This window comes from Coregonus clupeaformis, chromosome 25 (assembly GCF_020615455.1).
Source record: "Coregonus clupeaformis isolate EN_2021a chromosome 25, ASM2061545v1, whole genome shotgun sequence".
Classification (NCBI taxonomy): Eukaryota; Metazoa; Chordata; class Actinopteri; order Salmoniformes; family Salmonidae; genus Coregonus; species Coregonus clupeaformis.
The window spans coordinates 29,614,966-29,677,396 of NC_059216.1; the positions used below are offsets into that span (position 1 = coordinate 29,614,966).

Consider the following 62,431-nt stretch of genomic DNA (forward strand, 5'->3'; position numbering starts at 1 on the left):
GTGGCCTCTTACTCACTAGCACTTCACCACCGGACCTTATGATAACTCAGCTATACAGCTGATATCTGCTGGACTGTTCCTTTTTTACGGTACTACATCCTGTTTATGTTTAGCCTCAGCCCAAACATGGTTAGTTTATTGTTGTTTCGGTTATTTCTAATTGTACTATATCACTGTAGACCCCCCAGCCTAGCTAAACCTGCCTTAGTTAGCTCTTTTGTCCCTCCACCCATACACTCAGAGACCGACTCAATTGATGCCTCTAGAGCAGGGACGGCTTGTTCAATAGGGCGATATGGGCGACGCACTGCCAAACGGGAAAAGGAAGGGATTTTTTTTCTAATCAATTATATCACGGCAACAGCAGTTATCAGTGTTCACGTCTGATCTGCCAGCCACTAAATGTCAAATCAGGCTAAAGTCGTGCTTCAAATGGCCCCGCCCGTTTTTTGGGCGATTTCAGTCAGGTTGAAAATCGCCCAGAAGTCTCTCATAGCCTGTCATGTAAAATCTATTTTTTTCACATTTCAAAGCTTTCAATACATTCTCTATGGGTGTCTGTGGGCATGCACTTACGCGCTTTCGTCATACGTGACGTAACGTTGAACGTAACTAAGACAATGGCGGCTAGCAGCGTCTATGTTGCGACCTGCAGTGTGGCGTTATTTTATGTTTTTAATTTGTAGACTTAGTTTACAAACATTCTGCAAACATTCTGCTTTGGACTGATCTTCGGTTTTGGACTGATCTTGTTGATCGTGTACATACCCGCTACGAACGGACTAAATAATGAAAACGCTGCTGGCAGCGGAATCCCAATACAGCTGGGAGACTTGGCTGGATGACAGAGTCCCGGACAGAGAGGTGGAGCCGGCCGGCTTCACCCTGGTCAGAGCGGACCGCGATCCTGGTAAGAGAGCGACTCTGTACCCCCGACATTGAACTGCTTTCTGTGTCATTGAACCTTACTATTGTTGATGAAACAAGTTTACTGGAGAACGGAGACCAAGTAGAGACTTTTGGACAAGGTGGATAATTGTATAATATAAGGCAGTTTATTCAGAGGTAAAGATATCTGGAATCGCGTGCACGGACCCGTTCGGTCAAACTCGTAGGGAGTTTATCAGAAGAGCCCCTAAACATTGTGTGCTGACATTTTATACAATAAAATGAAGTAGGTTGAATCTAGTAGTTCTGATCTTCTGATTGGTCCTGATGAGTTGGGCGAGGTCACCTCCAGGCTAGTGTCACTGTTGCATTGGCTCTGAGTCGGGTTCTCTGTCTTCAGATGTTCAGCCTAAGAGAAGAGGATTTGTGTGAGTGTGTGTGTGTTTGTTATCAGTGTGTGTGTGTGTGTGTGTGTGTGTTTGTTATCAGTGATGATGTGTGTGTGTGTGTGTGTGTGTGTTTATCAGTGATGATGTGTGTGTGTGTGTGTGTGTGTGTGTGTGTGGGTGTGTGTGTGTGTGTGTGTCCTCAGGGCAAGAACTCGTGAGTTGGAAGAACTGAGAGACCTATGGCGTGGGTGTTATCCTTAGCCACCTGCTGACAAGGCTGACAAGATAGGACTCTTGTTCATTGTATTGAATACAAAGGCCCAACACAAAATGGGTCATGCACAAGATTTTAGTCAGACCAAGCTATAACATTATATATTTACTACGACAGTACATTCAACCAAAAGCTAATATAACAAAGGCATCAGAGATTATTTATAATCTGTCACAGAAACTGGAATCCATCTCCCCAGATCAGTCAATAAATGCTTCTGGTATTGACTTATATGCTGCCCCTGTCTTCATGTTGTTGCTGGACATATCTTTTTTAAAATGTGTGTAGGTCACCTAAATCATCAGAAAAATTGCCCCTCCTGAGAATTTTTTCAGGAGCCGCCACTGCTCTAGAGATACTATCTCTTTCAGTGTTACCCAACGCTTAGGTTTACCTCCACTTTACTCATATCCTTCCATATCCTTGTCTGTACATAATGCCCTGAATCTTTTCTATAACACCCGGAAATCTGCCCCCTTTATTCTATGTACCCAACGCACTAGAAGACCAGTTCTTAAAGCCTTTAGCCGTATCCTTATTCTAGTCCTCCTCTGTTCCTCTGGTGATGTAGAGGCTAACCCAGGCCCTGTAGCCCCCAGTATCACTCCTACTCCCCAGGAGCTATCATTTGTTGACTTCTGTAATCGCAAAAGTCTTGGTTTCTTGCACATAAATATCAGAAGTCTACTTCCTAAGTTTGAGTTATTCACTGCGTTAGCACACTCTGCCAACCCTGATGTTCTAGCAGTGTCTGAATCCTGGCTCAGGAAGGCCACCAAAAATTCTGAAATTTCCATCCCCAACTATAACATTTTCCGTCTAGATAGAACTGCCAAAGGGGGTGGAGTTGCAATCTACTGTAGAGATAGCCTGCAGAGCTCTATCATACTATCCAGGTCTGTGCCCAAACAGTTTGAGCTTCTACTTCTAAAAATCCACCTTTCCAGAAATAAGTCTCTCACTGTTGCCGCTTGCTACAGACCCCCCTCAGCCCCCAGCTGTGCCCTGGACACCATATGTGAATTGATTGCCCCCATTTATCCTCTGAGTTTGTACTGCTTGGTGACCTAAATTGGGATATGCTTAATACCCCAGCCATCCTACAATCCAAGCTAGATGCCCTCAACCTCACGCAAATTATCAACGAACCTACCAGGTACAACCCTAAATCCTTAAACATGGGTACCCTCATAGATATCATCCTGACTAACATACCCTCTAAATACACCTCAGCTGTCTTCAACCAGGATCTCAGCGATCACTGCCTTATTGCCTGCGTCCGTAACGGGTCCGCGGTCAAACAACCACCCCTCATCACTGTCAAACGCTCCCTAAAACACTTTAGCGAGGAGGCCTTCCTAATTGACCTGGCCCAGGTATCCTGGATGGATATAGATCTCATTCCGTCAGTAGAGGATGCCTGGTTGTTCCTTCAAAGTAATTTCCTCTCAATCTTAAATAAACATGCCCCATTCAAAAATACAGAACTAAGAACCGATATAGCCCCTGGTTCTCCTCAGACTTGACTGCCCTTGACCAGCACAAAAACATCCTGTGGCGTACAGCATTAGCATCAAAAAAGCCCCCGCGATATGCAACTTTTCAGGGAAGTTAGGAACCAATATACACAAGCAGTCAGGAAAGCAAAGGCTAACTTTTTCAAACAGAAATTTGCATCCTGTAGCACTAACTCCAAAAAGTTTTGGGACACTGTAAAGTCCATGGAGAATAAGAGCACTTCCTCCCAGCTGCCCACTGCACTGAGGCTAGGAAACACTATCTCCACCGATAAATCTACAATAATCGAGAATTTCAACAAGCATTTTGCTACAGCTGGCCATGCTTTCCATCTGGCTACCACTAACCCGGCCACCAACTCTGCACCCTCTGCTGCAACTTGCCCATGCCCCCCCCGCTTCTCCTTCACACAAATTCAGACAGCTGATGTTTTGAAAGCGCTGCAAAATCTGGACCCCTACAAATCAGCTGGGCTAGACAATCTGGACCCTTTCTTCCTAAAACTAGCCGCCGAAATTGTCGCAACCCCTATTACTAGTCTGTTCAACCTCTCTTTCATAACGTCTGAGATCCCCAGAGATTGGAAAGCTGCCGCGGTCATCCCCCTCTTCAAAGTGGGTGACACTCTAGATCCAAACTGCTACAGACCTATATCCATCCTGCCCTGCCTTTCGAAAGTATTCGAAAGCCAAGTTAATAAACAGATCATCGACCATTTCGAATACCACCGTACCTTCTCCGCTATGCAATCCGGTTTCCGAGCTGGTCACGGGTGCACTTCAGCCACGCTCAAGGTCCTAAACGATATTATAACCGCGATTGATAATAGACAGTACTGTGCAGCCGTCTTCATCGACCTGGCCAAGGCTTTCGACTCTGTCAACCACCGCATTCTTATTGGCAGACTAAATAGCCTTGGTTTCTCAAATGACTGCCTCGCCTGGTTCACCAACTACTTCTCAGATAGAGTTCAGTGTGTCAAATCGGAGGGCCTGTTGTCTGGACCTATGGCAGTCTCTATGGGGGTGCCACAGGGTTCAATTCTTGGGCCGACACTTTTCTCCGTGTATATCAATGATGTCGCTCTTGCTGCTGGTGACTCTCAGATCCACCTCTACGCAGACGACACCATTTTGTATACATCTGGCCCTTCATTGGACACTGTGTTAACAAACCTCCAAACGAGCTTCAATGCCATACAACAATCCTTCAGTAGCCTTCAACTGCTCTTAAACACTAGTAAAACTAAATGCATGCTTTTCAATCGAACGCTGCTAGCACCCGCCCACCCGACTAGAATCACCACTCTCGACGGGTCTGACCTAGAGTATGTGGACAACTACAAATATCTAGGTGTCTGGTTAGACTGTAAACTCAACTTCCAGACTCACATAAAGAATCTCCAATCCAAAGTTAAATCTAGAATCGGCTTCCTATTTCGCAACAAAGCCTCCTTCACTCATGCTGCCAAACATGCCCTCGTAAAACTGACTATCCTACCGATCCTTGACTTCGGCGATGTCATTTATAAAATAGCCTCCAACACTCTACTCAGCAAATTGGATGTAGTCTATCACAGTGCCATCCGTTTTGTCTCCAAAGCCCCATACACTACCCACCACTGTGACCTGTACGCTCTTGTTGGCTGGTCCTCACTACATGTTCGTCGTCAAACCCACTGGCTCCAGGCCATCTATAAATCACTGCTAGGCAAATCCCCGCCTTATCTTAGCTCATTGGTCACCATAGCAGCACCCACCCGTAGTCTGCGCTCCAGCAGGTATATCTCACTGGTCATTCCCAAAGCCAACACCTCCTTTGGCCGCCATTCCTTCCAGTTCTCTGCTGCCAATGACTGGAACGAATTGCAAAAATCCCTGAAGCTGGAGACTCTTATCTCCCTCAATAACTTTAAGCATCAGTTGTCAGAGCACCTTACCGATCACTGCACCTGTACACAGCCCATCTGAAATTAGCCCACCCAACTACCTCATCCCTATATTGTTATTTAATTTGCTCTTTTGCACCCCAGTATCTCTATTTGCACATAATCTCTTGCACATCTAGCATTCCAGTGTTAATACTATTGTAATTATTCTGCACTATAGCCTATTTATTGCCTTACCTCAATAACTTGCAACATTTGCACACACTGTATATATATTTTCTGTTGTATCTCTGACTTTATGTTTTTTTTTTTACCCCATATGTAACTCTGTGTTGTTTTTGTTGCACTACTTTGCTTTGTCTTGGCCAGGTCGCAGTTGTAAATGAGAACCTGTTCTCAACTGGCTTACCTGGTTAAATAAAGGTGAAATAAAAATAAAATAAAGGCCAAACCGTCCCCTAACCCGTACGACGCTGGGCCAATTGTGCGCCACCCTACGGGACTCCCGGTCAAGGCTGGTTGTGACACAGCCTGGGATCGAACCCGGGTCTATAGTGGCGCCTCTAGCACTGCACCGCTGCGCCACTCGGGAGGCTCAGACGTCCAATTTCTAAGTCAATCTTGAACAATCTGGCTAAATATAGTATGTACTTTAATGTAACACATACATCAAGGGTATTATAGTTGTCTTTCTATATTTGTTTTTTATTTCTATTAGGTTTTTCGATTTTTATTTGAAATTCTGTTTAGTTTCAGTTAGTTCACACCTGATTTACTAGTTGTTATTTAGTTTGAGTTTTATAGAAAACATTTGTATATCCATTTTTTTTTCTTCAGTTTTAGAGTTAGAGACAGAAAGTAGCGGATTTCTTCCCTGTTAGCTACATGTAGTGATAGTTATGCACAAGCTAGGCCTATTTGTTTGAAACAAGAGTGTGCAAAGATGTCATCAAAGCAAAGGGTGGCTATTTGAAGAATCTCAAATATGAAATATATTTTGATTCGTTTAACACTTTTCTGGTTACTACATGATTCCATATGTGTTATTTCATAGTTTTGATGTCTTCACTATTATTCTTCAATGTAAAAAAATTTAACAAATAAAGAAAAACCCTTGAATGAGTAGGTGTGTCCAAACTTTTGACTGGTAGTGTATATTATCAACCTGACAACGGCTAGTGGGTGGGTTGTAAATTGTAAATGCAAATTACTCTCATGGAATTTATTTTAATTGCTTGTGTAGTGCTTAAACCAAGTTCAAATGTTGAGAAGACAAATACATTTTTTGGGGGATTGATTTGTTTAATGTCTTTTATGGCTTCACTCAGTGGGGGTAGGACCTTTTGTCTCTGTCCCACGGACCTGATCATATTCCTAAAATTACGTTACATTAATGCATTGAAATTGTATTACATTAGTGCGTTTGATGTCATGGATGTGCTTTTACATTTACTACTATTAGGCAACAGAGTATCTATTGTCCATATGGAGGTTGTCCATGAATATAGAGCGAACTGAACACCCACCTAACCCTCTGGAGGAGCCATGACATGATGTCACTGCCATGTGCCATGAGGCCAGGTGTGGCGGTCACATAGATCGAGACAACCAGAGAAAAGTGGCCTGGGGTGTCAAGGATTAAATGGAGACAGAAATGTGCCGTCAAATGAAATGACTAATTATTACCTTCCCCTCCCAATTTGATTTCCCACTGAATGGAGAACTGATGGTCCCCCTGTAAATGGGATTCAGACCCAAGGCCATAATGAGGGAGAGGAGTGCCTAAAAAAGGGGAGTCTCTCGTTGAGTGACATCTTTGATGCCGAAAACCAATTAGATTGAGCAGAATGGGTGCTGGAGGACTTGGCTCCCATGCACTTTCTAGTTGATTATATTCTGTCACCGACACAAGACTTGATTTGTCAATTCCATATCAGGTTGTAAAGCGGGGGGGGGGGGGGAGACGAAGGGACACAGGGATTGATGGAGTGGGGGTTGGATTGTGGAGAGCCAGAGAGCAGAGAGAACAAATGACTGTGTCTGATAATGGGCATTCCGCACACGGTGTGACATTTCCTACCCAGCTGTCCATCCGTGGGGCTGTCTGGCATTTAAGAACGAGGGGTCTTTGTTTGGCCCTGGTCTGAAAGGAGGCCCTGAGCAGTTTCCCAGAGAGGAAACTGAGAGGCTAATAGACTAAGTGAGATGTGTTGCCAGGTTCTTTCATTATGTCTGTGTATTCCAGGAAGGCCGTGTTAACGAGCCTCAGCCTCAGGTTGAGTGTAACAAGCTGTCTGTCACTCCACAGAGAAAGGGCCTGTCACTAATAAGGGACAGAAGCACGATTGACATCCCCCTCTGTCGTTACATGGTGGGACTCTCGAGGAGAAGAAGGAGTGAGAGGAAGGAGTGGTGATGAATGATGATGTGGCCGAACACTGTTTTGTCTTACATAGCCTACACACTGTGCCATGTCAAGGTTTCAGCCACTTTCTTTCTACAGATGAATTAAATTTACAATTTTGCCACTTGGACATGGTTAGACAGTGAGGGCTTAATCCTATGTTTAATTCAAGACAATTTGGGTACAAATGATGCACTGGTATCAATGAGATAATTTCACCAAAAATATTTTGTGTTACAATCACAAACCATGTATAACTGCATGCCTATCAATTGCAAATCCAGGATGACTCTGAAAAATACACTGAGTGTACAAAACATTAGGAACAGCTTCCTAATATGGAGTTGCACCCACTTTTGCCCTCAGAACAGCCTCAATTGGTCGGGGCATGGACTCTACAAGGTGTTGAAAGTGTTCCACAAGGATGCTGACCCATGTTGATTCCAATGCATTCCACAGTTGTGTCAAGTTGGCTGGATATCCTTTGGGTGGTGGACCATTCTTGATCACACTATTGAGCGTGAAAAACCCAGCAGCGTTGCAGTTCTTGACACAGTCAAACCGGTGCGCCTGGCATCTACAACCATACCCTGTTCAAAAGCACTTAAATATTTTGTCTTGCCCATTCACCCTCTGAATGGCACACATACATAATCCATGTCTCAATTGTCTCAAGGCTTAAAAATCATTCTTTAAACTGTCTCCTCCCCTTCATCTACACTGATTGAAGTGGATTTAACAAGTGACATGAAGAAGGGATCATAGCTTTCACCTGGATTCACCTGGTCAGTCTGTCATGGAAAGAGCAGGTGTTCTTAATACTCAGTGTATATTATAAACCACCGAGATTGATCTTTCCCCTGAGTGGAAACAACACGTCTGTGAATTTAAGAGTTTTTCTTTGTAGTGGTGTATTTTTAATTGGGTATGTTGATCTCTTCTCAGGTGAGTCAGTGAATTCATCCAGAATAGTCCATATTATTTTCTCCATTCTCCTCTCAGATGGTTTAAAGGGGCTGGTTCAAGCCAAGGGAAGTTTCTAACAGTGATTCAGCCATGTAGTATTAAAGAGACTCATACTTCAGAGGCTAATGGTTTTTGTGCATTGCCTATATGAATTATGGAAACAAGGATATCAGAATTCTCTCTGTCCAATACTGGCCTTCATTCCCCAGATGGACATCTAGCTAGGCTGCTTTTGGGTTAACAATGTAGAATGCAAATTATAGATTATATACATTTTTTAAGGCAGTGTTGATTTTAAATAGATTATTTATGAATTTATTAACATATTATAAAAATAGTTATGTCATCTTACATTTTGGCCATGAATTAAACTATTTCACCTTTTCCGATTTACCCGTCTCCCTGACATCATCGTTACCTTCAATGAAAACCAAAATTGTCCCATTTCAGCGCAAACTAAGCTGAACTCCATGCCCCCACACCCAGTGTGTCACCAACAGGCCACCGTCCAGGCCGTCTCAGCAGTACCCTCATCCATCATTGTCCTTAACAAAACAGCCAAAATGAGCCTGTGAAAAGTAGTAGCTACTGTAGTGTGTCTGGATCCCCTTACAGAGCTACACAGTGTTGATGTTGTAAAAGGAACCAGCAACAGCCACGCAGGCATTGATTTTCAGGTCAGGTCATTCATCCATTCAGAGGGAGCCGGGCAGCCGCTCTCTCCGTGCTCCCTGCTCTCCCTCCTGCCTAGCCTAACCGACTGGGTGTGTGGTGAGGCACTGAGGGAGCACAAAACCCAGGACAGCCCACAATACCAACAAACAAAACTCTCACAACTATCAAATCAGAATACAGGCTTGAACAGGAAATCATTCAGTGTGAGGATGATATAGCTGTGGCGGATGAACTGGCTGGATGTAGCCGCTGTTTAACTTTATTGAGGAGAGACTATTCATTGTACTGTACATCATTGGGAAATGGATTGTGTGCTGGCGGGCAAGTCAACAGTTTTTGGCTAGGCCTGTGAGTGTGTCCATCATTTCTATAAGAGTGAAAGTAAAATCTTATTTGGGGGCTAAGGGTAGGGGACTCAGATTAACTTTTTAGTTTTTAAACAATGAGTTTTCACAAGCACAATGTTTCAACCCATGCTATTCTCTAAAACAAAAAATTGTTGACCTTGTGTTTCATCTTAATCATTATTATATTAATTGAAAATCTGAACACAACTGACAATTTTATGCATGTAGAGTCATATGCAAAAACATTTAACCCAAAACACGTTCTCTGTGACCCCTTGGAGCAGGTGACAAACACTGACTAAATATTCAAAGTGTTGGGAGTAGTAAACTACATGTAGTTCAACTAGTAATTTAACTGCATTTTGCAGTAGCTTGGTGGTAGTTTAACTAAATGCAAGTCTAGGTAGTGTTTTCAGTAGTTAATTGTTTTTTGCCATGTAGTGGTGTAGCTAACTACTGGAACTACACACTACTTTTTGTGCAAAAATTAAACATATGAGTGAAGTAACCAAGAATGTCCTTTACTTTTCGGCATCAGACCTCCCTAATTCTCAAATTACATATTCTGTTAACATCTAACTCTGTTCTTGCAATATGTAGTCTGACATTTTAGATACGATAATTGATCACTAAGTAGTTTGGATGTAGTGAACTACTTACTCAAAGTAACTTCAGTTAAGTCAAAAATATTTTTCTTAAGCGTAGCTTTAGTGTAGCTTAACTTCTTCCAGTGTGAAGTAATTGATAGCTTGGTAAACTATATTTTCAGAGTAGCTTCCCAAACACTGCTAATTCGTATGCCTCATCATGCCTCCATAGTTTGTTTGACTTTTAACCTCCATTATGTTCTCTCTTTGAATGGCAACAGCCTCCTCCAACTCACATTAAGTCACATCAAACATAAACACTTAAACTAACACATCCCCCATGCACTGAGGCAACACTTGCGATGACAATCTGGCACAGTTGGGTAACCCACGTAAACTGTAGCTACTGTTGAGGAACACTTTTAACAGAGAAAACACAGCATCTAAAATAAATTCAGAATGAATTAAATGAAAATAATCAATTTATTCCAAATGAATTTAACAAAATTATCAACTAAGATATGTAATACACTCCATTGTTTAAATTATACTGAACAAAAATATAAACACAACATGCAACAATTTCAAAGATTTTAATGAGTTACAGTTCATATGAGGAAATCAGTCAATTGAAATACATTTATTAGGACAATAATCTATGGATTTCACATGACTGGGAATACAGACATGTATCTGTTGTGAGGCCGGTTGGATGTGCTATAAAATTCTCTAAAAATGACGTTGAGGCGGCTTATGGTAGAGACATGAACATTAAATTATCTGGCAACAGCTCTGGTGGACATTCCTGCCGTCAGGATGCCAATTGCATGCTCCCTCAAATCTTGAGACATTTGTGGCATTGAGTTGTGTGGCAAAACTGCACATTTTAGAGTGGCCCTTTGTCCCCAGCACGAGGTTGTTGTTGTTTTATTTGTTTGAATGGCGCCGGAGAAGATGGCTGCCGTTTTACAGCCCTCTAACCAATTGTACTATTATGAGTGTTTTTTCGCGTTATTTGTAATTTATTCTGAACATAATGTTTCTGCCACCGTCTCTTATGACCAAAAAGAGCTTCTGGATATCAGGACAGCGATTACTCACCTCGTATTGGATAAAGATTTTTTCTTCAACGAGTCGGACGCAAATTATATTCTACAGACATCTGACAAGGCCCAAATCCCCGTCATTCGCAAGAGAAAGAGACAGAGATATCGTGGACGTAGGTCGGGGTGCCTTGTAAGGATCCGACGGCGAGCGAGTAAACTGCCTCTTCCATCAATCCTATTAGCCAATGTTCAATCATTTGAAAATAAATTGGACGACCTAAGATTAAGGTTATCCTACCAACAGGACATTAAAAACTGTAATATCTTATGTTTCACCTAGTCGTGGCTGAATGACGACATGGATAACATACAGCTGGCGGGATATACGCTACATCGGCAGGATAGAATGGCTGACTCCGGTAAGACAAGGGGTGGCGGTCTGTGTATATTTGTAAACAACAGCTGGTGCATAAAATCTAATACTAAGGAAGTCTCTAGGTTTTGCTCGCCTGAGGTAGAGTATCTCATGATAAGCTGTAGACCACACTATTTACCAAGAGAGTTTTCATCTATATTTTTCGTAGCTGTCTATTTACAACCACAAACCAATGCTGGCACTAAGATTGCACTCAATGAGCTGTATAAGGCCATAAGTAAACAGGAAAACGCTCATCCAGAGGCAGCACTCCTAGTGGCCGGGGACTTTAATGCAGGGAAACTTAAATCCGTTCTACCTAATTTCTACCAGCATGTTAAATGTGCAATCAGAAGAAAAAAAAACTCTAAACCACCTTTACTTCACACACAGAGACGCGTACAAAGCTTTCCCTCGCCCTCCATTTGGCAAATCTGACCATAACTCTATCCTCCTGATTCCTGCTTATAAGCAAAAACTAAAGTAGGAAGCACCAGTGACTCGGTTAATAAGGAAGTGGTCAGATGACACAGATGCTAAGCTACAGGACTGTTTTGCTAGCACAGACTGGAATATGTTCCGGGATTCTTCCGATAGCATTAACGAGTACACCACATCAGTCACTGGCTTCATCAATAAGTGCATCGATGACGTTGTCCCCACAGTGACCGTACGTACATACCCCAACCAGAAGCCATGGATTACAGGCAACATCCGCACTGAGCTAAAGGGTAGAATTGCCGCTTTCAAGGAGCGGGACTCTAACCTGGACGCTTATAAGAAATCCCGCTATGCCCTCCAACGAACCATCAAACAGGCAAAGAGTCAATACAGGACTAAGATTGAATCGTACTACACCGGCTCTGACGCTTGTCGGATGTGGCAGGGCTTAAAAACTATTACAGACTACAAATGGAAGCACAGCCGCGAGCTGCCTAGTGACACAAGTCTACCAGACGAGCTAAATCACTTCTATGCTCGCTTCGAGGCAAGCAACACTGAAGCATGCATGTGAGCATTAGCTGTTCCGGATGACTTTGTGATCACGCTCTCCGTAGCCGATGTGAGTAAGACTTTTAAGCAGGTCAACATTCACAAGGCCGCAGGGCCAGACGGATTACCAGGACGTGTACTCCGAGCATGCGCTGACCAACTGGCAAGTGTCTTCACTGACATTTTCAACATGTCCCTGACTGAGTCTGTAATACCAACATGTTTCAAGGAGACCACCATAGTCCCTGTGCCCAAGAACACTAAGATAACCTGCCTAAATGACTACCGACCCGTAGCACTCACGTATGTAGCCATGGAGTGCTTTGAAAGGCTGGTCATGGCTCACATCAACATCATTATCCCAGAAACCCTAGACCCACTCCAATTTGCATACCGCCCCAACAGATCCACAGATGATGACATCTCTATTGCACTCCACTCTGCCCTTTCCCACCTGGACAAGAGGAACACCTATGTGAGAATGCTAGTCATTGACTACATCTCAGCGTTCAACACCATAGTGCCCTCAAAGCTCATCACTAAGCTAAGGACCCTGGGACTAAACACCTCCCTCTGCAACTGGATCCTGGACTTCCTGACAGGCCGCCCCCAGGTGGTAAGGGTAGGTAACAACACATCTGCCACGCGGATCCTCAACACCATCATTAAGTTTGCCGACGACACAACAGTGGTAGGCCTGATCACCGACAACGATGAGACAGCCTATAGGGAGGAGGTCAGAGACCTGGCCGTGTGGTGCCAGGATAACTACCTCTCCCTCAACGTAATCAAGACAAAGGAGATGATTGTAGACTACAGGAAAAAAAAGAGGACTGAGCACGCCCCCATTCTCATCGACGGGGCTGTAGTGGAACAGGTTGAGAGCTTCAAGTTCCTTGGTGTCCACATCACCAACAAACTATCATGGTCTAAACACACCAAGACAGTCGTGAAGAGGGCACGACAAAGCCTATTCCCCCTCAGGAGACTGAAAAGATTTGGCATGGGTCCTCAGATCCTCAAAAAGTTATACAGCTGCACCATCGAGAGCATCCTGACTGGTTGCATCACCGCCTGTTATGGCAACTGCTCGGCCTCCGACCGCAAAGCACTACAGAGGGTAGTGCGTACGGCCCAGTACATCACTGGGGCCAAGCTTCCTGCCATCCATGACCTCTATACCAGGCAGTGTCAGAGGAAAGCCCTAAAAATTGTCAAAGACTCCAGCCTCCCTAGTCATAGACTGTTCTCTCTGCTACCGCACAGCAAGCGGTACCGGAGCGCCAAGTCTAGGTCCAAAAGGCTTCTTAACAACTTCTACCCTCAAGCCATAAGACACCTGAATCTACCCAGACTTTTTGTGTAAACCCCCACCTCCACCCCACCCCAACCCCACCCCAACCCCCTGCTGCTACTCTGTTTATTATTTATGCATAGTCACTTTAACTCTACCTACATGTACATATTACCTTGACTAACCGGTGCCCGCGCACATTGACTCTGTACCAGTACCCCCTGTATATAGCCTCCCTACTGTTATTTTATTTTACTGCTGCTCTTTAATTATTATTATTATTATTTTTTTTTACTTATCTATTTTTTACTTTTATTTCATAAAAACTGCATTGTTGGTTAAGGGCTTGTAAGTAAGCATTTCACTGTAAGGTCTACACCTGTTGTATTCGGCGCATGTGGCAAATACAATTTGATTTGATTTGTAATGATCATGCTTTTTAATCAGCTTCTTGATATGCCACACCTGTCACGTGGATGGATTATCTTGGCAAAGGAGAAAGACTCACTAACAGGGATTGTGCACAAAATCTGAGAGAAATACGCTTTTTGTGTGTATGACAATTTTGGGGATCTTTTATTTCAGCTCATGAAACATGGGACCAACACTTTACATGTTGTGTTTACATTTTTGTTCAGTGTAGTTTGATGCACTACATTCTAGAGAAAACATTGAAAACTAGAGGAATCTTTGCTACTTATTGGATCCCTCTTTAGAATCCATTTCATCTACTCTGCACACAAAAACATCTGTCACTGTATGAGTGAACAGGACAACTCAATGACATTCAAACCTTGATGGCCTAGCCCTATCCCAAGTGACTAGTCTGTAGTCTCCATCACCAACTTGATGACGAGTTTCAGGTTGTATAAATAAATCGAGGAACAACCAAACCACATGGCTGTTTACCCCACATCGACATACCGCTCCTCACCCCCTTCCCTAAACAGCATGATGCCAGATTTAAGGGCTCTAAGGGGGGCTGTAGGTGGGTCACCCGCCATGCTCCCTCTCCCCTGACCTTTTAGAACCTCCGTCCTTGTCACAGCACATTTCTTCTGGGCTATGACCTATTAAACTTCTCTCTCCACCCTCCTGTCCCCTTCCCCTCTCCATCCTCCCCTCCGTCCTGTCTCAGGCAGGCTCTCTCTCTCTGCAGTGACCAGGTCGGGAAGATCAGGCCAGGCAGCACAATACCCAACACACACACACTTGGCATGGATGGAATTAAGGCTCCTAGTGTATTTGGGGCAAAGATAATCCTCCCTGTGTATCTCAACATGCAGCATGTAGCGAGGAGGAGTCAGGTCAATAAATTCCCCAGTTAGGGTTAACGGTCTAAGACCCAGGGCCACCATGTTAGAATAGTCTATCCTCAACTGCAAATGGTAGGTTTTTGATTATAAAGATGCCCTGAAAATGTATTTGATGGCATATATCTTTACTTCCTGTAAATAGGAATTAGGGGAAAAAAATTATGATCTCAGTACATAGAGTACCTATGAGGTCATTACATCCATGTAATCCCTACCACTATTTAATTAATTGTATATATAATTTATCAAATCAAATGACTGTTATAGATAGGGACAGTTATTTTGGGGGTTTTCCTTGGGGCAGGAGGGGGTTACCCGTATTTTCAGCATTATCCACGAGGTTTGCTGCAGGTAGAAAATCCTAGGAAGTGTTATTTTAATTGACACAAGCTGTCTCCAATCAACGTCTGGTGGTGCGTGAGTGTTATCCAGAGCGACTTACAGTTAGTGCATACATAATTTTTATTTTTCATACTGGCCCCCCGTGGGAATCGAACCCACAAACCTGCCGTTGCAAATGCCATGCTCTACCAACAGAGCTACATCCCCCTACTCTGGTCACCCAGGTATCGGTCATACAGTGCGCTGCCTGACCGTAAAGTACTGGTGGCCTACCTTGGCTAAGGACGTGAGGGTGTATGTGTCCTCCTGCTCGGTGTGCACCCAGAGTAAGGCACCTAGGCACCTCCCAGCGGGTAAGTTACAGCCTTTACCAGTTCCACAACGGCCAAGGGCTCACCTAAGTATTGATTTTCTGACTGATCTGCCCCTCTCTCAAGATAACACCACCATCCTGGTCGTTGGGGACCACTTTTCCAAGGCCTGCCACCTCCTTCCTCTGCCCGGTCTCCCCACGGCCCTGCAGACTGCGGAGGCCCTGTTTACACACATCTTCCAGCACTACGGAATACCAGAGGACATAGTGTCTGACCGGGTCCCCAGTTTACATCCAAGGTCTGGAAGGCGTTCATGGAACGTCTGGGGGTCTCGGTCAGCCTGACCTCTGGTTTCCACCCCGAGTCTAATGGGCAGGTGGAACGGGTAAATCAGGATGTGGGTAGGTTCCTGCGGTCCTACTGCCAGGACCAGCCGGGGGAGTGGTCGGTGTTCTTGCCATGGGCCGAATATGCCCAGAACTCTCTCCGTCACTCCTCCACTAACCTAACGCCATTCCAATGTGTTTTAGGTTACCAACTAGTTCTGGCACCGTGGCACCAGAGCCAGACCGAGGCTCCTGCGGTGGGTGACTGGTTTCGGCTCGCGGAGGAGACGTGGAACTCTGCTCACGTCCACCTCCAACGCGCTGTGCGTCGTCAGAAGGCCAACGCTGACCGCCACCGCAGTGAGGCCCCGGTCTTCGTACCGGGTGATCGGGTATGGCTCTTGATCTGGAATCTGCCCCTCCGCCTGCCCTGCCGGAAGCTGAGCCCGCGGTTTGTGGATCAACGAGGTTACTTATAGGTTATTACTTCCCCATGATTATCGTATTAACCCCTCGTTTCATGTCTCTCCTCAGGCCGGTGGTGGCTGGTCCGCTCCAGGAGTCTGAGGTGCGGGAGGTCCCTTCGCCTCCTCTGGACAGCGAGGGGGCTTCGGCGTACTCCGTCCGTTCCATCCTAGATTCGAGGCGTTGGGTGGGGGGCCTTCAGTACCTCGTGGAGTGGGAGGGGTACGGTCCGGGGGAACGGTGCTCGATCCCTCCCTGTTGCAGGATTTCCACCGTCGCGACTTCTCCGAAGCTGCCTCCTCTACTTGTTCGGGCAGGCTTCGGCGTTCGTCGTCACCGGCCTTCTAGCCACTGCCGCATCACATCTCATCATTCCATTTGTTTTGTATTGTCTATTACACACACCTGGTTCATATCCCCTCATTAGTACGTGTATACATGTTCCCTCTGCCCCCTTGTCCTTGTGGGTGATTGTTTAATGTGAGGAGAGAGTAGCTTGGTTGTGCTCCGTGTATTTTGTATTGCCGGGGTATATTTTCCCCATGTGCCTGTTTGGTTCCAGTGCGCCTGTTTTGCGCACTGGGCTGTTTGACGCTATCCTGCATAACTCTGTATTCCGGAATAAACTCTGTATTCTGTGATTTACCCTCCTGCGCCTGACTCCTTCAAATCACCCATCACACACATCCACTATTGAAATACATACCTGGCTAACTACAGCTCCCAGATTGTGCCGTTCCAGTTTATGGGCAATTATCCCTGTTACCAAATCAATCTATGATGCTTTAACAAAATGTATATGTGCAAAATGACAAACATTCAACAGTAGTCAATGGACAAACAAATAAATCAAGGTGAATCATATCTAGTGTAGTACATAGAGTAAATATACTACTGAGGGATACAAGTCTGTGTTATTCCTGTGCTATAGCCAGCTCCTGCAGTCTCTCCGAGCCATCCTCCTCCCCAGCCTCCCTCTCTTTGAATGGTGAAGCAGTGATAAAGCATGCTGCCGGCTCCTGCAGCTCTGGGTCTTCCCCGTGCTCTGCTTTGCTTTTTTTTCTTTCTGTCAGAGTTTGCGTGCCGTTTTATAATGTTTTCATTGATGTCAAGACCTTGGTATAAAACATGAATAGCACTGCACTAATCCCCTTCGCGGTCCGCTGTGTCCTACCCGACCTTTCTCCATCAGCAACTGCTGTAGGACTATTTACTCTACGCCTTATTTCCCCTTTATCTTAGATGTCCCCAGGATGTCAAAGGCTGTGAATTTAATATTGATTTTATAAAGTACTTTTACTGTAACATGTCAGTTTGGATTAGGCTCAAGAGGCAGCCAGGCTCACGCAGTGAGCTGGGTTTGCACGCAATGTGGCTGTGCCTGCCCTCATGGAGTGGCTAGCTGGAGTGAGCGCTTTATTTATTAAAGTGACAGTCTGCTGTGAAAGCAGGGACAGCACACAGCTCCCAGCTATCTCCGTGTCTTGTGTACACAACGTCTGTGTTCTGTGTATACATTATGCTATGAGACGAGAGTGGATTGGAGAGATGTATCATTTGCTGATATGTAAACAGACATGAGTTTATAGATTGTATTAAACCCCAGTGGCTCTACGTGGACTGGCGATGGAAACGGGCCATGCAGGGTGGCTTGCTGTGTGACCTGGGCCCCCCCTCGTCACCCCTCTGAGAGCTGTTGGAGTGGGGGATATTGTGTGTGGCAGCCATCACATCCCCACACCCCTGATATACACTGATCACGTCTATTGGTGGGGAAGGCTGCTTGTTACAGCACTGACAATATCAACACACCCTCATATCCAAAACAAACATGATATCCCCTGGGCTCACAGACCAAAAGGGTTATCTGGGAATCAGGAATACACAACTACACATTCCTATTGCTACAGTACCCTTCAATGCTGCATGCAGCCCTTATTGGAATTGACATTTACATTTACATCATTTAGCAGACGCTCTTATCCAGAGCGACTTACAAATTGGTGCATTCAACTTATGATAGCCAGTGGGACAACCACTTTAGAAGGATTACTTTATACTATTCCAGGTATTCCTTAAAGAGGTAGGGTTTCAAGTGTCTCCGGAAGGTGGTCAGTGACTCCGCTGTCCTGGCGTCGTGGGGGAGCTTGTTCCACCATTGGGGTGCCAGAGCAGCGAATAGCTTTGACTGGGCTGAGCGGGAACTGTGCTTCCATAGAGGTAGGGGAGCTAGCAGGCCAGAGGTGGATGAACGTAGTGCCCTCGTTTGGGTGTAGGGTCTGATCAGAGCCTGAAGGTAAGGAGGTGCCGTTCCCCTCACAGCTCCGTAGGCAAGCACCATGGTCTTGTAGTAGATGCGAGCCTCAACTGGAAGCCAGTAGAGTGTGCGGAGGAGCGGGGTGACATGAGAGAACTTGGGAAGGTTGAACGCCAGACGGGCTGCAGCGTTCTAGATAAGTTGTAGGGGTTTAATGGCACAGGCAAGGAGCCCAGCCAACAGCGAGTTGCAGTAATCCAGACAGGAGATGACAAGTGCCTGGATTAGGACCTGTGCCGCTTTCTGTGTAAGGTAGGGTTGTACTCTGCGAATGTTGTAGAGCATGAACCTGCAGGATCGGGTCACCGCTTTGATGTTAGCGGAGAACGACAGGGTGTTGTCCAGGGTCACGCCAAGGTTCTTTGCACTCTGGGAGGAGGACACAATGGAGTTGTCAACCGTGATGGCGAGATCATGGAGCGGGCAGTCCTTCCCCGGGAGGAAGAGCAGCTCCGTCTTGCCGAGGTTCAGCTTGAGGTGGTGATCCGACATCCACACTGATATGTCTGCCAGACATGCAGAGATGCGATTCGCCACCTGGTTATCAGAAGGGGGAAAGGAGAATATTAATTGTGTGTCGTCAGCGTAGCTATGATAGGAGAGACCATGTGAGGATATGACAGAGCCAAGTGACTTGGTGTATAGAGAGAATAGGAGAGGGCATAGAACTGAACCCTGGGGGACACCAGTGGTGAGAGCACGTGGTGCGGAGACAGATTCTCGCCACGCCACCTGGTAGGAGCAATCCAAGAGTGAGCAGCGCCGGAGATGCCCAACTCGGAGAGGGTGGAGAGGAGGATCTGATGGTTCACAGTATCAAAGGCAGCGGATATGTCTAGAAGGATAAGAGCAGAGGAGAGAGAGTTAGCTTTAGCAGTGCGGAGAGCCTCCGTGACACAGAGAAGAGCAGTCTCAGTTGAATGACCAGTCTTGAAACCTGACTGGTTTGGATCAAGAAGGTAATTCTGAGAGAGATAGCAGGAGAGTTGGCTAGAGACGGCTTCATTCTTTGGAGAGAATGAAGCTCAATTATAACTGAGTGAGCATAACTACAAATATACATTGATACTCTTAATGTAACGTGTCACAAATTCACTGTTTCAGATTTTGTAAGTCTGTGAGTAACAGTCGATTTGAAAAAATAATTTAAAAAAGACTAACACAGCTATGCTCATATGACTGGCTGTTCGCTAATTGCTAGTTCTGCTGGTGGTGTTTGCCCAAGTTAACTTTCCTCTGCCAAGTTCAAATATATTTCTGGGAAAAGGCAGTAAGAGGCAGTTTATTATGCCATACTGCCACCAGCCAAACACTCTTTAAATCATATTTTAGACGTATTTAAGACAAACAGACAATTTCTTCATTAACTAACAAACCTGGATATAAAAATAAGAAGTAAATGTTCAGTTGTTGTAAAGTCTAAGATGCAGTGTTTTACAAGGGATGAAAAAAAGGATAGCAGATAGAATAACATGTCAACATGCATAATGGGGTTGAGGATGACAGTGTTGCCAGCAAATCCTCCCTCAGCCACCTCTGGCCCTAAACACAAACACTGAGCATGTACGCTTATGAAATATGCTGAATTTATTCCATTTAAAATGCAGCCCAGTTTATACACAGCAGCTGTCCCCGGGACTCAGATAGCAAACATCCTATACAGAGGCTGCATTGGAGATGGTTGACATCCTGCACTCTAGCTATCAGTGCACAAATCCCAAGCCAGTACTCTCAAAAGCTTGTTCCTATTCAATAGGCAGTTGCTCTTAACCGAATTGAGACTTTTTTAAAAAGGAGCCATCGTGTTGTGTCCCTACCTCTTTAAAGGCTACATGATATTCAAAAACGGATAAAGAATAGTTTGTCAATTTTATGACAGAGAGAAACTACTGCATAGCTCTGTCTAGTCTAAGACGCAGTGTTGCATATTTGGAGGGAGGAGGACCTATACCCACATTGCAAGCCATACAACTCTCCAAGCTCTTCCTGGAGGAAATATTGTTTGACAGACACCATCAAAGAGAGGAAGAGAAAAGAAAGATGTCCCCTTGCTCTCTCCCTCTACTGTTTGTCCTCTGAAGTGTGATGCATTATAAACACATGTCCATTTGTAGTGGGGGGGGAGTTCAGAGTAGTTGAGTCTCTGCTCTTATCCATGCTTCATTAAGCTGCAGCCAAAACTGCTCTGTGGTCTGCTTACTCAGAGGAGGCAGGGGAGATAGCAGTGTTAGGAAAGTGGAGACATGCAGGGGAGGCAATGGCAGTCAGGTGGAGGCAGGTGAGACCGGTTGAGGCAGGCAAGAGGAGAGCAGGGGAGGCAGGGAGAGACCAGGGGAGAGTGAGCCAGGCCAGCCCAGCCTAATAAGGTCTGGAAGTCATGACGTTTTTTAATCCAGAGAGGAACTCCAGCGGAGCATTAGACAGGTTGGGCAGAGCGGTTGAGGTTTGTACACTTGTTGGCAGAGCTCTGATCCGTGGTCTTCCCATCATTAGCACCAATCCAGGCCTGCAGAACCTGACCTGGCAGAACAAATTAGTTCACCTGCAGGCCCCCTGCCAGGTTAAGACCTGGGCTCCATCCTGTCAGGGGCCCTCATGGTCGGCTTATTAATGAGCATGTCTTTTCATCCAGGAGAGATGAAAATCCGGGGGGGTTCTGGGGGGGCTCTCCCCCAGAGCCCTTACGGATTCCAACACATGTCATAATAACACGAACGTTAATGCATGTACAACAAATTGTTCAAGTGTCAAATCAGATTTGGTTATGCATCAGTACGTTTCATTTCAGTGCAGGAGGAGCAGCGGTGTACGTTGGTTGGTGCAACAGTAGTGTGATTTGGGTTAGGCTTCAGAATACCTGGGTTGTATTTATTAGGCACTAAACGGAAGAAAATGGACTGAAAACAGAGGGACTACCTGGACACGTCCAATGAAATGCTTGTTTCGTTACATTGTGCCCTAATCAATACAACCCTGCTTACCCACTATATACTGGAACCCTGAGTGCCCCGGACGCTCGATGGTTCCACCACAACCCTCAATATTTTGTTAAAGCAATTAAGAGGGCCGGCGCAGACTCTCCCCCGTTGACAGAATCACTCACTGTTGAGAAACGTCTGCACTGTGATGTGTTGCCTGAACCAAACCATTAAAAGAGCATGAAAACAATTGCCCTGTTTGCACCAAGTCTGCTCCTCAACCACAGCTCAGAATTATTGATGTCAAGTTGGATTAAAAGCGCAGCACTGCGCTCTGGGGCCCGGGTTGGCATGTTTTTGCAGGTGAATTTACTAACATTGCACATGATAAGGCTGTGGTTCACAAATCTCCTAAAAGCTGATTAATAATACAGAGGAATTCAATTGAACGAGGCAAAGAAGACAAGTCCTATCCCGTGTGTTATAGGGAAATAATGCATGCTCTAGAATGACCTTCAAGCCAATCAGAAACGAGTATTCAACAATGCCATGGTAGAAAGCATAATAAAGGCTGAGACCCAAGGTTGGGGCTTGGAAGAATGGCGCCGGAGGGGATGGCTGCCGTTTTACGGGCTCCTAACCAATTGTGCTATTGTGTTTTTTCACATTGTTTATAACTTATTTTGTACATAATGTTGATGCTACCGTCTCTTATGGCCGAAAAGAGCTTCTGGATATCAGAACAGCAATTACTCACCTCAAACTGGACAAAGATTTTTTATTTAATGAGTCCGACGCGAAGGATATAATGTTGCTCCCAGACAAGGCCCAAATCCCTGTCATTCACATGAAGAAAATAAGGAAATACAGGGGGGCGGAGATCAGGGTGCCTTCTGAGAATTCGCTGGCGATTGGGTAACCCGCCTCTACCATCCGTTCTATTGGCATCACGTGCAATCACTGGAGAATAAACTGGATGAGCTCTGTTCGAGACTATCCTACCAACGGGACATTAAAACCTGTAATAGCTTATGTTTCACTGAGTCGTGGCTGAACGACGACACGGATAATGTACAGTTGGCTGGGTTTTCCGTGCATCGGCAGGACAGAACAGCTACGTCCGGTAAGACGAGGGGTGGGGGTGTGTGTCTATTTGTCAATAACAGCTGGTGCGCGATGTCTAATATTAAGGTAGTCTCGAGGTATTGCTCGCCTGAGGTAGAGTACCTCATGATAAGCTGTAGACCACGCTATCTATATTTTTCGTAGCCGTCTATTTACCACCACAAAGCGACGCTGGTACTAAGACCACACTCAACGAGCTGTATAAGGCCTTAAGCAAACAAGAGCGTCTGCAAAATGACTAAAATGTAAATGTAAAATGTAAGAAAATGCTCATCCAGAAACGGCGCTCCTAGTGGCCGGGGACTTTAATGCAGGCAAACTTAAATCCGTTTTACCTAAATTCGACCAGCATGTCACACGTGCAACCAAAGGGGGAAAAAAACTCTAGACCACCTTTACTCCACATACAGAGATGCGTACAAAGCACTCCTTCACCCTCCATTTGGAAAATCTGACCATAATTATATCCTCCTGATTCCTGCTTACAAGCAAAAACTAAAGCAGGAAGTACCAGTGACTCGCTCAATGCGGAAGTGGTCAGATGACGCGGATGCTACGCTACAGGACTGTTTTTCTAGCACAGACTGGAATATGTTCTGGGATTCATCCAATGGCATTGAGGAGTATACCACCTCAGTCACCGGCTTCATCAATAAGTGCATCGACAACGTCGTCCCCACAGTGACCGTACGTACATATCCCAACTTGAAGCCATGGATCACAGGCAACATCCGCACTGAGCTAAAGGCTAGAGCTGCCGCTTTCAAGGAGCGGGACACTAATCCGGACGCTTATAAGAAATCCCGCTATGCCCTCAGACGAACCATCAATACAGGACTAAAGTTGAATCCTACTACACCAGCTCTGACGATCGACGGATGTGGCAGGGCTTGCAAACTATTACGGACTACAAAGGGACACCCAGCCGCGGGCTGCCCAGTGACGCGAGCCTACCAGATGTGCTAAATGCCTTTTATGCTTGCTTCGAGGCAAGCAACACTGAAGCATGCATGAGAGCACCAGCTGTTCCGGACAACTGTGTGATCACGCTCTCCGTAGCCGATGTGAGCAAGACCTTTAAACAGGTCAACAGACGGATTACCAGGAGAAAGCGAAGATAACCTGCCTAAATGACTACCGGCCCGTAGCACTCACGTCGGTAGCCATTAAGTGCATTGAAAGGCTGGTCATGGCTCACATCAACACCATCATCCCAGAAACCCTAGACCCACTCCAATTCTCATACCGCCCCAACAGATCCACAGATAACACAATCTCAATCGCACTCCACACTGCCCTTTCCCACCTGGACAAAAGGAACACCTATGTGAGAATGCTGAACAGCTCAGCGTTCAACACCATAGTGCCCACAAAGCTCATCACTAAGCTAAGGACCCTGGGACTAAACACCTCCCTCTGCAACTGGATCCTGGACTTCCTGACGGGCTGTCCCCAGGTGGTAAGGGTAGGCAACAACACATCTGCCACACTAATCCTCAACACGGGGACCCCTCAGGGGTGCGTGCTTAGTCCCCTCCTGTACTCCCTGTTCACCCATGACTGCGTGGCCAAGTACGACTCCAACACCATCATTAAGTTTTCTGACGACACAATGGTGGAAGGCCTGATCACCGACAACGATGACACAGCCTATAGGGTGGAGGTCAGAGACCTGGCAGTGTGGTGCCAGGGCAACAACCTCTCCCTCAACGTGAGCAAGACAAAGGAGATGATCGTGGACTACAGGAAAAGGAGGGCCGATCACGCCCCCATTCACATCGACGAGGCTGTAATGGAGCGGGTCGAGAGTTTAAAGTTCCTTGGTGTCCACATCACCAACAAACTATCATGGTCCAAACACACCAAGACAGTCGCGAAGAAGGCACGACAACACCTTTTCCCCCTCAAAAGACTGAAAAGATTTGGCATGGGTCCCCATATCCTCAAAAAGTTTGACAGCTGCACCATCGAAAGCATCATGACCGGTTGCATCACCGCCTGGTATGGCAACTGCTCATCATCTGACCGTAAGGCGCTACAGAGGGTAGTGCGTACGGCCCAGTACATCACTGGGGCCAAGCTTCCTGCCATCCAGGACCTATATACTAGGCAGTGTCAGAGGAAGGACCAAATAATTGTCAAAGACTCCAGTCATAGACTGTTCTCTCTGCTACCGCACGGCAAGAGGTACCGGAGCGCCAAGTCTAGGTCCAAAAGGCTCCTCCAAGCCATAAGACTGCTGAAAAATGTATCAAATGGCCACCTGGACTATTTGCACTTCTGCTACTCGCTGTTTATTATCTATGCATAGTCACTACCTACATGTACAAATTACCTCGACTAACCTGTACCCCCGCACATAGCCTCATTGTTATTTTATTGTGTTACTTTTTTATTTTTTAACTTGTTTATTTAGTAAATATTTGCTTAACTCTATTTTCTTAAAACAGCATTGTTGTTAAGGGCTTGTAAGTAAGCATTTCACGGTAAGGTCTACACCTGTTGTATTCGGCACGCGACAAATTACATTTGATTTGATTTGATAAGAGGGGAGAGGAGAGGAGGAAGGGGAATATTTAATCCCATTACAGTAGTGGTGATCCAGCCGTGATTCAGACAGGCATTTCTCACACGCATGACGCTCATGATTTCAGTACCTCCTCTCTGAAGAGTTTTTGACATAAACTGGTTACATAAAAAAGGTATTGATGGTGCATGTCCCAAAATTATTTCAAAAGAAATGAGAAATATGGTATGTAGATCCAACACAATTCTCTAGGTTTGACCCATTGTTTTTGTTGATACTATATTTGAAAAGGAATGGTATTGGTGTTGGAAACAGAATCTCAAATATGTATTTCCCATGGCATTCCATTCCATCCCAGTGGATGAGATTACACAAGAATTAGGGTATTACCATTTCACTGTAAAAGTTTATAATCTTCCTTTTGGAGTGTGAACCCAATTGCAACAACAACAATTTACAGAGCACTTGATTGTGTGGCATTGTTTTCCACCAGTGGGTGTCTAGCCTCCGCTGTGGGTGTTGCTAGTTTTCCAATGTTGTCAATAAGCACATAATGCCTTATTCTGAAAACCCAGATAATCCAGGGAATTGCTTGCCAACTCAAAGGCCCAAGTGGAGCGAACTTAACCTAACCCCGCCACTTCCCTCTAAGCACCCCTTGCTTCACCCAGCTGTGTGGAAGAAGGAACGCTTGGAAGACAGAACCCTGGTTAATTATGTATTGCTATGTTGGTACTATATTTATAGAGCATTTACGCAATTGAAAAGCAGAGAGAGAGCGAGAGACATGCAGTGAGCCTTTTGGCTCTGAGTGCTTTAAGTTTGTAATGAACAGGCTCTGGTTCCAGAGAGAGAGAAGGGCCATTTTCCCTGGCTGTGGCACATTCCACGTTGCCCTATTCATTAGATGGCTGAGCGAAGGAGGGCTAGGCTAATATGGCTGCAGCTATCTGCGTAGTTAAAGAATTACATTCTGATCGGTGCTCCTCGAATAATGCTAGTCTCGAACAATGACCTTGGAATGACCTCAATCTAGGAATTAGCAAATGTGTCATTATGATAATAACTAGTAGTAGTAGTACTGCTTGAATCAACCAATTAAGCTCAACACACCAGCACAGTTTATTGTGAAAGACAAATTATTTATTCGACTTCAACTTTTTTGTGTGTATTACACGATTTATCACAACACATTTCGTGTGTGTTACACGATTTTCTTTCTTCATAAAGCATTCGTGTACAGTACACAAATTCTAATTTGTGGCTAACGTTAGCTAGGCTAGGGGTTAAGGTTAGTTAACATGCTAGCTAAGTAGTTAAAGGGTTAGGTTTAGGAGCTGGGTTAAGGTTACTTACTAAGATGCTAAGTAGTTGCAAAGTAGCGAAAATGCTAAAGTTATTCGTGATGAGATTCGAACACACAACTTTTGGGTTGCTAGACGTTCGCGTTATACGCCCACCCATCCTCCCCGACCAACTACTGTCTTTATCTGTGATTGAAATGCACTGTATAGAAAACTGTGTACTGCACACAATTTTTTTGTGACTTTTCCGTATGCCTGTCACAAATTTCCAATAAGCAATTAGTGTCTATTTCACAATAATATGTGATACTGGGTTGTTGATTCTATAGATAAAGTATGACATTTAAATGAAAGACAAACGTTGCCCATGTTAATGATTTGAATTTCAATAATTTGACCAAACATTCAATGTGGAATAAAGACGTCATGTTTTTCTTTTCAATTGATTTCCTTTATTCATTTAGTCTCTCCCTCGCTCTCTCCCGCTCCGCGCCTAGAGAGAAAATGATTTAAAAATAAAAGCATCAACAGTCATTCACACAATAATATAACTATGCATTCTGTACTAGTAGGATTGAGCATAATAGCTAAGTGGCAAGAACAATACATTCAATAAAAATTTGCATATACAGTATACAATATTGCTTTTGTTGTGGCTTACACAATACTGTGCCTGTGCATTACAAAAGTAAGATATGTCAAAAGAGCGCCCCTCATCTGTAAAATAATACACAATAGCTGGGAAATATTTTGCTGTTGCCAATGGTTACCTTCAACAGTTCAAACAGGGGCACATTGGGTTTCTCATTCCTCCACTAGTTTCTAGGCAACATTTTGCTTCACTTCCTTTTTTCATATGGTCACACTGATACTCTAGTAAGGCAACACAAATAAACATACTATTTCTCAAAGAGACTACTACTATACTGAACAAAAATATAAACGCAAAATGTAAAGTGTTGGTCCCATGTTTCATGAGTGGAAATAAAAGACCACAGAAATTTCACACACACAAAAAGTGTATTTCTCTCAAATGTTGTGCACAAATTTGTTTACATCCCTGTTAGTGAGCATTTCTCCTTTACCAAGATTATCCATCCACCTGACAGGTGTGGCATATCAAGAAACTGATTAAAAAGCATGATCATTACACAGGTGCACCTTGTGCTGGGGACAATAAAAGGTCACTAAAATGTGCAGTTGTCGCACAACTCAATGCCACAGATGTCTCAAGTTGAGGGAGCGTGCAATTTGCATGCTGACTGCAGGAATGTCCACCAGAGCAGTTGCCAGATAATGTAATGTTCATTTCTCTACCATAAGCCACCTCCGTCGTTTTAGAGAATTTGGCAGTACATCCGACCGGCCTCACAACTGCAGACCACGTGTAACCACGCCAGCCCAGCACCTCCACATCCGGCTTCTTCACCTGCGGGATGGTCTGACACCAGCCACCCAAACAGCTGATGAAACTGAGGAGTATTTCTGTCTGTAATAAAGCCCTTTGTGGGGAAAAACTCATCCTGATTGGGTGGGCTTATGCCCTCCCAGGCCCACCCATGGCTGCGCCCATGCCCAGTCATGTGAAATCCATAGATTAGGGCCTAATTTATTTATTTCAATTGACTGATTTCCTTATATGAACTGTAACTCAGTAAAATCGTTGAAATTGTTGCATGTTGCGTTTATATTCTTGTTCAATATATTATTACATCCTTGGATTGATTATACAGTATGCATACAATTCAGTAAATATTAATATTGTCTTGACTTAAATATGGTAACACCGTCAACATAGCTACATGTAGCTGTTCTAAATGTATTAGTGTAACAGTTCTATTTGTCAATGTTGTTGAAAACACAAAGTCTGCTAAAAGCTACAGGATATTACTGTACGTCTGTGGGGAAAGGAAAACACATTGGCAAAGCTGAAAATCTCCCTACAAAAGGCACTGTAGTGAGTGCAACAGTTATAACAGTCATGTCATTATGACATAACATAAGCCTAACAATTACAATGTGTGGTTTAAAATCAGCTTTATTTATGGCAGACAATTCCTTGTTTTTCCCCACAGTTGGATATGAAACTATGTTCTTGTAGAAAAATTCCACTGTGCTCCAAGATAAATACTAAGGGAGGTCTTTTGGAAAAAAAGGCTGTGCCATGGTTCCATCAAACATTGATGTTTAACTATATTGTTAGTCTCAGTTACAGTATTCTTGTTGCTTGTTTTATAAACATACAAATATTGACCTCAAAACAGAAAATCAACATTGTTTCTGATATTAGAATGGGCTAAATATTTATACCACCAGATTGTCCTGTCTAGCTCCATGATTTGCTGTGGGGCAGACAGGATTTTAATCGTATTCACCCAGTAAAGCTTTATCAATAGGGATAAGGATTGTCCATGCTGGTTCAAGTGCAGGCAATGTGCTGATCTCCTTGTGGATGTCAATTACGGGGCCCAATGCTCAAGGAGTCATTACCCTGAACCGAAGGGGGCTTAACCAGGAGCACATGGTAGCCGGAGTTTGGGTTAAGCAGGTGGCGTGCCTTATGGTGGGATCACAAGGTCTGGACGATTGTAGTCCGTCTGTGGATGATTGGCAGTTATGATGAATGATAAACACTCATGCATGCGGATAGTAGATTACTAATGGCGGTCAGTGGTGTAGAGGAGGATAGACGCACTGAAAATATAGGGAACGTTACTTTATTAATTGCAAACAACGATCACCCAACTATTTTAACACCACTACATCACTGACACTGTACATAGTATAGAGACATGAATGTGTGTCCTGATTTCCATTTCTACTGTATTACAAAAGACCGTCTGCAAACCTGAAATTAAAATACATTTAAATCTATAAAACAAGGTCACCACCCCGTGAGGATGATGCATCCTACGGTCAGATGAAGAGTCTGGAGTTGTCATGCCAACCAACCCCCCGGGAGGAGGATGTACACCATAGTGAAGTTCAAGACCCCTAAACTGCTAAACTGCTAATCCAAAACCCTTCCCCATTGGCCAATCCTGACCCAGCTCCCCGCTGAAGGGTAAGTATGTTACACAGCAACCCCACGACTAATCCTCGGGATATCTAAAATATGGACAAATTATTTACTAACACTGTTTTATGGTGAATGTGTAGTGCGTACAGCCGTGCTCTGCACTCTCCTCTTGTCGCCAGACATCAGGTTCAGCTAGCACAACAACATGGATGGACATGCTACAGACGGCCCCCACAGCTGCTGTCTATCCAGAATGATAGGACTGGGCATGTTAGGATTTTGAGGGGCTACACATATGATGCATGTCACATGCAGTGTAAATTTAACAAGCGTTTTACAATAGCCCTCTGCCTTTTCTGGGGAAATAGTGTATAGTGCATTATTTAATTATGTAATGCAATGTATGCTTAAAGCTACAGATACATTCTAATGTTGAAAAATTCAGATTAAATTCAATGTTTGTAGCATTGTCTTTCCCCTATTTGTTACAATAAATGTATAGCAAGTTATGTATTTTCCCCAGAGGCTCCTACCCACTGCAGTTCAGTCTAACTTTTGATAGCTGATCTGTTTCACGATTCATGCTGTTAAATTAATCATATGTTAACTATTTGACACCTTAAACACTTTGACAATTATAAATTACGGCTTTGAATATTAATTTACGGTCCTTAGAAAGTGTTTCACTCCTTTGTCTTTTGGGATTGCATAGGTGTTAACATATATGGCTAATTGACAAGTTGAACCAATTAAGACACGGCAGAAATGAATAGTAGCCTAATACATTATTCAAATGACTCTGCTATACCTGCAGCGCTGCATATGTGATGTTTAAGTGTACAGAGAGGCACACCAATTATCTGCATTTATATACCTTTTTCTTTACCTACTTACGGTCAAAATAATTTATGTATCTTTACTAACTTAAAAGTTCTAGCTGCTATCATTAAGGGAACTGTTATCATAATTCCTTACTGCCAGGAGGACCTAGTCTTAGTTAGTGTTAAAGCTTCAATACATATTTTTCATTTGCAAGGATTGTCTACTATTGTTTTTAACTGCTCTCTTTTTGACATCTTTGTCTTATTCCATTTTCACACTATGGAGCCAACCAGAACAGTACTGTGCTGTCTCTGGTATTTTCTTTTCTGCATTGTCCTTTCCATCATGGTTCCAGCAATTATGCTAGATGCATAGCTAGGCCAGCTCAGTACAGCTCAGCTTGGCCTGCCTCAGCTTGACTCAGTAATGTGAAAAGGGCATTACGGTCTTGTCTGTCTCCAAGCCTGACCCTGTCAGCCCCCAAACCCACCAATCCCAGCCCAGCTCCTCCCTCGGCCTGGCTCGGCGCAGTTGCTATGAAACAATCTTGCATAATTAATTTACCCAACTGCATGCAAATATGTGGACAATTAACCCCTTTTGTTTGCATAATAAATTTGGATATTTAATGGGAGCTCATCTGCACGCACGCTGCTGGCAGGAACAACACAAAGCAGCGGCATTGTGTAAGAGAGGCGGAACACCCCATCCTCTCTCTCTGCAATCATTCCCCCCCCAATACCTGAGAGAAGCGCCAGATAGAGACTGTAAATTACCCCTAGCACTGCCACACTACTGTAATTACAACCCTGCGTGATGCACCAAGAGGCCCATTGATGTGCAGATGAAGATGGACTATGTGTGTTGCGCTGAAAGAACCCATGTTTTGGTTTTGCTCTGTCAAAAGAACAGCTGGGTTGCCATTTTCTCTCAAATTAGATTTCCACTGAAGCACTGTGCTGTTAAATTCAAAGGCACATTATAGAAGTTTTCCCTTAATTTAATTCAAAGTAGATTCATGAGGGCAGAGTGACAAGTCAATCTCGAGCGATTCAAATTGGCAAAAGGAGGTAGAAGCTATATCCTCTTTATTATAAAGTTGAAAGGTTGAAAAGGTAAATGGTAGCTTCTAGAAGTTTCCCCGTCATACACAAAGCAGCTGGTATGACTCTCGGGATTTGGACCTGAACTGAAAACGATATTAGCGTGAAGTGATCTAGTACATAGCTGGGTAAATGATTCAAAAAATAACCATGAATGACAAATGTAAAACCTACTGCTAACATATTAAATTGCTATTATTCAATGTGAGGAAGAAAACACCATAAACCAATTAACTGCCAAACCATTAACTAATCAAGTGTTTCTCCAGTCTTCTCCATTGAGATGACATACATCCCCTCACACTATCTCAAACCAACAGATAATACTAAAATACTAAAAACAGACTAAATGTTGTTGTTTTTTCTCCACAACTGGGTAAGTAGTTAGTGAGTGATAGTGTAAAGCTCAGATAAAGGTATTACCTCTCTGCAGTATCCTAGGCTCTCAGCAGCCTGTGCAGTATCTCTCCCTCTCTCTGTTTGTTTTCATATGGCAGTTTAAAAAAAGAGGGTGTTTCTCCTTTGTGGGGAAACAGTGGTCAGTGATACCCCTGCCATGTGGAGAGCCCAAACATAGGCTCCACCCTCCTTGGAACTCAGTGCCCTGAGGATGACATGCAGAGTTAGGGCTAGGGAAGAGCCCATCCGGCCATCCCAGTACTAACCCTGCCTGTAACCCAATCCTCACATCCAATCATAACAGTCATAACATCACAGTAATCTATAGAACCCTGGATGCATGTAGTATAGTCCTTCACGTCCAATCATAAGACAGTCATCTACCTAATACTAATGTGTCTCTAATTACTTGCTTATTAGGCTACATTAATGGAGGTCTGACATGGCTTTCACCCCGACTTCAGAGTACGGTAAACCTTCACTAAAAGAGATATAAGAACTTTATCATACACACAGTATCTGTGTGATCGAATATCTGTGGAGAGGATTTTGATGAAACAATTTGCAAATACACAATTTTACAGTCTTTCAGCCAACACTTTATATTTTATCAGTCTTCATATTAGCTTTTTTGGCTATAGGAAAATACATTTACAGTGGGGAGAACAAGTATTTGATACACTGCCGATTTTCCAGGTTTTCCTACTTACAAAGCATGTAGAGGTCTGTAATTAATTTATCATAGGTACACTTCAACTGTGAGAGACGGAATCTAAAACAAAAATCCAGAAAATCACATTGTATGATTTTTAAGTAATTAATTTGCATTTTATTGCATGACATAAGTATTTGATCACCTACCAACCAGTAAGAATTCCGGCTCTCACAGACCTGTTAGTTTTTCTTTAAGAAGCCCTCATGTTCTCCACTCATTACCTGTATTAACTGCACCTGTATAAAAGACACCTGTCCACACACTCAATCAAACAGACTCCAACCTCTCCACAATGGCCAAGACCAGAGAGCTGTGTAAGGACATCAGGGATAAAATGGTAGACCTGCACAAGGCTGGGATGGGCTACAGGACAATAGGCAAGCAGCTTGGTGAGAAGGCAACAACTGTTGGCGCAATTATTACAAAATGGAATAAGTTCAAGATGACGGTCAATCACCCTCGGTCTGGGGCTCCATGCAAGATCTCACCTCGTGGGGCATCAATGATCATGAGGAAGGTGAGGGATCAGCCCAGAAATACACGGCAGGACCTGGTCAATGACCTGAAGAGAGCTGGGACCACAGTCTCAAAGAACAGCATTAGTAACACACTACGCCGTTATGGATTAAAATCCTGCAACGCACGCAAGGTCCCCCTGCTCAAGCCAGCACATATCCAAGCCCATCTGAAATTTGCCAATGACCATCTGGATGATCCAGAGGAGTAATGGGAGAAGGTCATGTGGTCTGATGAGACAAAAATAGAGCTTTTTGGTCTAAACTCCACTCGCCGTGTTTGGAGGAAGAAGAAGGATGAGTACAACCCCAAGAACACCATCCCAACCGTGAAGCATGGAGGTGGAAACATCATTCTTTGGGGATGCTTTTCTGCAAAGGGGACAGGACGACTGCACTGTATTGAGGGGAGGATGGATGGGGCCATGTATCGCGAGATCTTGGCCAACAACCTCCTTCCCTCAGTAAGAGCATTGAAGATGGGTCGTGGCTGGGTCTTCCAGCATGACAACGACACGAAACACACAGCCAGGGCAACTAAGGAGTGGCTCCGTAAGAAGCATCTCAAGGTCCTGGAGTGGCCTAGCCAGTCTCCAGACCTGAACCCAATAGAAAATCTTTGGAGGGGAGCTGAAAGTCCGTATTGCCCAGCGACAGCCCCGAAACCTGAAGGATCTGGAGAAGGTCTGTATGGAGGAGTGTGCCAAAATCCCTGCTGCAGTGTGTGCAAACCTGGTCAAGACCTACAGGAAACGTATGATCTCTGTAATTGCAAACAAAGGTTTCTGTACCAAATATTAAGTTCTGCTTTTCTGATGTATCAAATACTTATGTCATGCAATAAAATGCAAATTAATTACTTAAAAATCATACAATGTGATTTTCTGGATTTTTGTTTTAGATTCTGTCTCTCACAGTTGAAGTGTACCTATGATAAAAATTACAGACCTCTACATGCTTTGTAAGTAGGAAACCTGCAAAATCGGCAGTGTATCAAATACTTGTTCTCCCCACTGTATATCTCATAAAGTGGTACAGTAGATGTTTCTGGAACGATTATCAAAACTAGTTACTGTTATTTAAACAATGCTACCTTATTGTCTTGTAATTAACCACAGGTATAGACAAAGATATGCCTACATGACAGAAACCATAGACAGGTTGTAATAAGAGTAGGGTTTTGAAAGGAGAGTCAAACAGTGTGACTGCCTATAGCCTAGTGTGATTTAGATTTATTCAGTGGAAATAAAGAGAGAGAGACTGTGGCTGTGCCAAACAACCTGGCTTAGTTGACTACCTCTGTCTCAGGGCTCACAGCCTTTTCACATTTCTGATTAGCAGTCACACTTTATCACTCTGTAGACAACTCAATTTTCGTTGAGGGGAGAGGGAGGGGGTGAGGGGGCAGGCAGGGCTGGAGAGATGACATGGGGACCCCAGTGAGCTGAGAGCTGAAGCTGATAATTAGACTTGGGGTCAAAGAGACAGAATTATTTGGCTTATGTAGACAGCAATTTCCTCAAGCCACATGAGATGAGATATCACAAGCTGTTACAAATGTGCACCGGGAAGCCATGCGAGTGGGGTCAAAGTCAATCTTATATTCCCCACAGCAATCCGAATATTGAAAGCGCCAACTAACTAGGGACCGAATCATTTAATTTGACTCCTTACAAAGGGAAGGACTGTCCCCTCAGTCTCAGCCTTCAATTTCAGAGGCTGGTTGAGTTCACAGCTCTGACATAGCCTGATAATCATGTCTGAATGCTCCTCGCTTTATTTCAGACGAGCGAGAGTTGGATTCTGGGTTAAGGTTGGTGGTCATATGACCGTCATGTCCTTTTAACTCATCAAATGTGGTAGAATTTAATGATTGGTTTGATGTCTCCTGTGTATGCCCTCCCACTTGGCTCATAAAAGGTGCATCTCAGTGAGCTATGCCTATAGACTACAGTATGTGTATATGAGTGGAACCCTGTGTCCATGCAAACTCGGAACAGACTAATAGATTATGGAATCACAGGTACAGTGCATTCGGAAAGTATTCAGACCTCTTGACTTTTTCCACATTGTTACGTTACAGCCTTATTCTAAAATTGATTAAATAGTTTTTTTCCATCATCAATCTACACACAATACCCATAATGACAAAGCAAAAACAGGCTTTTAGAAATTTTTGTAAATGTATAAAATAAAATACAACGGAAATATCACATTTACATAAATATTCAGACCTTTTACTCAGTACTTTGTTGAAGCACCTTTGGCAGCGATTACAGCCTCTAGTCTTCTTGGGTATGACTCTACAAGCTTGGCACACCTGTATTTGGGGAGTTTCTCCCATTCTTCTCTGCAGATCCTCTCAAGCTCTGTCAGGTTGGATGGGGAGCGTCGCTGCACAGCTATTTTCAGGTCTCTCCAGAGATGTTCGTTCGGGTTCAAGTCTGGGCTCTAGCTGGGCCACTCAAGGACATTCAGAGACTTGTCCCGAAGCCACTCCTGCGTTGTCTTGGCTGTGTGCTTAGGGTCGTTGTCCTGTTGGAAGGTTAATCTTCACCCTAGTCTGAGGTCCTGAGCACTCTGGAGCAGGTTTTCATCAAAGACCTCTCTGTACTTTGCTCCGATCATCTTCGCCTTGATCCTGACAAGTATCCCAGTCCCTGCCACTGAAAAACATCCCCACAGCATGATGCTGCCACCACCATGCTTCACCGTAGGGATGGTTCCAGGTTTCCTCGAGACGTGACGCTTGGCATTCAGGCCAAAGAGTTCAATCTTGGTTTCATCAGACCAGATAATCTTGTTTCTCATGGTCTGAGAGTCTTTAGGTGCCTTTTGGCAAACTCCAAGCGGGCTGTCATGTGCCTTTTACTGAGGAGTGGCTTCCGTCTGGCCACTCTACCATAAAGGCCTGATTGGTGGAGTGCTGCAGAGATGGTTGTCCTTCTGGAAGGTTCTCCCATCTCCACAGAGGAACTCTGGAGCTCTGTCAGAGTGACCATCAGGATCTTGGTCACCTCCCTGACCAAGGTCGTTCTCCCCGATTGCTCAGTTTGGCCCGGGCGGCCAGCTCTAGGAAGAGTCTTGGTGGTTCCAAACTTCTTCCATTTAAGTATGATGGAGGCCACTGTGTTCTTGGGGACCTTCAATGCTGCATAAATGTTTTGGTACCCTTCCCGAGATCTGTGTCTCGACACAATCCTGTCTTGGAGCTCTACGGACAATTCCTTCGACCTCATGGCTTGGTTTTTGCTCTGACATGCACTGTCAACTGTGGGACCTTACATAGACCGGTGTGTGACTTTCCAAATCATGTCCAATCAATTGAACTTACAAAAGGTGGACTCCAATCAAGTTGTAGAATCATCTCAAGGATGATCAATGGAAATAGGATGTACCAGAGCTCAATTTCGAGTCTCATAGCAAAGGGTTTGAATACTTACACTAACAGTTCTCTTTAGTTTTACAATTTTTTTCATTGTAGAATAATAGTGAAGACATCAAAACTATGAAATAACACATATGGACTCATGTAGTAACCAAAAAAGTATTAAACAAATCAAAATATATTTTATATTTGAGATTCTTCAAATAGCCACCCTTTGCTTTGATGACAGCTTTGCACACGCTTGGCATTATCTCAACCAGCTTCATAAGGTAGTCACCTGGAATGCATTTAAATTAACAGGTGTGCCTTGTTAAAAGTTAATTTGTGGAATGTATTTCCTTCTTAATGCGTTTGAGCCAATCAGTTGTGTTGTGACAAGGTAGGGGTGGTATACAGAAGATAGACCAATTTGGTAAAAGAACAAGTCCATATTATGGCAAGAACAGCTCAAATAAGCAAAGAGAAACGACAGTCCATCATTACATTAAGACATGAAGGTCAATCAATCCGGAAAGTTTCAAGAACTTTGAAAGTTTCTTCAAGTGCAGTTGCAAAAATCATCAAGCGCTATGATGAAACTGGCTCCAATGAGGACCGCCACAGGAATGGAAGACCCAGAGTTACCTCTGCTGCAGAGGATAAGTTCATTAGAGTTACCAGCCTCAGAAATTGCAGCCCAAATAAATGCTTCACAGAGTTCAAGTAACAGACACATCTCAACATCAACTGTTCAGAGGGGACTGTGTGAATCAGGCCTTCATGGTCGAATTTCTGCAAAGAAACCACTACCAATAATAAGAAGATACCTGCTTGGGCCAAGAAACACAAGGAATGGACATAATTTGAGATTTTTGGTTCAAACCTCTGTCTTTGTGAGACGCGTGTGGGTGAACGGATGATCTCCGTATGTGTATTTCCCACCGTAAAGTATGGAGGAGGAGGTGTTATGGTGTGGGGGTGCTTTGCTGGTGGCACTGTCTGTGATTTATTTAGAATTCTGCAGCGATACGCCATTCCATCTGGTTTGGGCTTAGTGGGACTATCATTTGTTTTTCAACAGGACAATGACCCAACACACCTCCAGGCTGTTTAAGGGCTATTTTACCAAGAAGGAGAGTGATGGAGTGCTGCATCAGATGACCTGGCCTCCACAATCCCTCGACCTCAACCCAATTGAGATGGTTTGGGATGAGTCGGACCGCAGAGTGAAGGAAAAGCAGCCAACAAGTGCTCAGCATATGTGGGAACTCCTTCAAGACGGTTGGAAAAGCATTCCAGGTGAAGCTGGTTCAGATAATGCCAAGCGTGTGCAAAGCTGTCATCAAGGCAAAGGGTGGCTATTTGAAGAATCTCAAATATAAAATATATTAGATTTTTTTTTACACTTTTTGGGTTACTACATGATTAAATATGTATTATTTCATAGTTTTGATGTCTTCACTATTATTCTACAATGTAAAAAAAAAATTACAATTAAGAAAAACCCTGGAATGAGTAGATGTGTCCAAACTTTTGACTGGTACTGTATGTAAATAAGGTATCTGTTTTTTTTATTTTATACATTTGCTAAAATGTCTAAAAACCTGATTTTGCTTTGTCATTATGGGGTATTGTGTGTAGATTGATGAGGGAAACAAATATTTTAATCAATTTTAGAATAAGGCTGTAACGTAACAAAATGTGGAAAAAGGGAAGGGGCCTGAATACTTTCCGAATGCACTGTATCCCAATCTATGAATCCATTGTCAACACGACAAAGACAATTTATAATGAAGACACCTCCTTTTCACTATTGTTTTTCATATCAATGTACTGTACTTTGTACTTTGTTGAAGGTAAGGTTGGTTGAGACAATTACATTGATGGAAGCTACAATCTATCTGCAATATTAAAGCTGATCTAGGTTGGTTGAGACCCACATAACTGACTACAGCTCCCTAGTTTGTTGACACAAAAATGTATTTCTGTGTTAGGTCAGAAATATACGTGTTGATGTGTCATCTGATGTATGGTTTCGACTAACTATTTTGCCATTGTTATGTAAATTCATAGTCAAATTACCTTGTCTTATAGACACTTCTGCACATTAGTTGCACATGGTGTGAACAATGTAGCTCCTGTTATTATATCAAAATGCTGAACAGTATTACAGTACCATGATTGGACAGGTGAGATCACGCCAAGTATGCGTATTCATCTGAGTAAATCTGTGTCTATCATAGAAAATCTATTGAATCCTCCCAACAAAAGAGAAACCATGTAACATTCCAGCACACAACAAACCAACTCCTTCCTCTCCGCAGGCAGCATTGTAGTTTGTCAGTCCAATACAACAAAATTGTATTTTCATATAAAAAGGTGTTTTTCAAATGAGACAGAAGCTAGTGAAAAGGCACAGGAAGCTAACAGAGGACATATGTGTAATTATACTATTTTTACTGCCAGGAGCTCAGTATGTGAGAGGGGAATTAGTGTCACACCTGTGTATAATTGGCTAAATTAGCTTGTATAACGCCAGCTCTGAATAGTGGTGGACTTCAGGGGAGGTGTGTGCAGAGTTGGAAATCTAGATTGTTGTTTACACTCCCTTAGGAAACTTGTCAGGGGAGGAGAGGAATAGTCTGTAATCTTGGAGCTCAGCGGTGTTGACAAACACAAGGTAAATCAGGAAGTTCAGATAGCCGTACAGTACTGCTTATATTACAGTTCAGAGAAAACTTGAGTGGCTATTTAGTTTATAAACTCCACTTGTGTTGTGTTTAAGACACATACATTGAGTCTCATTACAATGTACCTTGCCTCCTTTCCCAATGAAATTAATCAGACTATCCATAGTCCTCCTGTAGGATTCTCATGTATTCATGGTAGGTTCCAGTTACTGTGTAAGATGGCTACTGTACATCGTCAAGTCAATGAAATAGGGGATAAACTGAAGAAGTGACAGGGAGGGAATATCATTGTAGTATTATCTTATATTAGAATGGGATTGATTTACTTTACATATGGCGGTGCTATGTGCCTGACGATGGCATACCATAGCTCTCCGTTGTTCATGACAGCTGGTTGGTACTCTGTTCTGAGACTAGTGTCTGGGCAGATGTTGTCCACTTTTCATGTGGTCTTCACCCAAACTAGGGTACCCAAAGAACAATACTGCTGGTGGCCAGCTGGGAATGGGAAATGAAAGGGAAACTTTAGTTTACAGTGCTGCAGTATATATATAATATCTATGACTTTCATCTGCATAGTGTGCGACATTCTTTTTATACTGTATGCCAGTTTAACATGTCAAACATCCTTAAAAAACAGCGAATCAGAAAAATATGAAGCCGTTTTAGGCCCTTGACACTTTCAAATGCCTAAAAAAAGTAAATATTAAAGGAATTTCTTGTCTATTACCGCCATCTATTGGTGAGTCGCTGCAGTGATACCAAAATCTTTTCATGTCTTTGTCCAACAGATGCAGAACATAGCCTAGTGTACATACAATCAATTTCATAATTAAGAAGTTATGGAGCTCTATAAAGCAATGTATTTGATAAAGCATAGACAATTTTGGTTGTATGTAACTTGATGCACCCAAATACGTTTTTGTGATTTAATCATATGCTCGAATTGAGTGGTTGACATATTTCCCTTGACATGCGCAACCCACCATTCATTTTTCACAGTACAACAGTACCGGTGTTTCAGACAAATAAAATATATCCGAATAAGCCTAAACAGATCCGAGTATGCCTTTGAATCAAGCATACATAGAACATTTTATATGCTAGATAGAAAGACATATCAGTCGGTTGTTTGTTTATTTACCCATGTATTGCTTATTTATATTTCAACATGACTAGGATTAAATTAAATTAAGTCCAATGTAGCCTACTTTACGGTCCCCTCCTAATCTTGCAGGAACATGCAACATGAATATCAGTGGACTATATGCATACATCTTTCTTTTTTGTGTTTTTTAAAAACTTTAAAACATTTCCTTGCACAGAAAATCAAGGGACAAAAACAATTGCACATCACTTGTAATGTAGTTGAATTTTAATTGTCTTTTTAAGATTTTCTTTTATTTTGAAAAGCTTTTGATAATTCTACCGGAATAAACTTTGACTCCTCCCATTTCCGAATGTTTTGGTTCGGTTTGAAATTTAAACATCGAAGAACTTGAAGAGCGACGAGGGAAATTTAAAATATTGGAAAAGCTGACAAATTTGATTAAGATAGAAATCGAGTAAAAGTAAGATGCACGTTTGCAAGACACGAATGCACTCAATTTGTAATGTAGCTAGTTGGCTAGAGTGTAACTATGCACGTCTGTAATTTAGTTTACAAATTAGATAACGTTAGCCTATTGGCATGCCTTTCTTTGCATGAACTAGCTAGAATTTACAGCCAAAGCTAGCTAAATAACGAAGACGAGAGTCATTGGGTCATTACACGAGTTCGTAAATCTCGTTACTACATGTATAATACAGATACAATTTGAGGAAGCCTATAAAATATGAAATCATTGAATCTAGTTAAAGTAACTGTTAGCTAAATGTGCATACGTTAACTACCTAGCTACATACCCATAGCTCTGGGGTGTATTCATTCATTCGATTGCAAAACGTTTCTTAAACGGAAGTAAACGACACGGGGAGGGACCTACCTGAATTTGTCCAATAGAAACTCTTGTTTTAGTTGCCGTTTGGACAATATCTGTATATATAATATATGAAGGTTTGGAGTATTACACCCCTGGTTCATCGCGAGTTGCTTGCATGTTCTTTCATATATCATTTTAGTGACTGATTCAATATACTTTTGTAACTCATTAACGTAAAGATGTTGCTAGATAAGAGTGGCGGAATTGTGAAAAATTCTCTGTCCACGAAACAAACGACTTTTGGGAACTTTGTCAGGTCCACGCGGATGCCTCGGACTAGTCACGAAACGTGGCGATGCCTTCAATTGTTTAGGCAACGCCACGCACATTTACATAGAAAAAAACATAAACGTCCGTTGTCTGTCACGAACGTTGAATACAATTATATTTGAACTTACTCTGCAGACTGTCCATGGTGTTGGTCCTTCAGCTTGTCCAAATTTGAGACAAAATATCCACAGGAAAGTATTATTAAACCAACGTCAAAACGCGAGTATGGCTGTGTTTAGACAGGCAGCCCAATTCTGATATTTTTCCCACGAATTGATATTTCGCCCAAACACAGATATTTTCACATCAGATCTGATTGGTCAAAAGACCAATTAGTGAATAAAGATCAGAATTGGCCTGCATGTCTAAATGCAGCCTATGTGTGAAGCAATCAAGATGTTTCCTCATGACCCTAGGCACATGCACAACGGAAGTACATGCACACCATGAATGAAAACTAACGTGTGTTTACATGATTTTGTGCAGGTGCCAGGTGATAGAAATGTCTACTTCAGTATGGCACTCTAAAATGTTGAGTAAACAATACTTTCCTGTGGTATTTTGTCTCAAATTTCGAGCAGCTGAAGGACTAACTGCACAGACAACTGGTGGAGTAAATTCCAATGTAATTTTAAGGAAAATTAAGGAAAATTTCCACGATTTTGCAGGGCTTTGTTTCAGACTGTATACCAATAATTAGTGTCAAAGTCTGATTTATTAGGCAAGCCTTTGACCATCTTTGGCTGCATGTGCATCCGACGCATGCACATGGACCAGAGCTAACATACCCACAGAGAGTGGGCCCTGGCCCTTCAACAAAAAGTAAACAATGGAGCCAATGTATTCCAATACATTTTCAAATGCAAAAAGCACTTATTGCTATGATGTATCTGTAGTGCTCAAGGAATTACGTTCCATGCAACAATAGGGTATTTGAGGTGCGCTTGATTCAGCTGGGAGTTTGTACTTTTGGGACTATTCCATTGGCTCCATTCTAGAAGGCAAACTAGCCTATGTCAAATTACATTTTATTTATAACAGGTGTATACTAGAAGTGAAATGCATACTTACAGGCCCTTCCCAACAATGCAGAGAGAAAATAATAGAAATAAAGAATAGAAAAATAATAACACAAGGAATAAATACACAATGAGTAATGATAACTTGGCTATATACAGTGTACACAGGGTACCAGTACTGAGTCGATGTGCAGGGGTACGAGGTAATTTAGGTAGATATGTACATATACTGTAGGTAGGGATAAAGTGGCAAGGCAACAGGATAGATAATAAACAGTAACAGTAGCGTATGTGATGAATCAAAAGAGTTAGTGCAGAAAGAGTCAATTGGTTAACTATTTAGCAGTCTCTTATGGCTTGGGAGTAGAAGCTGTTCATGGTCCTGTTGGTTCCAGACTTGGTGTCCGGAACCAACAGTCAATTACCATTTTTATGGCCTTCCTCTGACACCGCCTGGTATAGAGGTCCTGGATGGCAGGGAGCTCAGCCCCAGTGTGTATTTGACAGTCTGGTATCTTGAAAGTTCGCTAATACAGCTAAGGCATTCATTTTTCAGGCAATTTCCACATGAAGAAAATGAAGAGGAGGATTCGGAGATCCGAGCAGGAATACTCAATAGACTGTGAGTCATCAGTATGAAGGCCATTATGTTGTTGTAGTAGAAAACTTGCTCACTATTTTCAACACTTTGGCTTCGATGATAATGGTGAACAACCACACACGCATGATCAAACCACCCTACCAGAAAGTTATGGTACTTCTCTCTATTTTAAGGTTGTGCACTTTGTAAACTCAATGAAAATTGTCCGGACAAATATGGCGAGAAGATCACACTTAAGTCACATGAACTCACTGTGCACTACTTTTGCCTGGTAAGAGAGAAAGAGAGAGAGAGTGTGTGTGTGTATATTGAAATTACTCATTGTTAAAATGATGTATTACGGCCTAAAATATTTTCTCATTGTGGAATATCATTATTCAAACAGTAGCAATCTATTTGTTTTATTGTTCAGTTGTTCACTGAAGGAAGCTTAAATGTACAGAACGTTTTCTGTGTCTGATGTTTTATATATTCCAGCTGATGTCAAGTGGAGTGTATCAGCGTGGAGAGGAAAACGAAGGGATCTATGGCTTCTTGGTGGATGATATTAAACAGGAGGTCAGCAGATCCCACAGACTAGTAAGTCAGTGTGTTCTTTCATATTGAGTGAGTATTTATATAGCCTACTTTGACACTTGCCACCATAGAGATGCGGTGTAAAACACACACAAACAGATGTTCTATTTATGGCCCGCATGGTCTCAGAACTATTTCAGTAGATAGAGTTTTACAGAGTGGCTTGACACACCAGGTAGAGATTAGGAGCTTGAACACTCACCGAGCAGAAACGCTGCTCACCCCTGCGGAGAGACCACTGGAAGTAGTGAAGTCTGTAGAAGTTGTTAAGTATGGTGTACATTTGTATCAGAGTTAGCATAATCCTAAAGGGTTTGTCCACTCCAAGCCTAAGTAGCACTTTTATCACAAGAGACGTTCAGTACATATTATAGATTTAGCCTTAAGTAGTTTCTGGTTGCTTGGATTCTTGTTCAAAAACATTATTGTGTCATAAATTTACTTTTTTGCTTTCTGTGTACCTTATGTTTTAGAAGTGTGCGGTCTGCAAGAAGAATGGTGCCTCAGTTGGGTGCTACGTCAAAAGCTGCCGGAAAATGGTCCATTTTCCGTGTGGCAAACAACACCAATTCATCTTTCAATTCACAGATCCATTTCCGTAAGTGACCATGATTATATATTACCAGTATGTATTGTGTCTAGAGATTCTAAACATAATCCACAGCAGCCATGGCAAGGGTAGTAACAAGGGGAGAACTCGGCGCAGTTCTTGTTTTTGAGATTATAAATATATCCTTTATTCACAAATTGTTAAAAGCCATATTGACATTTGACATTTTAGTCATTTAGCAGACGCTCTTATCCAGAGCGACTTACAGGAGCAATTAGGGTTAAGTGCCTTGCTTAAGGGCACATCGACAGATTTTTCACCTAGTCGGCTCGGGGATTAGAACCAGCGACCTTTCGGTTACTGGCACAACGCTCTTACCCACTAAGCTACCTGCCGTTTCATCAGAATGAAACGAGCACTCTTATCTCACAGAAACAGAAACCATGCTTAATGCTTTGGTGCACATCTGATTGTCTTTCCCCAGCTCCTACTGCAAGGATCACAGTCCCACCCAGTCTGTGCCAGTGTCGTCCTGTGTCAGTGAGCCACTAACATGCTCAGTGTGTCTGGACGTCGTAGAGCCCGTCCTCTCCTACTCCGTCCTCAAGTGTCCTGCCTGCCATGGCAGCTGGTTTCACAGAGACTGTGTGCAGGTACCTACACTACCGTTCAAAAGTTTGGGGAATTAGAAATGTCCTTGTTTTTGAAAGAAAAGCAATTTTTTTGTCCATCAAAATAACATCAAATTGATCAGAAATACAGTGTAGACATTGTTAATGTTGTAAATGGCTATTGTAGCTGGAAATGGCTTGTTTTTAATGGAATATCTACATAGGCGTACAGAGGCCCATTATCAGCAACCATCAGTCCTGTGTTCCAATGGCACATTGTTTTTGTGAATCCAAGTTTATCATTTTAAAAGGCTAATTGATCATTAGAAAACCCTTTTGCAATTATGTTAGCACAGCTGAAAACTGTTGTGCTGATTAAAAAGCATTAAAACTGGCCTTCTTGAGACTAGTTGAGTATCTAGAGCATCAATAATTGTGGGTTCGATTACAGGCTCAAAATGGCCAGAAACAAATAACTTTCTTCTTAAACTCGTCAGTCTATTCTTGTTCTGAGAAATGAAGGCTATTCCATGCGAGAAATTACCAAGAAACGGAAGATCTCGTACAACGCTGTGTACTACTCCCTTCACAGAACAGCGCAAACTGGCTCTAACCAGAATAGAAAGAGGAGTGGGAGGCCCCGGTGCACAACTGAGCAAGAGGACAAATACATTAAAGTGTCTAGTTTGAGAAACGGACGCCTCACAGGTCCTCAACTGGCGGTTTCATTAAATAGTACCCGCAAAACACCAGTCTCAACGTCAACAGTGAAGAGGCGACTCCGGGATGCTGACCTTCTAGGCAGAGTTGCAAAGAAAAAGCCATATCTCAGACTGGCCAATATGATGGGCAAAAGAACACAGACACTGGACAGAGGAAGATTGGAAAAAAGTGTCATGGACAGACTAATCGAAGTTTGAGGTGTTCGGATCACAAATAAGAATATTTGTGAGACGCAGACCAAATGAAAAGATGCTAGAGGAGTGCTTGATGCCATCTGTCAAGCATGGTGGAGGCAATGTGATGGTCTGGTGGTGGTAAAGTGGGAGATTTGTACAGGGTAAAAGGGATCTTGAAGAAGGAAGACAATCACTCCATTTTGCAACGCCATGCCATACCCTGTGGACGGCGCTTGATTGGAGCCAATTTCCTCCTACAACAGGACAATGACCCAAAGCACAGCTCCAAACTATGCAACAACTATTTAGGGAAGAAGCAGTCAGCTGGTGTTCTGTCTATAATGGAGTGGCCAGCACAGTCACCGGATCTCAACCCTATTGAGCTGTTGTGGGAGCAGCTTGACTGTATGGTACGTAAGAAGTGCCCATCAAGCCAATCCAACTTGTGGGAGGTGCTTCAGGAAGCATGGGGTGAAATCTCTTCAGATTACCTCAACAAATTGACAACTAGAATGCCAAAGGTCTGCAAGGCTGTAATTGCTGCAAATGGAGGATTCTTTGATGAAAGCAAAGTTTGAAGGACACAATTATTATTTCAATTAAAAATCATTATTTCTAACGGTGGTCAATTGGTAGAGCATGGCGCTTGTAACGCCAGGGTAGTGGGTTCGATCCCCGGGACCACCCATATATTAAAATGTATGCACACATGACTGTAAGTCGCTTTGGATAAAAGCGTCTGCTAAATGGCATATTATATTATTTCTAAACTTGTCAATGACTACATTTCCTATTCATTTGCTATATTTCCTATTCAAACTCATTTCATGTATGTTTTCATGGAAAACAAGGACATTTCTAAGTGACCCCAAACTTTTGAACGGTAGTGTACATCCCAGACAAGCAGTGACCCTCTTGAGTGAATGTGTGAACACATTATTATTAAGCAACTCCATACTATATACAAAGTGTTGTAACAGGTCCTTACATTTAGGGCTTTACCAAACATGGCATAACCCTTATTCCACCCTCTATATAGAATTACATTGGCAAATAAGCGATTTGTGAAGCATCCATGGAGGTCTTACAGAGGGTTTATGAAGGCTTCATAAAATCGTTAATTGTAAGTGACTGCCTGCAGTCTCTTACAGTCGTATGAAAAAGTTTGGGCACCCCTCTGAGGCTGCATAATAATTTACTCTGTCGTCACAGAAAATGATCACAGTGGCATGCCATTCATTTTCTGTACTGGGGTATTGTCCAGACAAAGATTTTTAGTGTAGCAATATTAAGTTGTATGAAATTAAATCAGATGTGAAAAATAGGCTATGCAAAAATATGGGCACCCTTGTCATTCTGTTGATTTGAATACCTGTAACTACTTAGCACTGATTAATTGGAACACACAATTGGTTTAGTGTGCTCATTAAGCCTTGAACTTCATAGACAAGTGCATCCAATCATAAGAAAAGGTATTTAAGGTGGCCAATTGCAAGTTGTTGTTCTCTTTGACTCTCCTCTGAAGAGTGGCAACATGGGGGACCCAAAACAACTCTCAAATGACCTGAAAACAAAGATTGGTCAACATTATGGTTTAGGGGAAGGCTACAAAAAGCTATTACAGAGATGTAAGCTGTCAGTGTCCACTGTGAGGAACATAGTGAGGAAATGGAAGACCACAGGCACAGTTCTTGTTAAGGCCAGAAGTGGCAGGCCAAGTAAAATATCGGAGAGGCAAAGGCGAAGGATGGTGAGAACGGTCAAAAACAGCCCACAGACCACCTCCAAAGACCTACAACATCATCTTGCTGCAGATGGTGTCACTGTACATCGTTCAACAATTCAGCGCACTTTGCACAAGGAGAAGCTGTACGGGAGAGTGATGCGGAAGAAGCCTTTTCTGCACACACGCCACAAACAGAGTCGCTTGAGGTATGCAAACGCACATTTGGACAAGCCAGCTTCATTTTGGAATAAGGTGCTGTGGACTAATGAAACAAAGATTGAGTTATTTGATTTACTCCAAGTAGGGAAAGGGTGGAAGGGTTGGAAAGTAATTTTTGTAAATATTTGAGTATATCTTTTCATGTGACAACACTGAAGAAATGACACTTTGCTACAATGTAAAGTAGTGAGTGTACAGCTTGTATAACAGTGTAAATTTGCTGTCCCCTCAAAATAACTCAACACACAGCCATTAATGTCTAAACCACTGGCAACAAAAGTGAGTACACCCCTAACTGAAAATGTCCAAATTGGGCCCAATTGGCTATTTTCCCTCCCCGGTGTCATGTGACTCGTTAGTGTTACAAGGACTCAGGTGTGAATGGGGAGCAGGTGTGTTAAATTTGGTGTCATTGCTCTCACACTCCCTCATACTGGTCACTGGAAGTTCAACATGGCACCTCATGGCAAAGAACTCTCTGAGGATCTGAAAAAAAGAATTGTTGCTCTACATAAAGATGGCCTGGGCTATAAGAAGATTGACAAGACCCTGAAACTGAGCTGCAGCACGGTGGCCAAGACCATACAGCGGTTTAACAGGACAGGTTCCACTCAGAACAGGCCTCGCCATGGTCGACCAAAGCAGTTGAGTGCACGTGCTCAGCGTCATATCCGGAGGTTGTCTTTGGGAAATAGACGTATGAGTGCTGCCAGCATTGCTGCAGAGGTTGAAGGGGTGGGGGGTCAGCCTGTCAGTGCTCAGACCATACGCCGCACACTGCATCAAATTGGTCTGCATGGCTGTCGTCCAAGAAGGAAGCCTCTTCTAAAGATGATGCACAAGGAAGCCCGCAAACAGTTTGCTGAAGACAAGCAGACTGTTCAGATGGTGTCAAGCGTGTGTGGCGGCAACCAGGTGAAGAGTACAAAGACAAGTGTGTCTTGCCTACAGTCAAGCATGGTGGTGGGAGTGTCATGGTCTGGGGCTGCATGAGTGCTGCCGGCACTGGGGAGCTACAGTTCATTGAGGGAACCATGAATGCCAACATGTACTGTGACATACTGAAGCAGAGCATGATCCCCTCCCTTCGGAGACTGGGCCGCAGGGCAGTATTCCAACATGATAATGACCCCAAACACACCTCCAAGACGACCACTGCCTTGCTAAAGAAGCTGAGGGTAAAGGTGATGGACTGGCCAAGCATGTCTCCAGACCTAAACCCTATTGAGCATCTGTGGGGCATCCTCAAACGGAAGGTGGAGGAGTGCAAGGTCTCTAACATCCACCAGCTCCGTGATGTCGTCATGGAGGAGAGAAAGAGGACTCCAGTGGCAACCTGTGAAGCTCTGGTGAACTCCATGCCCAAGGCAGTGCTGGAAAATGATGGTGGCCACACAAAATATTGACACTTTGGGCCCAATTTGGACATTTTCACTTAGGGGTGTACTCACTTTTGTTGCCAGCGGTTTAGACATTAATGGCTGTGTGTTGTGTTATTTTGAGGGGACAGCAAATGTACACTGTTATACAAGCTGTACACTCACTACTTTACATTGTAGCAAAGTGTCATTTCTTCAGTGTTGTCACATGAAAATATATTCTCAAATATTTACAAATATTGTGAGGGGTGTACTCACTTTTGTGAGATACTGTATATACACTGCTCAAAAAAATTAAGGGAACACTTAAACAACACAATGTAACTCCAAGTCAATCACACTTCTGTGAAATCAAACTGTCCACTTAGGAAGCAACACTGATTGACAATACATTTCTCATGCTGTTGTGCAAATGGAATAGACAACAGGTGGAAATTATAGGCAATTAGCAAGACGCCCCCAAATAAGGAGTGGTTCTGCAGGTGGTGACCACAGACCACTTCTCAGTTCCTATGCTTCCTGGCTGATGTTTTGGTCACTTTTGAATGCTGGCGGTGCTTTCACTCTAGTGGTAGCATGAGACGGAGTCTACAACCCACACAAGTGGCTCAGGTAGTGCAGCTCATCCAGGATGGCACATCAATGCGAGCTGTGGCAAGGAGGTTTGCTGTGTCTGTCAGCGTAGTGTCCAGAGCATGGAGGCGCTACCAGGAGACAGGCCAGTACATCACATCAGGAGACGTGGAGGAGGCCGTAGGAGGGCAACAACCCAGCAGCAGGACCGCTACCTCCGCCTTTGTGCAAGGAGGAGCAGGAGGAGCACTGCCAGAGCCCTGCAAAATGACCTCCAGCAGGCCACAAATGTGCATGTGTCTGCTCAAACGGTCAGAAACAGACTCCATGAGGGTGGTATGAGGGCCCGACGTCCACAGGTGGGGGACGTGCAGGACGTTTGGCATTTGCCAGAGAACACCAAGATTGGCAAATTCGCCACTGGCGCCCTGTGCTCTTCACAGATGAAAGCAGGTTCACACTGAGCACATGTGACAGAGTCTGGAGACGCCGTGGAGAACGTTCTGCTGCCTGCAACATCCTCCAGCATGACCACCAACGCACGTTGCACCACAGACTGTCCAGGAGTTGGCGGATGCTTTAGTCCAGGTCTGGGAGGAGATCCCTCAGGAGACCATCCGCCACCTCATCAGGAGCATGCCCAGGCGTTGTAGGGAGGTCATAAAGGCACGTGGAGGCCACACACACTACTGAGCCTCATTTTGACTTGTTTTAAGGACATTACATCAAAGTTGGATCAGCCTGTAGTGTGGTTTTCCACTTTAATTTTGAGTGTGACTCCAAATCCAGACCTCCATGGGTTGATACATTTGATTTCCATTGATAATTTTTGTGTGATTTTGTTGTCAGCACATTCAACTATGTAAAGAAAAAGGTATTTAATAAGATTATTTCATTCATTCAGATCTAGGATGTGTTATTTTAGTGTTCCCTTTATTTTTTTGAGCAGTGTATATGTGTATGTATGTGTGTATATGTATGTATGTGTATATATATAATAAAAAACATGGGGGATTGGAAGTGATGCAGACAATTACATTGATGGAATTTACAATCTATCTGCAATATTAAGCTGATCTACCCCCCTTAAAAAAAAAAAAAAAAGATTGAGTTATTTGGTCATAACAAGGGGCGTTATGCATGGCGGCAAAAGAACACAGCGTTCCAAGAAAAACACTTGCTACCCACAGTAAAATTTGGCGGGAGTTCCATCATGCTGTGGGGCTGTGTGGCCAGTGCCGGTACTGGGAATCTTGTTAAAGTTGAGGGTCGCATGGATTCCACTCAATATCAGCAGATTCTTGGGAATAATGTTGAAGAATCAGTCACAAAGTTGAAGTTATGCCGGGGCTGGATATTTCAACAAGACAACGACCCAAAACACTGCTCAAAATCTACCCGGGCATTTATGCAGAGGAACAAGTACAATGTTCTGGAATGGCCATCCCAGTCCCCAGACCTGAATATCATTGAGAATCTGTGGGATGATTTGAAGCGGGCTGGCCATGCTCGGCAACCATCAAACCTAACTGAAGTGGAGATGTTTTGTAAGGAGGAATGGTCCAAAATACCTTCATCCAGAATCCAGACACTCATTAGAGGCTATAGGAAGCGTCTAGAGGCTGTTATCTTAGCAAAAGGAGGCTCTACTAAATATTGATGTGATTTTTCTGTTGGGGTGCCCAAATTTATGCACCTGTCTAATTTTGTTTTGATGCATATTGCACATTTTCTGTTAATCCAATAAACCTAATTTCACTACTGAAATATTACTGTGTCCATCAGTTATTTGATAGATCAAAATGAAATTGCTGATCCAAACACCCAATTAATTATAAATGGAAATCATGGAAATTGTCAAGGGTACCAAACTTTTTCATACGACTGTATCTATTTTCTATCTATTCCTCCAGAACCAGGCTCACAGTGCTGGCATGTTCTTCTTCAGATGCACTCTGTGCAATAACAAGGACATGTTCCAGCAGGAGATGCTCCGAATGGGAATCCACATACCAGAGAGGTATTATTCACCTTGTAGAACATTATTCATCACTGTCCTATGCCTTTTCCAGTTTCTACAGTATGTGTGTTGTGTGGGGGGGGGGGGGTTGAAAGCAGAGCAGAATACTAATTTATATTGTGTTAGTGTTGTGGCGTTATGAGTTTTAACTAAAGTATTCTGTATCTGTGTGCCACAGAGATGCAGCCTGGGAGCTGGAAGAAAATGCCTATGAAGAGTTACTGCAGGTGTACCAGCACTGTGATGCCAACAAATGTCTCTCCCACAGTGGTCGGACATGCTCTTCACGCACTGGGTAAGCTCTACTGTAGTGTGGGTGTGGCTGAAATGGTTGACTGGCAAAAATGTGTTTATTGCTAAAATACATTTGAGTCTCATATGTCTTTTTGGTTTTCAGATGGTTTCAAATACTGCGTTGCATGCTCTGTGGCTCAAGAGGTACCCACCGAAAGTGTGCTTCCCTCAACGCTTTTGAGACTGACTGGGCTTGTGAGGACTGTGCAGCAGTTGTGGATGGGACAGGTAGGCTATTTGCCATACTGTATTTGTTTTAGTCTAACTGGACAGTGAAGTTATGACCAGACCAGTTATGATAGGAATGAAGAACTGATTTTATTAGGGTGTGTATGAAGTCTCTACATCTCTGTAATAATCAGTGTTCTTTCTTGTTTAGCTTCACTACCCAGACACACTGACTCTCCACAGCCCCCTGGGCAGAGAAGAAGCATGTCTTCTAAAAGGAGTCTCATCCTGACCCCTTGCCAATCACCCATAGTCTGTAAAAGGTACTGTACATTATTGTCTAGCATTTTCTCACACAGAAATCCATGGCGCCCTTCAGACGGGGGCTGGTCTATTGATAGTGCTGCCGGCCCTGGACCACACATTGCCCCTGGAGGCATGGGTTCAAATCCCGACTGTGCCACTTTCCCTCTCTTCCCATCTCAATAACTACTTATTCATGGTATCTATTTTTTTTTACGATAAAATAAGTTTTAAAAAAGTATTATTTTTATTGCCGCCATAGACCAAGTCCAGATGTTTTCCAGGGGAATTGTTGAGTCTTTCCTTACATGTTGTGCTAAGAACACATCAGCCATATTGGAGATAAACATTGATTGTTTTTAATGATGGGCAGGCCATTGTTGTCGGGAGGCTCTGCTAAAGAGATCCTACAGGAGCTTGCCAGTCAGATATCACAGCACCACCCGCCCATGCCAGTGGTGGTGAGTGGGAACAAGGTCCTGGAGGCTGCCATGGAGTTAGTGAAGAGGAGCGACTTCAAGCCGTCCCATGCCCTGGCGGTGAGATTTACAAGCAGCAAGCACATTCCCAGCCTCGGCACCTGCCCTGGCAACACCCGGCGCTTCCTCAGCCTCCTGGTGCAGCAGCTGCAGAACACTATCTTTGAAGGTCCTGATGGTGCCAAGAACCTGACCCTCGATGCACAAGGTAGGTCAATAATTCCCATCCCCCCTTGTACAAAACACGCTCCAGCTCTCTATCATAAACTCACACTACCACCATCCCTTGCTGAGTCAGGGGTCATAAACTCGCATTCGGAGTTACATTTTGGTAGTGCTGAGCGATTTAGTGCTTTTTGTGTTCGATTATAAAAAAGAATCACAGTTTTTCGATTTTGGTTTCGATTATAATTATTTGGATTGAATGCTGTAACAACACAGAATATAACAATTAATACAAGTCCCATGATGGTAGCCCATTACTGCTTATAATTTAATTACCATTTATTCACATTACTTTAATACATTATTTAAGTTGTGTATATTACATTTGTTTTATTTGATGACTTTATTATTTCATTCCAAGTCATCTTATCTCTATTAAGCTGCTGCCTATGCTGTCTGACAAAATCACTACTTTGTAGTTAATGTAAATAAAGCATACTTTTATGACTGCTGAATACCAACTATCGATCACTTAGATTTTGTATTTTCAGGGAGAGATACCTCTCGAAGCAACAGCTGCTCTCTATATCCCCTCACGATCTATCTGTCTGTGTTACTGTAATAGCTGTAGGATGATCTGTCTGTGTTACTGTAATATCAGTACTAGGATCTGTCTGTGTTACTGTAATATCAGTACTAGGATCTGTCTGTGTTACTGTAATATCAGTACTAGGATCTGTCTGTGTTACTGTAATATCAGTACTAGGATCTGTCTGTGTTACTGTAATATCAGTACTAGGATCTGTCTGTGTTACTGTAATATCAGTACTAGGATCTGTCTGTGTTACTGTAATATCAGTACTAGGATCTGTCTGTGTTACTGTAATATCAGTACTAGGATATGTCTATGTTACTGTAATATCAGTACTAGGATCTGTCTGTTTTACTGTAATATCAGTACTAGGATCTGTCTGTTTTACTGTAATATCGATTGTGCATTTTTCCGTCTCTTCTGTAGCAGGCGTAAAAGAAACACAGACCGGACAAGTAGATGCGCAATGGATTATGGTCTCTTTTTTTTTATTACCAGGTTTTCTGCACTAAACTATGTAGAATATTGGCCTGTTGGAAACTACAACTCCATACTACATCGCACAGTTCAGGCTGGATCTGATTTATCAGATTGAGCTCACCCCAAAACATTTATAAAATGGAATTCAAATATTTGAACCAACGTCCGTCAATTAGTTGTTTAAAAAGCTACAAATAACTGAAAATGTGGTTAATTGCTCAGCAATACATTTTGGAGTTCTATTTTTATCAAACACGGGATGTGGTTTCTATAGGTTCTCAGCTTTTATGTATTGTCTCATTTCTATGTCCTGTTTTCCCTAGCTCTGAGGGAGGACGTCTACTTTGACGTGGGGTGTCTGCTGTCCCTGAGTCTGATCCACGGGGGACCTCCTCTGGGCTTCTTCTCCAGGGCTCTCTACATGCGCCTGTTCAATTTCCCCTGGGATACCCCTCTTACTGTGGAGGACATGGGCAACACTGGATTCACAGACAAAGTCAAGAAGGTACATATTTTACCATGTCTCTTTACTCTCTTAGATCCTCTTTACTCTCTTATATTTTGTTTAAATGTGGGGCAGTCGATCTCCCCCCCCAAAAAAAATAGTTGATTGGATAGGACCGATAAAGAGGAAAGATAAAGATACAGCTGCTGCAGTATATCACCGCTGGACCACCCTAGGCCACCTAATTGGCTAATCATTGCTAAATCATTTCCGCCCCTCAAACAAATATTAAAAAAAAAAAAAAAAATGTATTTTTAGAGAAGATATTTGGATGGTAAAACTTTCAGCGTAAACTTAAGCGACTAAAAACAAATATAAAGTATGTAGAAAAGATAATTGACCTAATATATTTTTTCATAAGATAATCTTTGAGAACTAATAATCGCCAAAATAAAAACTAGACAGTCAGGGAGAATAAAAAATTCCCCAAATGTCATGGTATGACATTGATCTTGTTATAATGTTTGAGTCACTCAGATAGCATAAGAACACAGCATAAGCCATGTCAAAATGTGTTGAATTGCAGGAAACTAGCTTTAAAACCATAGTCTTCTCTCCGCCCCATGGAAAAATATGTAGAATAGCAGGAAATTGGCTTTAAAACAGCAACATTTTGTCTCTTTCGGCCAAGAGGATGACCTATAAAATGTTCAGTCGTGGACCACGCCATTGGCCACTACCACGCCCCCATCACGCCCACCACCTAAGCCCTGTTTTGATCCAGAAAAAACCCTGGAGTTATAATGTATATTTGTAGCGTTTGATGCATTGAGTCTTGGGGGTTTTCAATTAGGTAAATGCAGATGGGCAACCCCATGCTTCAGCTTATTTATTTAAGTAGTTGGACTACAGGTTATATTATAACATTTTCTTGGAGTAGAATGTCCTTTTTAAAATGTCAACAGAAGTGACCTTCTCACAGTCATTCTACAATAAATGTCTCACTGGGTGCATGCCCCCAGACCACCCCAGCAAAAGGAACGAACTTTGTCACTGCTGCTGAAAGAAATCCTAGGGGAAACACTGAAAGCCTTGAACTCATTTGACAACTCTTTTGCTTCAGATTCAGGAATCCAAAAGCTTGGAGGAATTGAGAGTGTCAATGCAGTCAGCTTCAGAATACCTGGAAGTGGCTGGGTGCATGAGACCAGTTGACAGCCTTTCTGAAAAAGACACACTTGTTGAAGATATTGTGAGCTTCCACCTAATCACAAGAATGCAGTTACCCTTCCAAAGGTTTGCATAAGTATCTTTTTGACCGTTTCACCATCTACATTTGTTTTTATTGTTGCTCAAACATATTTACCTTACGTAAACGTAGACTGTATTTTAAACTGTTACTAGAGTTCTACTATACAGTGCCTTCGGAAAGTATTCAGACCCCTTGACTTTTTCCACATTTTGTTACATTACAGCCTTGTTCTAAAATGGATTAAATTGTTTGTTTTTTTACTCATCAATCTCCACACAATACCCCATAAAGACAAAGAAAAAACAGGTTTTTAGACATTTTTGCACAGCTATTTTCAGGTCTCTTCAGAGATGTTCAAGTCCGGGCTCTGGCTGGGCCACTCAAGGACATTCAGAGACTTGTCCCGAAGCCACTTCTGCGTTGTCTTGGCTGTGTGCTTAGGGTTGTTGTCCTGTTGGAAGGTGAACCTTCGCCCCAGTCTGAGGTCCTGAACGCTCTGGAGCAGATTTTCATCAAGGATCTCTCTTTACTTTGCTTCGTTCATCTTTCCCTCAATCCTGACTAGTCTCCCAGTCCCTGCCGCTGAAAAACATCCCCACAGCATGATGCTGCCACCACCATGCTTCACCGTAGGGATAGTGCCAGGTTTCCTCCAGATGTGATGTTTGGCATTCAGGCCAAAGAGTTCAATCTTGGTTTCATCAGACCAGAGAATCTTGTTTGTCATGGTCTGAGAATCCTTTAGGTGCCTTTTTGGCAAACTCCAAGCGGGCTGTCATGTGCCTTTTACTGAGGAGTGGCTTCTGTCTGGCCACTCTACAATAAAGGCCTGATTGGTGGAGTGCTGCAGAGATGGTTGTCCTTATGGAAGGTTGTCCCATCTCCACAGAGGAACTCTGGAGCTCTGTCAGAGTGACCATCAGGATCTTGGTCACCTCCCTGACCAAGGCCCTTCTCCCCCGATTGCTCAGTTTGGCTGAGCGGCCAGCTCTAGGAAGAGTCTTGGTGGTTCCAAACTTCTTCCATTTAAGAATGATGGAGGCCACTGTGTTCTTGGGGACCTTCAATGCTGCAGACATTTTTTGGTACCCTTCCCCAGATCTGTGCCTCGACACAATCCTATCTCTGAGCTCTACGGACAATTCCTTCATCCTCATGGCTTTGTTTTTGCTTTGACATGCGCTGTCAACTGTGGGACCTTATATTGAATTTACCACAGCTGGACTCCAATCAAGTTGTAGAAACATCTCAAGGATGATCAATGGAAACAGGATGCACCTGAGCTCAATTTCGAATCTCATAGCAAAGGGTCTGAATACTTATTTTAAATAGGGTATTTCTGTTTTTTATTTTAAATAAATTAGCAAACATTTCTGAAAACCTGTTTTCGCTTTGTCATTATGGGGTATTGTGTGTAGATTGATTTGGACTCATCAGACCAAAGGACAGATTTCCACCGGTCTAATGTCCATTGCTCGTGTTTCTTGGCCCAAGCAAGTCTCTTCTTCTTATTGGTGTCCTTTAGTAGTGGTTTCTTTGCAGCAATTCGACCGTGAAGGCCTGATTCACACAGTCTCTGAACAGTTGATGTTGAGATGTGTATGTTACTTGAACTCTGTGAAGCATTTATTTGGGCTGCAATATCTGAGGCTGGTAACTCTAATGAACTTATCCTCTGCAACAGAGGTAACTCTGGGTCTTCTTTTCCTGTGGCGGTTCTCATGAGAGCCAGTTTCATCATAGCGCTTGATAGTTTTTGCGACTGCACTTGAAGAAACTTTCAAAGTTCTTGAAGTTTTCTGTATTGACTGCCCTTCATGTCTTAAAGTAATGATGGCCTGTTGTTTCTCTTTGCTTATTTGAGCTGTTCTTGCCATAATATGGACCTGGTCTTTTTCCAAATAGGGCTATCTTCCGTATACCACCCCTACCTTGTCACAACACAACTGATTGGCTCAAACGCATTAAGAAGGAAATAAATTCCACAAATGAACTTTTAACAAGGAACACCTGTTAATTGAAATGCATTCCAGGTGACTACCTTATGAATCTGGTTGAGAGAATGCCAAGAGTGTGCAAAGCTGTCATCAAGGCAATTGATTTGTTTAACACTTTTTTGGTTACTACATGATTCCATATGTGTTATTTCATAGTTTTGATGTCTTCACTATTATTCTACAATGTAGAAAATAGTAAAAATAAAGAAAAACCCTTGAATGAGTAGGTGTGTCCAAACTTTTGACTGGTACTGTGTATATATATATATATATATATAACACAGGAAGATCACGATTGTTATTGCACTGGGCTTTTAACTATATTTTGTTGAACCTTTTTGTGTTTTTAGGTTCCGTGAAGGTTTGAAAACCCTTGGTGTGTTTGACCAGGTCCAGATGTTTCCGGGGGCCTTCGTTGGTCTGTTCTGTTCCTCTCCTGACAAGCTGACTGCTGAGACCATGGCTGCCCTCTTCACTGTTAAGTTCTCAGAACAGGAAGAGACCACAGGGAAGGAGAGCGCTGTGCTCACCTTCTGGAGACACTACCTAGTGGAGTGTGAAGGTACTTTGACCTCCAATGACTGATTGATTGAATGATTTATGTGATGATAAGAAAGACACACTCGAAGGCCATTCAGACAGTCTACACTCCTATTACAAGTATATTCAGTAAAACTAACAAAAGCACATGAATGTCCCTGTCTGTCTCCATATATTACCCATCCTCACCAGTCTCTCTGTTCTCTGGTTTCAGTTGGCAGATGTGCAACATCGCTAGAGGACGTGCTCATCTATGCCACCTCTGCTGATGTGGTGCCAGCCGTAGGGTTCAGCCCCAACCCTACCTTATCCTTCCTCAACCCCCTGGACCCTGCTGGGGCCTTTCCCAAGAGCCAGCCCAGCTCTAACCACCTGCTGCTGCCTGTGGTGCCATCCTACCAAGTCTTTAAGAAGAATATGGAGTATGCAGTGTGCCAGCTCACAGTGATGCAGGCCATTTGATCACAGACTGTCTTGTTCTATATAAACACAACTTTATATGACTATTACTGAACTTGAGGGACACGTTTCATTCAGATTTTGGACTTAAATTAAAAAGGACTCGCTTCATAGACTTTTATAGAAGATTTGGGGAGGGTATTTCCATCATGACAGATATAATATGTATTTTCTATCATAGGCTTCAGCTGTTGACTTTCAGGAACAATTTTACACTACTTTAATAGTTAAAAGGGTCATGATAGGTGCTACATTTGTTTGAATGGTCATTTCTTTGTTTGAATGGTAATATGTTTGGAATGAAATGTTTGTTGCTTCATTTGGGATTCTCTTAGATTTATTTTATGTTGTACATAGTGTCTGTGTGTATCAGAATTTTCAGTAAAGTCCTGTCAATTATGCTACATTTTCTGTGTTCATAATTGTTGTAGCTTCTGTTTACGATGTACTGTTCATGTTGCATCTCTGGTGTTGACTTGGTATTTTATATTTTTGTAACTTCATTCTCAAGCATTTTACTTACGCCAAATAAAATGTTTGCATTTACTCTCTGAAATATATTTGTGATGGTTGAGATTTTTCCCCCAACAGTATTCAAAATGTGTTAGATAAGTGCATATCAGTGTATTCAGCATGCCCTATCATTTTACAGTCATCTATCCTAGTGAGGTTTTGGGAAACCTAATTGAATCAAGCAGACCAGTGATGTGATATATATATATATACAGTGGGGAAAAAAAGTATTTAGTCAGCCAACAATTGTGCAAGTACTCCCACTTAAAAAGATGAGAGAGGCCTGTAATTTTCATCATAGGTACACGTCAACTATGACAGACAAAATGAGAAAACAAAATCCAGAAAATCACATTGTAGGATTTTTAATGAATTTATTTGCAAATTATGGTGGAAAATAAGTATTTGGTCAATAACAAAAGTTTCTCAATACTTTGTTATATACCCTTTGTTGGCAATGACACAGGTCAAACGTTTTCTGTAAGTCTTCACAAGGTTTTCACACACTGTTGCTGGTATTTTGGCCCATTCCTCCATGCAGATCTCCTCTAGAGCAGTGATGTTTTGGGGCTGTCGCTGGGCAACACGGACTTTCAACTCCCTCCAAAGATTTTCTATGGGGTTGAGATCTGGAGACTGGCTAGGCCACTCCAGGACCTTGAAATGCTTCTTACGAAGCCACTCCTTCGTTACCCGGGCGGTGTGTTTGGGATCATTGTCATGCTGAAAGACCCAGCCACGTTTCATCTTCAATGCCCTTGCTGATGGAAGGAGGTTTTCACTCAAAATCTCACGATATATGGCCCCATTCATTCTTTCCTTTACACTGTCAGTCGTCCTGGTCCCTTTGCAGAAAAACAGCCCCAAAGCATGATGTTTCCACCCCCATGCTTCACAGTAGGTATGGTGTTCTTTGGATGCAACTCAGCATTATTTGTCCTCCAAACACGACGAATTGAGTTTTTACCAAAAAGTTATATTTTGGTTTCATCTGACCATATGACATTCTCCCAATCCTCTTCTGGATCATCCAAATGCACTCTAGCAAACATCAGACGGGCCTGGACATGTACTGGCTTAAACAGGGGGACACGTCTGGCACTGCAGGATTTGAGTCCATGGCGGCGTATTGTGTTACTGATGGTAGGCTTTGTTACTTTGGTCCCAGCTCTCTGCAGGTCATTCACTAGGTCCCCCTGTGTGGTTCTGGGATCTTTTTGACCCCACGGGGTGAGATCTTGCATGGAGCCCCAGATCGAGGGAGATTATCAGTGGTCTTGTATGTCTTCCATTTCCTAATAATTGCTCCCACAGTTGATTTCTTCAAACCAAGCTGCTTACCTATTGCAGATTCAGTCTTCCCAGCCTGGTGCAGGTCTACAATTTTGTTTCTGGTGTCCTTTGACAGCTCTTTGGTCTTGGCCACAGTGGAGTTTGGAGTGTGACTGTTTGAGGTTGTGGACAGGTGTCTTTTATACTGATAACAAGTTCAAACAGGTGCCATTAATACAGGTAACGAGTGGAGGACAGAGGAGCCTCTTAAAGAAGAAGTTACAGGTCTGTGAGAGCCAGAAATCTTGCTTGTTTGTAGGTGACCAAATACTTATTTTCCACCATAATTTGCAAATAAATTCATTAAAAAATCCTACAATGTGATTTTCTGGATAATTTTTTCTCAATTTGTCTGTCATAGTTGACGTGTACCTATGATGAAAATTACAGGCCTCTCTCATCTTTTTAAGTGGGAGAACTTGCACAATTGGTGGCTGACTAAATACTTTTTTTCCCCACTGTATATATATATATATACAGTACCAGTCAAAAGTTTGGACACACCTACTCATTCAAGGGTTTTTCTTTATTTTTACTATTTTCTACACTGTAGAATAATAGTGAAGACATCAAAACTGTGAAATAACACATATGGAATCATGTAGTAACCAAAAAAGTGTTAAACAAATCAAAATATATTTTATATTTGAGATTCTTCAAAGTAGCCACCCTTTGCCTTGATGACAGCTTTGCACACTCTTGGCATTCTCTCAACCAGCTTCATGAGGTAGTCACCTGGAATGCATTTCAATTAACAGGTGTGCCTTGTTAAAAGTTCATTTGTGGAATTTCTTTCCTTAATAGTTTGAGACAATCAGTTGTGTTGTGACAAGGTAGGGGTGGTATACAGAAGATAGCCCTATTTGGTAAAAGACCAAGTCCATATTATGGCAAGAACAGCTCAAATAAGCGAAGAGAAACGACAGTCCATCATTACTTTAAGACATGAAGGTCAGTCAATACGGAACATTTCAAGAACTTCGAAAGTTTCTTCAAGTGCAGTCACAAAAACCATCAAGCACTATGATGAAACTGGCTCTCATGAGGACTGCCACAGGAAAGGAAGACCCAGAGTTACCTCTGCTGCAGAGGATAAGTTCATTAGAGTTACCAGCCTCAGAAATTGCAGCCCAAATAAATGCTTCACAGAGTTTAAGTAACAGACACATCTCAACATAAACTGTTCAGAGGAGACTCTGTGAATTAGGCCTTCATGGTCATATTGCCGCAAAGAAACCACAACTAAAGGACACCAATAATAAGAGACTTGCTTGGGCCAAGAAACACGAGCAATGGACATTAGACCGGTGGAAATCTGTCCTTTGGTCTGATGAGTCCAAATTTGAGATTTTTGGTTCCAACCGCCGTGTCTTTGTGAGACGCAGAGTAGGTGAACGGATGATCTCCGCATGTGTGGTTCCCACTGTGAAGCATGGAGGAGGAGGTGTGGGAGTGCTTTGCTGGTGACACTGTCTGTGATTTATTTAGAATTCAAGACACACTTAACCAGCATGGCTACCACAGCATTCTGCAGCGATACGCCATCCCATCTGGTTTGCGCTTAGTGGGACTATCTTTTGTTTTTCAACAGAACAATGACCCAAAACACACCTCCAGGCTGTGTAAGGGCTATTTGACCAAGGAGAGTGATGGAGTGCTGCATCAGATGACCTGGCCTCCACAATCACCCAACCTCAACCAAATTGAGATGGTTTGGGA

At 43.0% G+C, this 62,431-nt stretch overlaps 1 protein-coding gene and 1 long non-coding RNA gene across 3 annotated transcripts; one reads left to right on the forward strand and one right to left on the reverse strand.

Annotated features, from left to right (window-relative positions):
* Positions 1 to 27,105: 27,105 nt before the first annotated feature.
* On the reverse strand, positions 27,106 to 42,640 carry LOC121539502. The gene is made up of 3 exons (XR_005995372.1): positions 41,649 to 42,640; positions 39,595 to 39,766; positions 27,106 to 27,131 (listed from the first exon to the last, which is right to left on the reverse strand). It is a non-coding gene; the product is annotated as an uncharacterized LOC121539502 (long non-coding RNA).
* g2e3 (G2/M-phase specific E3 ubiquitin protein ligase) lies at positions 40,744 to 59,423 on the forward strand. Of its 2 annotated transcripts, none has more exons than XM_041848049.2 (15): positions 40,744 to 40,839; positions 43,081 to 43,161; positions 43,314 to 43,411; positions 43,618 to 43,719; positions 44,190 to 44,314; positions 44,751 to 44,919; positions 51,587 to 51,693; positions 51,872 to 51,988; positions 52,091 to 52,215; positions 52,367 to 52,478; positions 52,832 to 53,145; positions 54,498 to 54,679; positions 55,743 to 55,915; positions 58,219 to 58,430; positions 58,623 to 59,423. In XM_041848049.2, the coding sequence occupies exons 2-15, from the start codon at positions 43,107 to 43,109 to the stop codon at positions 58,868 to 58,870; spliced, it is 2,139 nt and encodes a 712-aa protein (XP_041703983.1). In that variant the 5' UTR covers positions 40,744 to 40,839; positions 43,081 to 43,106; the 3' UTR covers positions 58,871 to 59,423. The 2 variants fall into 2 exon arrangements, with proteins under 2 accessions (XP_041703983.1, XP_041703982.1); XM_041848048.2 differs by having other exon boundaries at positions 43,096 to 43,161.
* The last annotated feature ends 3,008 nt before the right edge of the window (positions 59,424 to 62,431 follow it).

What these genes read in the sequence shown, in the direction of transcription:
- g2e3 (XM_041848049.2), top strand. Translation starts at nt 43,107, where the DNA reads ATGAAGAAAATGAAGAGGAGGATTCGGAGATCCGAGCAGGAATACTCA. An exon ending in CTGTGCACTACTTTTGCCTG is followed by an intron (nt 43,412 to 43,617) that starts GTAAGAGAGAAA and finishes TATATATTCCAG; the next exon opens with CTGATGTCAAGTGGAGTGTA. An exon ending in TCACCCATAGTCTGTAAAAG is followed by an intron (nt 52,479 to 52,831) that starts GTACTGTACATT and finishes AATGATGGGCAG; the next exon opens with GCCATTGTTGTCGGGAGGCT.